Consider the following 72089-nt stretch of genomic DNA (forward strand, 5'->3'; position numbering starts at 1 on the left):
CTAGCTAAGTTTGTCATTTTTGTTTATCTTTCCAAAAATGGAGGCTCTTATTTTCAATGTTTTTTTTTTCTTTTTAGTCTCCATTGGATTTATTTATGCATTCCTTTTTCTTATTTCCTTATTCCTACTAATTTGGAGGTTTTGCTTGTTTTTTTTTTTTTTCTACTTCTTTTTTTTTTTCCTTGAAGTAGCCGTCTCAATTTTTTTTTTAATGATTTTTTTATTATATTATGTTAGTCACCATACAGTACGTCCCCGGTTTCCGATGTAAGGCTCAATGATTCATTAGTTGTGTATAACACCCAGTGCACCATGCAATATGTGCCCTCCTTACTACCCATCACCGGTCTATCCCATTCCCCCACCCCCCTCCCCTCTGAAGTCCTCAGTTTGTTTCTCATAGTCCATAGTCTCTCATGTTTCATTCCCCCTTCTGATTACCCCCCCTTTCTTTATCCCTTTCTTCCCCTACCGATCATCCTAGTTCTTATGTTCCATAGATGAGAGAAATCATATGATAGTTGTCTTTCTCTGCTTGACTTATTTCACATAGCATTATCTCCTCCAGTGCCGTCCATTTTGTAGCAAATGTTGAGAACTCGTTCTTTCTGATAGCTGAGTAATATTCCATTGCATATGGACCACAACTTCTTAATCCAGTCATCTGTTGAAGGGCATCTCGGCCCCTTCCACAATTTAGCTATTGTGGACATTGCTGCTATGAACATTGGGGTGCATATGGCCCTTCTCTTCACTACGTCTGTATCTTTGGGGTAAACACCCAGTAGTGAAATGGCTGGATCATAGGGTAGCTCAATTTTTACCTTTTTAAGGGACCTCCACACTGTTTTCCAGAGTGGCTGTACCAACTTGCATTCCCACCAACAATGCAGGAGGGATCCCCTTTCTCCACATCCTTTCCAACAATTGTTGTCTCTTGCCTTGTCTATTTTTGCCATTCTAACTGGTGTAAGATGGTATCTCAGTGTGGTTTTGAAATGAATTTCCCTGATGGCTAATGATTTTGAACATTTTTTCATGTGTCTATTAGCCATTTGTATGTCTTCATTGGAAAAGTGTCTGTTCATATCTTCTGCCCATTTTTTGATTTATTTGTTTCTCGTGTATTGAGTTTGAGAAGTTCTTTGTAGATCTTGGATACCAGTCCTTTATCTGTACTGTCAATTGCAAACATCTTGTCCCATTCCGTGCGCTGCCTCTTAGTTTTTTTGACTGTTTCCTTTGCTGTGCAGAGCTTTTTATCTTGATGAAGTCCCACATGTTCATTTTATCTTTTGTTTCTCTTGCCTTTGGAGATGTGTCATGAAAAAGGTTGCTTTGGCCGATGTCGTAGAGGTTGCTGCCTATGTTCTCCTCTAGAATTTTGATGGATTCCTGTCTCACATCGAGGTCTTTCATCCATTTGGAGTTTATTTTTGTGTATGGTGTGAGACAGTGGTCAAGTTTCATTCTTTTGCATGTAGCTGTCCAATTTTCCAAGCACCATTTATTGAAGACTGTCTTTTTCCCACTGGATGTTTTTTCCTGCTTTATCAAATATTAGTTGCCCAAAGAGCCGAGGGTCCATTTCTGGGCTCTCTATTCTGTTCCATTGGTCTATGTGTCTGTTTTTGTGCCAGTACCATGCTGTCTTTGTGATCACAGCTTTGTAGTACAGCTCGAAATCCGGCATTGTGATGCCCCCAGCTTTCTTTTTCCTTTTCAACAGTTCCTTGGAGATTCGGGGCCTTTTCTGGTTCCATACAAATTTAAGGACTGTTTGTTCCAGTTCTTTGAAAAATGTCCTCGGTATTTTGATCGGGATAGCATTGAAAGTATAGATTGCTCTGGGTAGCATGGACATTTTAACTATGTTAATTCTTCCGATCCATGAGCATGGAATATCTTTCCATCTTTTTATGTCTTCCTCAACGTCTTTCAAGAGTGATTTATAGTTTCTAGAATATAGGTCCTTTACGTCTCTGGTTAAGTTAATTCCAAGGTAACGTATGGTTTTTGGTGCTATTGTAAATGGGATGGATTCCCTAATTTCTCTTTCTTCGTTCTCGTTATTCGTGTATAGAAATGCAACTGATTTCTGAGCATTTATTTTGTATCCTGCCACGTTACTGAATTGCTCTATAACTTCTAATAGTTTGGGAGTGCTTCTTTTGGGTTTTCCATGTAGAGTATCCTGTCATCTGCAAAGAGAGACATTTTGACTTCTTCTTTGCTGATTTGAATACCTTTGATCCCTTTTTGTCGTCTGATTCTGTTGCAAGGACTTTTAGTACTATGTTGAGTAATAGTGGCGAGAGTGGGCATCCTTGTCAAGTTCCTGATCTTAAGGGAAAGGCTTCCAGCTTTTCCCCTTTGAGAATAATATTTGCAGTAGGCTTTTCAAAGATGGCTTTTATGAGATTGAGAAATGTACCTTCTATTCCTACACTCTGAAGGGTTTTAATCAGGAAAGGATGCTGTATTTTGTCAAATGCTTTTTCGGCATCGATTGAGAGGATCATATGGTTCCTGAGTCTTTTCTTGTTGATATGATGTATCACGCTGATTGATTTGCGAATATTGATCCACACTTGCATCCCAGGTATGAATCCCACTTGATCGTGATGGATAATCCTTTTAATGTACTGTTGGATTCTATTAGCAAGTATCTTGTTGAGGATTATGGCGTCCATATTCATTAGGGAAATCGGTCTGTAATTCTCCTTTTTGAGGGGGTCTTTGCCTGGTTTGGGGATCAAGGTAATATTGGCCTCATAGAATGAGTTTGGTAGCTTTCCTTCTGTTTCTATTTTTTGAAATAGCTTTAGGAGAATAGGTATTATTTCTTCTTTGAATGTTTGGTAGAATTCCCCAGGAAAACCGTTCGGGCCTGGAGTTTTGTTATTTGGAAGGTTGTTTATCACTGACTCAATTTCTTCATAATTAATTGGCCTGTTTAAGAAATCAATTTCTTCCGGTTTCAATCTTGGTAGTTTATAGGTTTCCAGGAAGGATTCCATCTCTTCCAGATTGCTTAGTTTATTGGCATATAGCTGTTGATAAAAATTTCTAATAATCCTTCCAATTTCAATGGTGTTGGTCGTGACCTCTCCTTTTTCATTCATAATTTTAATAATCTGGGTCCTTTCTCTTTTCTTTTGGATAAGTCTTGCCAGTGGTCTGTCAATTTTATTGATTCTCTCCAAGAACCAGCTTCTAGTCCTGTTGATCTGCTCTACTGTACTTCTGGTTTCTGCTTGATTGATTTCATCTCTAATTTTGGTCAGCTGCTTCCTCGTGCGTGGATTAGGCCTGTCCCTCTGTTGCTGTTCCAGCTTCTTGAGGTGAGAATATAAAAACTGCATTTTAGATTTTTCTATTCTTTTGAGTGAGGCTTGGATGGCTATGTATTTCCCCCTTAGGACTGCCTTTACAGTATCCCATAGGTTTTGGACTGTTGTATTTTCATTCTCATTGGTCTCCATAAATTGTTTAATTTGATTTTTGGTTTCCTGGTTTATCGAGTCATTCCTGAACAGGATGGTTCTTAGTCTCCAAGTGTTTGAGTGTCTTCCAAATTTTTCCTTGTGGTTGAGTTCCAATTTCAGAGCGTTGTGGTCTGAGAATATGCAGGGGATAATTTCAATCTTTTGGTATCAGTTGAGACCTGTTTTGTGTCCCAGAACATGGTCTATTCTTGAGAATGTTCCATGGGCATTAGAATAGAATGAGTATTCTTTGGTTCTGGGGTGTAGTGTTCTATATATATCTATGAGGTCCAACTCGTCGAGTATGGCATTCAAAGCCTTTGATTCTTTGCTTAGTTTTTGCCAGGGTCTTCTGTCTATTTCTGATAGTGGAGTGTTGAGGTCCCCCACTATTAATGTATTTTTATTTATATGTCTCTTTATTCTGGTTAAGAGTTGGCTTGTGTATCTTGCTGCTCCCCTGTTGGGGGCATATATATTTATAATTGTCATATCCACTTGTTGAATACTTCCCTTAAGAATAATATAGTGCCCTTCTGTGTCTCTAACTATAGTCTGTAGTTTAAAATCCAATTTATCTGATATGAGAATTGCTACCCCAGCTTTCTTTTGAGGTCCATTTGCGTGAAAGATGGTACTCCATCCCCTTACTCTCAGTCTGAATGCATCTTTGGGTTCGAAATGAGTCTCTTGTAGATAGCAAATGGATGGGTCATTTCTTTTTATCCAATCTGCAACCCTGTGGCGTTATATGGGATGATTCAAACCATTTACATTAAGACTGATTACTGAGAGATATGATTTTAATAATGCCATGTTGCCAGTAAAGTCTTTGTTTGTATTGGCTGTGACTTTCTGTTCTGTATCACTCTTGGGGCCTTTTTACTTTTATATAACCCCCCGTAATATCTCCTGTAGGGCTGGTTTCGTGGTTACAAAATTGGTTAGTGACTGGCGATTCTGAAATGTCCATTTCTCCATCAATTCTGAATGACAGCCTTGCTGGATAAAGGATCCTTGGCTGCATGTTTTTCTCTGAAAGAGCTTTAAATATGCTCCCCCAACCCTTTCTCTCATTCCAGGTCTGTGTAGACAGGTCTGACATAATTCTGATGCTTTTGCCTTGGTACGTGAGAAATTTCTTTGCCCTGGCCGCTTTCAATACTGTATCCTTGGATCTAATTGCGAATTGCACTATGACGTGACGTGGTGTAAGTTTGTCATGGTTGAGCTTGGGAGGGGTCCTCTCTGCCTCTTGGACACGAATGTTTGTTTCCCTCGCTAGATTAGGGAAGTTTTCAGCTACAATTTTTTCAAATATCTCTTCTAGACCTCTGTTTTTCTCCACCCCCTCGGGGATGCCGATGATTCTAACATTGGATCGTTTCATTGAGTCAGTAATCTCCCGTAACCTACATTCGTGGGCGTGGATTTTTTTAAGACCATCATCTATTTTCATTTTTTCCTCTATTAACCCATCCTCCAATTCACTAACCCGTTCCTCTGCTTCTGCGACCCTGGCCGTCAGAGCCTCTAGTTTTGCCTGCATTTGGCTCATAGAATTTTTAATTTCTGTCAGATTCGCTCTCATTTCTGTCCTTAGGTATTCTATATTCTCAGTAACCTTTTCGTTAATACTTTTTGCAATTCTACTCATCATTTTGACCATCGTTACTCTGAATTCCATTTCTGATAATTTGGTTACATCCATATCCATTATTTCTGTGGCAGAGGCCACAGACTCACTGTCTTTTCTTTGCTGGGGGGGGGGGGGGCTTCTCCTTCTTGTCATTCTGATGAGGAGAGGTTGCAGGGTTTCCAGAGCCCACATTATTGACTGGGTCCCAAGCCGTGCCCCTTGTTTTATAGGGGTCTTAGGGATGTGGGCTTCTTCTTTAAAGATTTTATTTATTTATTTATGTGGCAGCCAACCAGTGAGAGAGGGAACAGAAGCAGGGGAGTGGGAGAGGAAGAAGCAGGCTCCCAGCGGAGGAGCCCCATGACGGACTCCTTTCTGGAACGCCGGGATCACGCCCTAAGCCGAAGACAGGCGCTCCATGACTGCGCCACCCAGGCACCCGGGTTGTGGGCTTCTTGATTTTTCAACCTGCCTTCTGTGTTCTGGGGGAGGGGCCTGCCGCGCTGATACTCAGGCAACCCTGTTTGGGTAGAGTCTCCGTGCCCCCTGCGAGGGGGGATGGCAATGGGCACTCCCTGAGCGGGTATTTCCAGGCTTTTGTTCTTTGGCGGTTTTCCCTGGCGGTTTGCTGTGCCTCTTCTGAGAGTCAGAGCAGTAGCGGCCGAATTTCAGCCTGTGTCATAGAACAGAGGGATTGCGGCCCGTTCTCTACTAATGTTCTGGCCACTTTAACTCTGTTACTGTTGGTGCTGCTCAACCCTGCAGCGTCCTGGGATGTGCGCCCCACACCCGGCATCCCAGCCCTCACTTCCAGGGCCGGCGCATCTATGTCCTTTGTGTTTCTAACGCCGCCAGCTGCCAGCCGCCCCGCACGCGCTCCGGGAAGCTCCCGGTCTCAGTCTGGATCCAGTGAGCGCACCGGGATTCCGGTGTTCTGCGAGATGCCTGGTGGCGCGCGCACCCAGCTCACGGTCTCAGTCTGCTGTTTTGCGGGTGCCGTCCATGAGCCCCGCCCGCTCTCCCGTGCAAGTGGCTACCGCTTCCCGGTGCCTGAACGCGGCGGCTCCCTCCCCCTTCCGTTTATCTTCCGATATCTGTGCACAGTTTCATGGCTCCCCGCTTCGTACCTCAATACTCAGTGCTGGAGATGTTCATTTGTAGAGATCCAGATGTGTCTTCCTGCATCTCAGGCTGGTTCCGTGGTTGTTTAGGCTGGTCTGGTACCTATCCAGCTCGACTTGGAGGACCAGCTGAAAACGGTGTCTCCTACTCCTCCGCCATCTTAACTCCCTTTTTTTCTACTTCTTTGCCATGTAAAATTAGGTTGTTTATTGGAGAGCCTTCTTGTGGATTGATGAAGACCTGAATTTCTATGAACGTCCCCCATAGAGCCACTTTTGCTGCATCCCATAAGTTTTTGTAGGTTCTCTTTTTAATTTGTGTCATGGTACTTCTAAAATTTCTTTTGATTTCTTCTTTGACTGTTGGTTGTTCAGTAGCATGTTGTTAAATGTGCACATATTTTTGATTGTCCCATTTTCCTCTTGAGAGTGATTTCTAGTTTCATATCATTGTGGTTGGAGAAGATTTGAACTGGAAGGGGAAGGGAGCATTCAGATTAAAGGTTTGTTTCCGGGGGAGTTTTCTGAGGGCAGACCATGAGTTCGTGGGGACAGAGGAAGGTTTTGAGAAATGGGGGGGTCAACCCTTGTTAGAATTACTGACTACTACAATGTAGGGTGCGTACCACTGTTCACACAGTATTCCTGATGGACATGTACTTCATTAGAAATATTTTCTAGGAGGTGCTGGGGTAGCTTTCCTTAAAAGAAAGATCCATGTGGGTTCATGGCATGACCCTAGGTCAGGAACCAGGATGTATGGTGTTGTGGGCCATAAGAATGAGGCTTTCTGTTGGAAGCGACAGAAACAGGGCATGGTGAGCTTCATGACAATAGGCGAGGTCCTGAGTGACCCACTGGGTGTTGGTGATGGGGATCTGTCTCATCCGGTGCTGTGGAATTCAGGGACACCCTCCTGTCTATTGAATTGTGTGGAGACAGGTAGACATCAGTTTCTGGCCATGCTTGAGGGTCGCACTGGACCAACACCAGAGGGGCAGTGTGCAGGGGACCCACAGCTTGGTTTCCATGAAAACTGACTGGGGTCTGTGACCATGATTCCTAGCAGCTGCATGGGGAGAGGAGGGTGGAGGTGGTACACACTTCCTAGGGTTGTGGTCAGGAGTAGTCTGGAGCCCACTGAAGTCAGCCACAGCTGGCACAAAAGGCACCCAGTCACTGTAGCTGTGGGCGCTGTTCCCATGGCACTTTTGTGTTGGCTCCCATGCTGCCGCCTCCTCCTTTTCATCATCTTCATGGTCATGAGTCTCTGCTCTTGCCCCATGGCCTCTGAGGTATTGCCTTCCCTCCATCTAGCCTTCCTACTCTGTCCTGCACAACCTGGTGCTGGTAGCCTTCTCAAGAGGCAGCCCTATCAGTCACCTGATGGAACACTTCCATGGATCCCCTGCGAGGCAAGGATGATGCTCTGCCCTGGTGGGGGACTGCAGGTCCCTATCAGGAGAGCCATGATTCCCTTTCCAGGCTTCTCAGAATGGACCTCTCAAGATCAAAACTAGGGTTAGGGGTAGAGCCTAGGAGCATGGGAGTTCTGATCCACTGGTTGTGTGGTGAATTTCCTGTGTGGGGATGTTGATGGCATGGGTTGGGGTGAGTGTCAAGCACTGGGTTTGTGGCCTGGGGGCCAGCGAATGTGGGAGATTGTGGGGATTGACTCAGGTAGGCATTCAGATTTCTCCTCCTTAGTATCCTTTCTGGAGTCCCACATGGCATGGTTTCCTTCTCCGTGTCAGCCTGAGTCCTTTGGTATTGCTAACTGATGCCCAGTCTCTGGGTTTCAGGTCCAGGCCTCTGGGAATGGACTTCTCAGAACCAAACCTTGGGGTAAGGGTTGGACTGAGGACAATGGGAGATCTGATCTGCTGGCTGTGTAGACACAATCCTGGATGCCTGAATGAGGGCATCGTTTGAGGTGAGTCAGGCTCAGGGTTTTCGGCAAGTGGTGGAGTGAAAGTGGGGGGTCGATGGGATTGTCTCTAGTGGGCATTCAGATTTCTCTTTCTCTGAATTATTTCTGCAGGTCCCAAGTGGCATGGTTTCCTTCTGTGTGGCATGCTGATTCCCCAGGTATGGCTCAGGCTTCCCAAGTCCCTGGGGTTTTGGATTAGGACACTGGGAATGACCTCTGATAACACAACTGATATTTGGTTTAGTGCCTATGAGCACGGGAGGCCCAAACTACTGGCTTTGTGCTAATCATCCCCGGGGCCTAATTTGAGTTGGTGGGTTGTCGTGTATGTCAGGCTCAGGCTTTTAGTCCACGTGTCCCCTGAGTGCAGAGTTGGCTGGGTTTGATTCAGTGGGACATGAAGATTTCTCCCGCTCTGAATAGCTTCTGGGGTCCCAAAGGCATGTTTCTTCCTGTATGACATGCGGAGGCCCCAGATATGTCTATCTTTGGAGCCAGTCCTCTGGGAGTGGACCTCTCAGAACATACCTATGATTAGTGTAGAGCCTAGAGGGTGGAAAGTGTGATTGACTGGTGCTGTGACCCTTCTGCAGGCTGAGTGGAGAGTGTGGTTTAGGGTCGGGGTCCTCTGAAAGTGGGGGGTCCACTGGGATTGGCTCAGGTGGGCATTCAGATTTCTCTTGCTCTAAATTCTTTCTGCAGGTCCCAAATTGCATGGTTTCCTTCTATGTGGCAGGCTGATTCCCCAGGTATGGCTCAGGTTTCCTCAAACTTTGGGGCTTTGGAGATTGGCTATTGGGAACAACCCCTGAGAACCCAACTCGCATTAGGGTTAGGGCCTAGGAGCATGGGAGGTCTGATCTACTAGCTTTGTCCTTATGACCCCAGGGCCTATTTGAGTTGGTGCATTGTAGTGATTGTCAGGCTTAGGGTATTGTTCCAAGGATCCCCTGAATGCTTGAGTTTGCTGGGATTGACTCAGTTGGACATGTTGATATCTCCTTCTCTGAACAGCTTCCGGAGTCCAAAAGGCACAGTCCTAGGCCCTAACCTTTCCCCTAAAATGGGTTCTGAGATGTCTATTCCCAGAGGCCTGGCCCTAAAACCCAGAGACTGGGCATCAATTAGCAATACCATAGGACTCAGGCTGACACAGAGAAGGATACCATGCCATATGGGACTCCAGAACAGATGCAGAGGAGGAGAAATCTGAATGTCTACCTGAGTCAATCCCCACAATTCCCCACGTTCACTGGCCCCCAGGACACAAATCCAGGCCTTCACACTCACCCCAACCCTTGCCATCAACACCCCCCCCCCAGGAAATTCACCACACAGCCAGCAGATCAGAACTCCCATGCTCCTAGGCCTTACCCCAAACCTTCTTTCAGTTCTGAGAGGTCCTTTCAGAGATACGTGGCTTTAAGGCCCCAAAGATTTCTGGAAGCTTAAACAATACCAGAGGACTCATCCTGCCACACAGAAGGAATCTTTCCATGTGGGACTCCAGAAAGGAGTCAGAGCAGGAGAAATCTGAATGCCCACCTGAGCCAATTCCAGCAGACTCACACTTTCAGCAGACCCGTGACCCCAAACCCTCAGACCGAAATACCCCAAGCCAGCCCCCGGGAAGGCCACAGCACCGGTCATTCACACTTTCCATCCTCTAGGCCCTACCCTGATTGTAGGTTGTGTTCTGAGATTTCTACTCCCAGAAGCCTGGCTCCAAAGACATAGGAATTGGGGAAACGTGGGGCATAAATGAGGCCTCAGCATGCCACTCAGAAAGAAAGCATGCCTTTGGGACTCCAGAAGCTATTCAGGCAGGAGAAATCTCCATGTCCCACTGAGTCAATCTCAGCAAACTCCTGCATTAAGGGGACCCTAGGAACAACACCCTGGGCCTGACATTCACCACAACTCGCCATCTCAAATTAGGCCCCAGGGATGATAAGCACAAAGCCAGTAGATTGGACCTCCCACGCTCTTAGGCCCTAACCCTAACACTAGTTGTGTTCTCAGAGGTCTTTCCAGTGGCCTATCTCCAAAGGCCCAGGGAATGGGGAAACCTGAGCCGTACCTGAGTAATCAGCATGACACAAAGAAGGAAAGTTTGTCATTTGGGTCCTGCAGAATGATTTAAGAGCACAAGATATCTAAATGCCCACCTAAGCCTATCCTATCAACCCTCCACTTTCACCAAACCACTTGCCAGAAATCCTGAGCCCGACATTCCTCCCAAACCATGCTCTCAATTTAGGCATCCAGGATTGTGTCTACAGAGCTGGCAGATCAGATCTCCCTTGGTCATAGGCCCTAGCCCTAACCCTAGTTTTTTTTCTGAGACGTCCATTCTGAGAAGGCTGGAAAGGGAATCCTGGCTCTCCTGATGGGGACCTGCAGCCGCCTTCCAGGGCAGGGCATCATCCTTGCCTTCTCTCAAGTGAGGCTTGGATGGCTCTGTATTTTCCCCTCAGGCCCGCCTTGCAGTGTCCCATAGGTTTTGGTCTGATGTGAATTTGTTCTCTTCGGTTTCCATAAATTACTCAGGTTCTTCTGGAATTTCCTGGTTGACCCAAACATTCTTTTTTTTAATAATATTTTTTTATTATGTTAGTCACCATACAGTACGCCCCTAGTTTTTTATGTAAAGTTCCATGATTCATTACTTGCGTATAACACCCAGTGCCCCAAACATTCTTAAACAGGATGGTTCGTAAATTTCAAGTGTTTGAGTTTCTTCCAAGTTTTTCCTTGTGATTGATTTCCTTTCAAAGCATTATGGTTGGAATTATGCATGGAATAATCTCAGTATTTTGGTATCGTTTAGACCTGTTATGTGACCCAGTATATGGTCTATTCTGGAGAAAGTTCCATGTGCATTTGAAAAGCATGAGTATTCTGTTGTTCTGGGGTGTAGTGTTCTGTATATATCTATGAGATCCATCTGGTCCAGTGTGTCATTCAAAGCTCTTGTTTCTTTGTTGATTTTGTGCTTAGATGATCTGTCCATTGCTGAGAGTGGAGTACTGAAGTCCCCTACTATTAACGTATTATTATCTATATGTCTCTTTCTTCTGATTAACAGTTTCCTTATGTAGTTGGCTGGTCCCATGTGGGGGGCATAGGTATTTATAATTGTTAGATCCTCTTGTTGGATACACTTTTTAAATATGATATAGTGTCTTTCTGTATCTCTAACTACAGTCTTTAGCTTAAATTCTAATCTGTCTGATATGAGAATTACTATCCCAGCTTTCTTTTGAGGTCCATTGTCATGAAAAATGGTTCTCCATCCCTCCACTTTCAGTCTGGATGTATCTTTAGGTTCAAAGTGAGTCTCTTGTAGACAGGCTATGGATGGGTCCTGTCTTTCTATCCAATCTGCAAGCCTGTGGTGTTTTATGGGAGCATTTAGGCCATTCACATTGGGAATGATTATTGAGAGATATGATTTTAATGTGATGTTGCCTGTGAAGTCCTTGTTTCTATAGATTGTCTCTGTAAATTTCTGTTCTATATCACTCTTGGGGTCTTTTTACTTTTACAGATCCCCCTTAACATTTCTTGTAGGGCCGGCTTGGTGGTCACATATTCTTTCAGTTTCTGCCAGTCTTGGAAGCTCCTTGTCTCTCCATCCATTCTGGATGACGGCCTTGCTGGGTAAAGTATCCTTGGCTGCATGTTCTTCTCACTTAGTGTTCTGAATATGTCTTGCCAGCCCTCTCTGGCTTGCCAGGTCTCTGCAGACAGGTCTGATGTTATTCTGATGTTCCTCCCTCTGTATGTGAGGAATCTCTTCCCCCTCACTGCTTTCTCGATTGTTTCCTTGGATCTAAGATTTGTGAATTGTACTATTGTATGTCGGGGTGTTGGTCTGTTCTCATTGATCTTGGGATGGGTCCTCTCTGCCTGTTGGACACGAATGCTTTTTTCCTTCACCATATTAGGGAAGTTCTCAGCTACAATTTGTTCAAATATCTCTTCTAGACCTCTCTCTTTCTCCACCCCCTTGGGGATGCCAATCATTCTGACATTGGAATGATTCATTGAGTCAGTAATCTCCCGTAGCTTTTTTCTTGAAAAGGAGTGTCTTTTCCCATGTTTCCTCTCTTTCCTTCTTTTCTATCATCTCATCCTCTAACTCTCTAATTGATTCTTCTGCCTCGTTTACCCGGTCATAGCATCCAGTTTAGACTGCCTTTGATTCATAGAATTCTTAATTTTGGCCAGATTCTTGGTACCAGCCCTTCATCCAAAATGTTATTTGAAAATATCTTCTCCTATTCCATGGGTTGCCTCTTCGTTTTGTTGCCTGTTTCCTTTTCTGTGCAGAAGCTTTTTATGTTCATAAAGTCCCAAACGGTCTTTTTTGCTTTTGTGTCCCTTGCCATTAGAGACATGTCTTGAGACAAGTTGCTGTGCCCAATGTCAATGGCTTACTGCCTAAATTCTCCTGTAGAATTTTGATGGATACCTATCTCACATTTACATTTTCATCCACTTGGAGTTTATCTTTGTGTGTGATGTAAGAGAATGGTCTAGGTTCATTTTTCTTCATTTGGCTGTTAAGTTTTCTGAGCACCATTTTTTCTCTTATGTATACGGCACCTCCGTTTTATTATTATTTTTTTATAATAATTTTTTTATTATGTTAGTTACCATACAGTATATCCTTAGTTTCTGATGTAGTGATCCATGTTGATTATTTGCATATAGCACCCAGTGCACCATGCAATATGTGCCCTCCTTAATATCCATCACCGGCCTATAACAATCCCACACCCCCCTTCCCTCTGAAGCCCTCAGTTTGTTTCCCAGAGTCCACAGGCTCTCATGGTTCATTCCCCCTTCTGTTTACCCCCCTTCATTCTTCCCTTCCTTCTCCTACTGATCTCCCTGCTATTCTTATGTTCCACAAATGACTGAAACCATATGATAATTGTATTTCTCTGTTTGACTTATTTCACTTAGCATAATCTCCTCCAGTCCCGTCCATGTTGGTGCATATATTGTATAATCGTTCTATTGGATGGCTGAATAATATTCCATTGTATATATGAACCACATTTTTTAATAATAATTTTTTTATTATATTATGTTAGTCCACATACAGTACATCCCTGGTTTTTTTTTTAATGTTTTTTTATTATATTATTTTAGTCACCATACAGTACAACCCTGGTTTCTGATGTAAAGTTCGATAATTCATTAGTTGCGTATAACACCCACTGCACCGTGCAATACGTGCCCTCCTTACTACCCATCACCAGCCTATCCCATTCCCCCAAACCCTCCCCTCTGAAGCCCTCAGTTTGTTTCTCAGAGTCCATAGTCTCTCATGCTTCATTCCCCCTTCTGATTAGCCCCCCTTTCTTTATCCCTTTCTTCCCCTACTGATCTTCCTAGTTCTTATGTTCCATAGATGAGAGAAATCATATGATAATTGTCTTTCTCTGCTTGACTTATTTCACTTAGCATTATCTCCTCCAGTGCTGTCCATGTTGCAGCAAATGTTGAGAACTCGTTCTTTCTGATAGCTGAGTAATATTCCATTGTATATATGGACCACAGCTTCTTAATCCAGTCATCTGTTGAAGGGCATCTTGGTTCCTTCCATGATTTAGCTATTGCAGACAATGCTGCTATGAACATTGGGGTGCATATGGCCCTTCTCTTCACTACATCTGTATCTTTGGGGTAAATACCCAGTAGTGCAATTTCTGGATCATAGGGTAGTTCAATTTTTAACTCTTTAAGGGACCTCCACACCTTTTTCCAGAGTGGCGGTACCAACTTGCATTCCCACCAACAATGTAGGAGGGATCCCCTTTCTCCACATCCTCTCCAGCAATTGTTATTTCTTGCCTTGTCAATTTTTGCCATTCTAATTGGCGTAAGGTGGTATCTTAGTGTGGTTTTGATTTGAATTTCCCTGATGGCCAATGATTTTGAACATTTTTTCATGTGTCTGTTAGCCATTTGTATGTCATCATTGGAAAAGTGTCTGTTCATATCTTCTGCCCATTTTATGAGTTGTTTATTTGTTTCTTGCGTATTGAGTTTGAGAAGTTCTTTGTAGATCTTGGATACCAGTCTTTTATCTGTAGCATCATTTGCAAATATATTCTCCCATTCTGTGGGTTGCCTCTTAGTTTTTTTACTGTTTCCTTGGGTGTGCAGAAGCTTTTTATCTTGATGAAGTCCCACAAGTTCATTTTCTCTTTTGTTTCTCTTGCCTTTGGAGATGTGTCATGAAAGAGGTTGCTTTGGCTGATGTCGTAGAGGTTGCTGCCTATGTTCTCCTCTAGGATTTTGATGGATTCATGTCTCACATTGAGGTCTTTATCCATTTGGAGTTTATCTTTGTGTATGGTGTGAGAGAGTGGTTAAATTTCATTCTTTTGCATGGAGCTGTCCAATTTTCCCAGCACCATTTATTGAAGAGACTGTCTTTTTTCCACCAGATGTTTTTTTCCTGCTTTATCAAAGATTCATTGCCCAAAGAGCTGAGGGTCCATTTCTAGGTTATCTATTCTATTCCATTGGTCTATGTGTCTGTTTTGTGCCAGTACCATTGCTGTCTTTGTGATCACAGCTTTGTAATATAGCTCGAAATCTGGCATTGTGATTCCCCCAGCTTTGTTTTTCCTTTTCAACAATTCCTTGGCATTTTGGGGCCTTTTCTGGTTCCATACAAATTTAAGGACTATTTATTCCATTTCTTTGAAAAATGTCCTTGGTATTTTGATCGGGATAGCACTGAAAGTGTAGATTGCTCTGGGTAGCATGGACATTTTAACTATGTTAATTCTGATCCATGAGCATGGAATATTTTTCCATCTTTTTGTGTCTTCCTCAATGTCTTTCAAGAGTGATTCATAGTTTGTAGAATATAGTTCCTTTACATCTCTGGTTAATTCTGAGATATCATATGATTTTTCGTGCTATTTTAAATGGAATCAATTCCCTAATTTCTTCTCCTATGTTCACATTGTTTGTGTATAGAAATGCAACTGATTTCTGAGCATTGATTTTGTATCCTGCTGCATTACTGAATTGCTCTATAACTTCTAGTAGTTATGGTGGGAGTCTTTTGGGTTTTCCATAGAGAGTATCATGTCATCTGTGAAGAGAGATAGTTTGACTTCTTCTTTGCCGATTTGGATACATTTTATCCCTTTTTCTCTTTCTGATAGCTGTTGCTAGGACTTCTAGTACTATGTTGAACAATAATGGTGAGAATAGGCATCCTTGTCGTGTTCCTGATCTTAAGGGAAAGGCTTTCAGTTTTTCTCCATTGAGAATGCTATTCACTGCAGGCTTTTCATAGATGGTTTTTATGAAATTGAGGAATGTACCTTCTATCCCTACACTCCGAAGGGTTATAATCAGGAATGGATCCTGTATTTTGTTAAATGCTTTTTCTGCATCAATTGAAAGGATCATATCGTTCTTCACTCTTTCCTTTTTATGTGATCTATCACATTGATCGATTTGCAAATGTTGAACCACCCTTTCATCCCAGGGATGAATCCCACTTGGTCATGATGGATAATCCTTTTAATGTAGTGTTGGATCCTATTAGTTAGGATATTTAGAATTTTGGCGTCCATATTCATCAGGGATATTGGTCTGTAATTCTTCTTTTTGATGGGTTCTTTGCCTGGTTTGGGGATCAAGGTAATATTGGCCTCATAGAATGAGGTCGGTAGTTTTTCTTCTGTTTCTATTTTTTGAAAGAGCTTCAGGAGAATAGGTATTATTTCTTCATTTAATATTTGGTAGAATTCCCTGGGGAATCCATCAGGCCCTTGACTCTTGTTTTGGGGAGGTTTTTGATCACTGCTTCAATCTCTTCATAATTAATCGGTCTGTTTAAATAATCAGTTTCTTCCTGTTTCAGTCTTGGTAGTTTATAGGTTTCCAGGAAGGCATCCATTTCTTCCATGATATTTAATTTATTGGCATATAGTTGTTGATAATAGTTTCTAATGATTCTTTCTATTCCTTTGGTGTGGGTTGTGACCTCTCCCTTTTCATTCATAATTTTATTAATTTGGGTCCTTTCTCTATTCTTTTGAATAAAGTCTGGCCAGTGGCTTATCAATCTTATTTATTCCTTCAAAGAACCAGCTTCTAGTTTGTTGATCTGCTCTACTGTGCTCCTGGTTTTTAATTCATTGATCTCTGCTCTAATCTTGATGAAGTGCCTTCTCATATGTGGGTTAGGCTGTTCTTCTGTTCCAGCTCCAGCATCCTGAGGTGAAAATATAAGGACTGCATTTTAGATTTTTCTATTCTTTTGAGTGTGGGTTGGATGGCTGTGTATTTTCTCCTTAGGACTGCCTTTGCAGTGTCCCATAGGTTTTGGACCGATGTGTTTTCATCCTCATTGGTTTCCGTAAATTACTTAAGCTCATCCTTAATTCCCAGGTTTATACAATCATTCCTGATCAGGATGGTTCTAGTTTCCATGTGTTTGAGTTTCTTCCAAATGTTTCCTTGTGATTGAGTTCCAATATCAAAGCATCGTGGTCTGAGAATATGCAGAGAATAATCTCAGTCTTTTGGTATCGGTTGAGACCTGTTTTGTGACCCAGTATATGGTCTGATCTGGATAACGTTCCATGTGCATTTGAAAAGCATGAGTATTCTGTTGTTCTGGGGTTTATTTTTTATTTTTTTGAGGTTTATAATTTTTATTTTGTTATATTAGCCACCATACAGTACATCCCCAGTTTTTGATGCAATGTTCCATGATTCATTATTTGCGTATAACACCCAGTGCACCATGCAATACGTGCCCTCCTTACTACCCATCACTGGTCTATCCCATTCCCCCATCCCCCTCCCCTCTGAAGCCCTCAGGTTGTTTCTGAGAGTCCACAGTCTCTCATGGTTCATTCCCCCTTCTGTTTACCCCCCTTCATTCTTCCCTTCCTTCTCCTACTGATCTTCCTATTTCTTATGTTCCATAAATGAGTGAAACCATATGATAATTGTCTTTCTCTGCTTGACTTATTTCACTTAGCATAATCTCCTCCAGTCACGTCCATGTTGATGCAAATATTGGGTCATCGTTATTTCGGATGGCTGAGTAATATTCCATTGTATATATGGACCACATCTTCTTAATCTAGTCATCTGTTGAAACATCTCAGCTCCTTCCACGATTTAGCTATTGTGGACAATGCTGCTATGAACATTGGGGTGCATATGGACCTTCTCTTCACTACGTCAGTATCTTTGGGGTAAATACCCAGTAGTGCAATTACTGGATCATAAGTTAGCTCAATTTTTAACTTTTTTAAAATGTTTTTTTATTATATTATGTTAGTCACCATACAGTACATCCCTGGTTTCTGATGTAAAGTTCTATGATTCATTAGTTGCGTATAACACCCAGTGCACCATGCAATACGTGCCCTCCTTACTACTTCCCTTCTTTTCAAGCATCCCATCTTCCAATTCAGTAATTCGTTCTTCTGTCTCATTTACCCTGGCAGTCAGACCATCTAGTCTAGACTGTATTTGATTCATAGTATTTTTAATTTTTGCCAGATTCGCTCTCATTTCCGCCCTTAGAGTTTCTATATTCTCGTTAATACTTTTAATATTTTTTTCACGTCTACACATTATCTTGACCATTGTTACTCTGAACTCTGTTTCTTTCAATTTGGTTATATATATATCTATCAGTTCTGTGGCTGAGGCCACAGTCTCTGTGTCCTTTCTTTGCTGGTGGTTCCTCCTCATTGTCATTCTGATGAGGAGAGGTTCCGGGAATGCAAAGAACCCAAATTATTGACCAGGACCCAGGCAATGTGGATATTTTTTTATAGGGACTTTAGGGATGTGGGCTTCTTGATTTTTCAGCCTGCCTTCTGGGAGAGGGTCCTGCCATGCTGATACTCAGGCAACCCTGTTTGGATAGAGTCGTACTGTCCCCTGCGAGGGGAATGGAGATGGCCACAATGTGAGCTGGTATTTCCGGGATTTTGTTCTCTGGCGGCTTTCCCTGGCAGTTTTCTGTAACTCTTCTGAGAGCCAGATCGCAGTGGCTAAATCCTAGCCTCTGTTTCAGAACAGAGTGAACACAGTCCACTCTCCACTGAGCTCTCTTGGCCACTTTAACTCTGTTTCTGTTGATGCTGCTAAAACCCCCACAGCATCCCAGTATGTGTGCCCCACAGCCACTCTCCCAGCAATCGCTTCCAGGGCTGGCACATCTCTGTCCTTTGTGCTTCTAACACTGCCAGCCACCCCGGTTCCCACGCACACTCCCGAACTCCCTTTTCAGTGTGGTCTTACATGTGCTCCAGACCTCCCGCTCTCAGTCTCCTTTCTCTGCGGCTACTGGTCCACGACTCCGGCCCACTCCCCAGTGCAGGTGGCTACTGCTTCCCTGTGCCTGAATGAGGTGGCTGCCTGCCCCTTCCATTTATCTTCTGATATCTGTGCATGGATTCACGGCTCCCCGCTTCATAACTCAATACTGAGCGCTGGAGATGTTCATTTGTAGAGATTCAGATATATCTTCCTATGTCTTGGGCTGAGTTCATGGGTGTTCAGGATGGTCTGGTAGATATCCAGCTCGATTGAGGGGACCAGCTGAGAAAAGGTCTGCTACTCCTCTGCCATCTTTTCTTTTCAATCCCTGAGCACCATTTTTAAAGAGACTTTTTCTTTTCCCATTGGATGTTCTTTCCTCCTTTGTCAAAGTTTAGTTGACAATAGAGCTGAGGGTCCATTTCTGGGGACTCTGTTCTGTTCCATTGATCTATGCCTCTGTGTTTGTGCCAATACCATGCTGTCTTGGTGATCACAGCTTTGTAATATAGCTTGAGTCAGGCAACATAATGCCTCCACCTTTGGTTTTATTTTTCAACATTCCCTTTGGAATTTGAGGTCTTTTCTGGTTCTATAAAAGTTTTAGGATTGTATGTTCCAGCTCTGTGAAAAATGTCACTGTTATTTTGATAGGGATGGCATTGAAAGTGTAAATTGTTCTGGGCAGCATAGACAATTTGACAATGTTTTCTTCTAATCTATGAGCATGGAATGTTATTCCATCTTTATGAGTTCCTACATTTCTTCTCTATGTTTTGTAGTTTCTAGAGTATAGAAACTTTCCTTAAACGGTAGGTTCATTCTTACATATGTAATGGTCGATGCAATTGTAAATAGGATAGAGTCTTTAATTTCTCATTTTTCAGTCTCATTGTTAGTGTATAGAAGTGCAGCTGTTTGCTGTGCATTGATTTTGTACCCTGCCATCTTGCTGAATTGTTGTAAGAGTTTATATACATATATATATATATATATATATATATATATATATATATATATATATGTATATATAGTTTTTAATAATAGTTTTTATCACGTTATGTTAGTCACCATACAGTACATCCCCAGTTTTTGATGCAATGTTCCATGATTCATTATTTGTGTATAACACCCAGTGCACCATGCAATATGTGCCCTCCTTAATACCCATCACCAGCCTATCCCAATCACCCACCCTGCTCCCCTCTGAAGCCCTCAGTTTGTTTCCAAGAGTCCACAGTCTCTCATGGTTCATTCCCCCTTCTGTTTACTCCCCCTTCATTCTTACCTTCATTCTCCTACTGATCTCCCTGCTATTCCTCATGATCCATAATTGAGTGAAACCATATGATAATTGTCTTTCTCTGCTTGACTTATTTCACTTAGCATAATCTCCCCCAGTCCCATCCATTTTGCTGTAAATGTTGGGTCATCGTTCTTTCTGACAGCTTAGTAATTTTCCATTGTATATATGGACCACATCTTCTTAATCCAGTCATCTGTTGAAAGGCATCTCAGCTCCTTCCACAATTTAGCTATTGTGGACATTGCTGCTATGAAAATTGGGGTGCATGTGGCCCTTCTCTTCACTACGACTGTATCTTTGGGGTAATTAGCCAATAGTGCAATTGCTGGATCATAGGGTAGCTCTATTTTTAACTTTAAGTGACCTCCACACTGTTCTCCGAAGTGGCGGTTCCAACTTGCATTCCCACCAACAATGTAGGAGTGATCCCCTTTCTCCACATCCTCTCAAATTTGTTGTTTCTTGCCTTGTCCATTTTTGCCATTCTAACTGGCGTAAGGTGGTATCTCAATGTGGTTTTGATTTGAATTTCCCTGATGGCTAATGATTTTGAACATTTTTTCATGTGTCTGTTAGCCATTTGTATGTCTTCATTGGAAAAGTGTCTGTTCATATCTTCTGCCTTTTTTTATTTGATTATTTGTTTCTCATGTATTGAGTTTGAAAAGTTGGTGGTGTAGTCTTTTGGGGTTTTCATATAAAGTATTATGTCATCTGCAAAGAGAGAGAGAGTCAATCTGTAACCAGACCTACCCTGTATTTCGTGGGCCTGAGTGCCCCCTGGTGTCCTGAGTGCCCCCTGGTGACCTGAGAGTCCCTGCTGCTCAGGCCCTCTTGTGTCCCTGCAGGGAGGTTTGGGTCTGGGCTCACAGTGACATCCCTTCACTATGTCTCTACATTGTAATATATGGCCAGGACCTTTGTGGCACTGGGATCAGTCAGGTGCAAGAATTGGTTCTTGGACGTGACTGTGGAGATGGATATTGGTTAATGTCGGATGGGCTCTCGTATGTGTTATATGTATGATTTATGAACCAATTCAGTGCAGTAATCCACCTGGGTTAGTGGATTCAATTCCACCAGAAATGTCTGCTTGAGATGGAGAATCCAGAGATGGTGCTGGTGTGGTGCATTGTCTGCGAGCCCCTCACTAGTCCTGCATTTGACTCCAGCAGAAGCACCTGGGAAAGGACACTGGCAGACAGAGACTCAGGCCCTATCAGCCAGGATATTCACAACCATCCCCATGGTCCCATTTGTGACAGCTCAGACCATCACATCGTGATCTGTCACCAGACATACAGAAGTCCCTAGAAAATCAAATTCCTCGAGACCACAGCTCCTCCTTTCCCAGACACCTCACCCGATCTGAAGAGAGAGGTGTGAGCTCTTACTGCCTGAGAGTGCATTTTACCCTGGATGTTGAGGAGCAATTTGCATGTGTGGGATGGATCCTGTCCTTATAAGTGGACAGGAACAGAGACAGGCTCTGCTGGACCTTCCAGGGCTACCTGTGGACATTTCTTTGTTGAACTCACAAGACATGTTGGTCTGTGTTGGGAGAGCACTTGGTCTATGAGTTGTGTTTGGAAGTAGACCAATAGATGGCATTACCTCCCTGAGCATAAGAATAATTGTTGAACATATGAATGGATCACAATTTATTTTAATCTAAACTATTTTTCAAAAAGATATTTAATAGGATCCACATTTTGTGGGTACAGCTTTCCAAATCCAGTCATTAAATACGCTCAATATCAACAGTCTTCCCAGATATGATTGCCTACAAAAATTATATATTGATGCCAACTCTGGTGTAAACACAATGATGAGTATAGGGTACTGGGTCCCTGATCATATTTCTTTCAGTTTCTTTTTTTTTTTAAGAAAGATTTTATTTATTTATTTGCAGAGAGAGACAGCCAGTGTGACAGGGAACTCAAGCAGGGGGAGAGGGAGAGAAAAAAGCAGGCACCCAGCAGAGCAGGGAGCCAGATGTGGGGCCTGATCCCAGGACTCTGTGGTCACACCCTGAGCTGAAGGCAGATGCTTAACGACTGAGCCACCCAGGAACCTCTATTTCTTTTAGTTTCTACCCTAACCTTCCCCTATTGTCTTCTGCACTATTCCTTATATTCTACATATGAGTGAAACCATATGATAATTGTCCTTCTCTTCTTGACTTATTTCACTCAGCATAATCCACTTCAGTTCCATCCATGTCGATGTAAATGGTGGGTATTCATCCTTTCTGATGGCTGAGTAATATTCCATTGTATATACGAAACACACCTTCTTTATCTGTTCCTCTGTTGAAGGGCATCTCAGCTCCTTCCACAGTTTGGCTATTGTAGACGTTGCTGCTATGAACATTGGCATGCATGTGCCGCTTCGGTTCACTACATCTCTGTCTTTGGGGTAAGTACCTAGTAGTGCAATTGCTGGGTCTTAGGGCAGCTCTATTCTTAACATTTTGAGGAACTTTCAGACTGTTTTCCAAAGTGGCTGTACCAGCTTCCATTTCTACCAACAGTACAAGAGGTGTACCCTTTCTCTGCGTCTGTGCCCAGAAATGTTTCCTGATGCGTTAATTTAAGCATTCTGACTGGTGTGAGGTAGTATCTCATTGTGGTTTTGATCTGTATTTCCCTGATGCCAAGTCATATTGAGCAGGTTTTCATATGTCTGTTAGCCATTTTATGTATTCTTTGGAGAAAGAACTCGTGTCTTCCGCCCATTTCCTAACTGCATTATTTGGGTTTTGAGGGGTGTTGAGTTTGATAAGTTCCCTGTAGGTCTTGGATACTAAACCTTTGTCTGATAAGACATTTGCAAATAGCTTCTCTCACTCTGTAGGTTGCCTTTTAGCTTTGTTCACCATTTCCTTTGACGTACAAAACCATTTTATCTTGATGAAGGCCCAATAGTTCATTTTTGCTTTTCTTTCTCTTGGCTTCTGGGACGTGTCTAGCAAGAAGTTGCTGTGGCTGAGGTCAAACAGCTGCTGCCTGTGTTATTCTCTAGGATTTTGATGAATTCTTGCCTCACGTTTAGGTTTTTCATCCCTTTTGAGTTTAGTTTTTGTATGGTGTAAGAGAATGGTCCCTTTTCATTCTTCTGCATGTTGCTGTCGAGCTTTCCCAGCACCATTTATCGAAGAGACTGTTTTTCTTTTCCATTTGATTTTTTTTTCTACTTTGTCGAAGATGGAAAAAATGAAATGTGTTTTCCATTTCTTTGTGTCTTCTTCACTTTATTTTCTCCGAGTTCTGTCGTTTCTAGAGTACAGATCCTCTACTCTCTGTTTAGGTTTATTCCTATGTATCTTACTTTTTGGAGCAATTGCTCAGGGGATCAATTGCTTGATTTTCCCTTCTTCTGCCTCATTGTTAGTGTATAGAAATGCAGGTGACTTCTGTTCAATGATTTTATATCCTGCCACTTTGCTGAATTATTATATCAGTTTCAGTAATTTTTTTTGCCAAAAATTCTTGTGATTTCTATATAGAGTATCATGTAATTTGTGAAGCATGAAAGTTTGAGTTCTTTTCCAATTTGGATGCCTTTTATTTCTTTTGTTGTATCATTGCCGCGGCTAGACTTCCAGTACTATATTGAAGAACAGTGGTGAGCGTGGACATCCCTGTCATGTTCCAGGTGTTAGGGGACCAGGTCCATCTTTACCTGCTTACAAGAGACTAATTTCAGAACCAAAGATGCCTTCAGATTGAAAGTGAGGGGAAGCAGAATCTTTGATCCTGCCAGTAGACATCAAAAGAAACCTATGGCAGCCCTCCTTATGTCAGACAAACAGATTTTAATCCACAGACAGTAATAAGAGATAAAGGAGGACACTCAATCATAATAAAATGTCTATTCCACCAGAAGTTCTAACAATTGTAGATATTTATGCACCAGTCTAGTATATAAACCTATTAATAACAAAATATAGAAACTGGATAATAGCATAATAATAGGGGTGCTTAGCACCCCATTCACAGCAATAGATGGATCATCTAACCAGAAGATCAACAAGGAAACAAGGACTTTTTTATTAATAGGTTCAATTAGCCAACTTATGGTACATCATTAGTTTTTTTTTATTATAATAATATTTTTTATTATGTTAGTCACCATACAGTACATCCCTGGTTTTTGATGCAAAGTTTGATGATTCATTAGTTGCGTATAACACCCAGTACGCCATGCAATATGTGCCCTCCTTACTACCCATCACCAGCCTATCCATTCCCCCACCCCCCTCACCTCTGAAGCCCTCAGTTTGTTTCTCAGAGTCCATGGTCTCTCATGCTTCATTCCCCCTTCTGATGGAGGTAATGCTAAGTGAAATAAGTCAAGCAGAGAAAGACAATTATCATATGGTTTCTCTCATCTATGGAACTTAAGAATTAGGAAGATCGGTAGAAGAAAGGAATAAAGAAAGGGGGGGTATTCAGAAGGGGGAATGAAGCATCATTAGTTTTTGATGCAGTGTTCACCGAGTCAGTAGTTGTGTATAACACCCAGTGCTCATCACAACACATGCCCTCTTTAAATCCCACCACCTGATTTCTCCATCCTCCCACCCCTCCCTTCTCTAAACCTCTGTTGGTGTCCCAGAATTAAGAGTCTCTTATGGACTGTCTCCTTCCCTGATTTCTTCCCATTCACTTTTCTCTCCTATCTCTTATGATCCTCTCTCACCTGTTTCTTATATTCAACATATGAGTGAAACTATATGGTCATTGTCTTTCTTCAATTGACCTTTTTCTCTTCGCATAATACCCTCCATTTTATATACATCGATGTAAATGGTAAGTATTCATACTTTCTGATGGCTGAATAATATCCCACGCATAAAGGAACCACATCTTCATTATCTGTTCATCTGTTGAAGGGAATCTCAGCTCCTTCCACAGTTTAGCTGTTGTGGACATTGCTGCTAGGAACATTGGGGTGCATATGACCCTTCTTTTCCCTACATCTGTATCATTGGGGTAAATACTTGTAGTGGAATTGTTGGGTCATAGGGTAGCTCAATTTTTAACTTTTCGAGGGACCTTCACACTGTTTTCCAATGTGGTTGTACCAACTTGCGTAAGAACCTGGAGTTGGAACAGAAGAACAGGTTGAACCCACACACAAGAAGGAAATTGATCAAGATTAGAGCAGAGATCAATGAATTAGAAACCAGGGGCACAGTAAAGCAGATAAACAAAACTAGAAGCTGGCTCGTTGTAAGAATAAATAAGATCGATAATCCACTGGCCAGATTTATTCAAAAAACTAGAGAAAGACCCAAATTGGTAAAATTATGAATGAAAGGAGAGAGACCATGACCAACACCAAGGAAATAGAAACATTCATTATAATCTATTATCAACAACTATATGCCAATAAATTAAACAACCTGAAAGAAATGGCTGACCGAGTTTAAAATATCAACCACGACCCAAGGAAGATGCACTGTAGTAAAATCTGGAGTGGTCAGACTCCACCACTGAAAAAACAAAGCTAAAATGAAACACAAAAATAAAATTGAAGAATAGAAAAAAAATAAAAATTATATAATAGAAGAATAGAAAATAAAATACAGAGGGAGGTAAAGAGGGGCTATAATCTCTCACTGAGAAGAAAAAACACATTTCAGTTTTTCTTCGATGAATTTTATTCTGTGTGTTAGAGGACACTACATCCCAGAATCACTAGGAAAGTAAAACTCACCTATATGCAAAGGTAAAACTGAGTAGAGTGAAAAACTGGCTAAATGAAAGCATATATCCAAAAAAAAATAGGTGTGTAAAAATACACGTTAAAGAGCACTTATGAAAAAAATGAGTTGTTATAATATACTCGTTAAAAAACACAGTTGCTTTTTTGTTTGTCAAGATCCACATATATATTCTTACATCTCAGGTTGATTTCGTGGGTGTTCCAAACGTTTTGATAGATATCCATCTAAATTCAAGGGACTTGTTTAAATGGGGACTTACACCTCCGACATCTTGCCTCAATCTGCCTTTCCTGAGTGAATTTTGGATTGTATGTTAGAAGACACTATAACCCAAAATTGTAAATAAATCAGAACATATGTGTGTGTATATATATATATATATACAGTGAGAATCTATTTGAAATGGGAACAGGATAAAAAAAAAGAAAAAGAAAAGAAAATGAGAAATGTAAAATTTTACCTGAATCATAAGTGAGTCGTGAGGGAGCACCTGAAGCTCCATATATTAATTTCCCCTGGTGCTGGAGATTTCCAGTCCTGTGGGAAATAAGCTTGTCATTCACCTGTTCTTCCAGTTTGTTTTCTGGTAAAAGAACCTGCTGCCTGGCTTCTCAGGTTTCTTTGCCTGGGTGGAGTTTCCCCATCCCTTGCCATGGGTATCAGCTTAGTGTGAGCTGGCCTTCTGTGTGGGGTTTTTTCCCCTGGGAGCTTACTGCTTCTCTTTAAAGGTTCTGAGCAAGTGTGGCCTTGTGGGAATCTCTGGCCCAGAGCCTCAAGGTCGTGGTCCCCTTTGTTCAACAAACCCTTAGAAGTCAAATCATCTCCACTTCTGTGTGTACCAAACTCCACAGATTGTGCAATTCATGCCCACTGCAACCCTCTTGGGGGCGTTCTGGGGAACCACGTTCAACTTTGTGCTTTGTTACCTTACAATTGCTACTGGCTGTGGGCTTGAGAGTGCATGCTCTTCCACGGCTGCTAGATCATGGCTGGTGCCACCCCAGTGTCCTTTCAGGGATCACACCACCCTGAGAACTGTTGCCCAGTTGTGGACCTTGCCACTTTGTGTGCCAATCCTGCAGTTTTCCACCCCCACCTCCACCACCTCTCCTGGGGTAATTCCAGAGACCCACAAGCATCTCTGTCCTTTGTGACTTTGCAATTGAGAGGAACTGTGGGCTCTGTCATGCACCCTTTTCCATGGCTCCCAGGTCATGGCTGGGTGCTCCCCAGTGTCCTTTCATGGGTCACACTGCCCTGAGAGATGTTTTCCTGTGGTGGGCACAAACCCTTTTAGATCTGCTCTGGAATGTTAAATGGCCAGCACCTTCTAGTCCTTTACTGGGTTGTCAGGCAGACAGTGATCTCCCAACCAGCCTGGCTCACAGTTTATGGTGACCAGAGCTGAGAGTCCCTTCTGGGCTCTCTGAGCATAACCAGTCTCCCCTCTCCACTGTTTGAGCTCTGTATAGGTTCAGGCTCCCCCATTCTTTCTGAGTCTCATGGAACAGAGACCACAGTGATCCATCTAGAATTCTGCCCTGTTCTTTTCCTGTGCCCTCTTCAGCAAGGGATGTCTCTCACTGGAGCAGATTTGTAAGGTCTTAATACTTTGTGCTGGTGTTATATCACTTTCTGGTGACTGGCTTATGGTGGCTCCCTCTTCCCTTTGTTTATCTTCAGGTATTTCCCTTGAAGATTCAATGTTCCTCACCTCCCACCTTGCAAAAAGTAGTCGTTTTTCTGCTTGTAGAGATTGAGAAAAATCTTCTTACATCTCAGGTTGAATTCGTGTGCACTCAGAATGGTTGGATAGATACCCAGCCATATTCGAGGGATCAGCCGAAAAGAGAACCACTACTCTGTCGCCTTCTTGTCCCCCTTCTCTCAAAACAAGGACTTTGAATTACACCCTGGACCGGATCGATTCTTTTCCTTCTTTCTTAATGTTTTAAAAAGTTTTATTTAAATTAAATTTAGTTTACACATAGTGTATTATTAGTTTCAGAGGTAGAATTTAGTGGTTTATCAGTTGTATATAACACCCAGCGCTCATTCCATCAAGTGCCCTCCTTAATGCCCATCATCCAGTTACCCCATCCTCTCTTACTCCCCTCCAGCCACCCCCATTTGGAACACACAATTTTGAGTATAATTTCAGAATATGGATGGGGCAATGTTCCTCCTAGAATTCGTGTGTGTGTGTGTGTGTGTGTGTGTGTGTGTGTTGTTGCCCTTTAACATTTTATTTTGAAATCATGTAAATTTGCATAACATTGCTACAATAATATAAAGAATTCCCGTATACCCTTCACCCAGTTTCTGAAATGTTTTTTAATAATAGTTTTTTATTATATTATGTTAGTCACCATACAGTACATCCCTAGTTTATGATGTAAAATTCCATGATGCATTACTTGCATATAACACCCACTGTACCATGCCATATATGCCCTCCTTAATACCCATCACCACCCTATCCCATTCCCCCCCCACCCTGGAAGCCCTCAGTTTGTCTCCCAGAGTCCATAGTCTCTCATGGTTCATTCCCCCTTCTGCTTACACCTCCTTTCGTCTTCCCTTTCTTCTCCTACCGATCTTTCTATTTGTTATGTTCCATAAATGAGTGAAACCATATAATAAATGTCTTTCTCTGCTTGACTTATTTTGCTTAGCATTATCTTCTCCAGTCCCATCCATGTTGCTACAAATGTCGTAAAATCATTCTTTCTCATGGCTGAGTAATATTCTATTGTGTATATGGACTGCGTCTTCTTAATCCAGTCATCTGTTGAAGGGCATCTTGGCTCCTTCTACAATTTGGCTATTGTGGACAATTCTGTTATGAAAATTGGGGTGCTTTAATTTTTTCTCACAGCATTATCTCCTGCAAATCTTTTTAAAACTTGTGTTCAGTTAGCCAATTATACTACATCATTATTTTTTATAGTTTCTTTTATTGTTTTATTTATTTTGTTTGTTTGTTTGTTTATTTATTTATTTATTTATTTATTTATTTATTTATTTATTTTAATACATTCCTGGTGGGAATGGAAGTTGGTATAGCCATTTTGGAAAACAGTGTGGAGGTCCCTTAAAAGTTAAAAATTGAGCTACCCTATGATCCAGCAATTGCACTACTGGGTATTTACCCCAAAGATACAGACTTAGTGAAGAGGAGGGCCATATTCACCCCAATGTTCATAGCAGAATTGTCCATAATAGCAAATACCAATACATTGGTATTTAGGGACAGGAATAAACAATGTAAATGACTCTGTATTTTGTGGTTTTTACTATATCTGCTTTACCAGTAGAAAAATTTTCTAAGTCAGAGAGTGAAGAGGTAAGCACAGAATCACATCTGAGGAGAGGGTCCCTGGGGGAAACTGCTCTATGGAGAGGAAGCCCCAGAACCTGACAGGAAACCTGCCCATAACCTCCATGTGCAGCTGCTCCTGGGGCTTAAGGACAGAATTGGTGACTAGTGTGCACCCCCTGCTGGTTCAGATCCCCTCCTACAGTGAGGCTTGTGTCTGGGCTCACACTGATGTCCCCTCACTGTGTCCTTGGCACAGTAATACACGGCCGTGTCGTCGGCTCTCAGGCTGTTCATCTGCAGGTACAGCGTATTCTTGCTGTTGTCTCTGGAGATGGTGAATCGGCCCTTCACAGAGTCTGCGTAGTATGTGCTACTACCACTGCTAATACCTGCGACCCACTGCAGCCCCTTCCCTGGAGCCTGGAGGACCCAGCTCATGTAGTAGCTACTGAAGCTGAATCCAGAGGGTGCACAGGAGAGTCTCAGGGACCCCCCAGGCTTCACCAGGTCTCCCCCAGACTCCACCAGTTGCACCTCACACTGGACACCTGCAGACAAAAGACATCCTGGTCAGGAAACTGTCACACACCCACTGTTTGTCTCCCTCAGGTCCACTCACATACTCCATGTCTCTTGTTCAGCATGGATTACCTTTTAAAAGAGCAACAAGGAAAACCCACCCAAGCACAGACTCCATGGTGAGCTCTCTGTGTTCTGTCCTGATACTTATCAGAACACCTGGAAACCCTGGGGCTGGGGCTCCTCTCCCATCTGCAGAGTCAGGGTTGGGCTGTTTTAATCAGCGGAGGGAGGGCCCTATTTGCATGACCTCTGACTATATATTCAGCTTGGGATCTATGCTGACATAGCAGTCAATAACCAGAGCAAATGTGATTGCCTTTGTTTTGGTGGTATTGACCACTTTTTTTTAAAAAAATATGACTTTTCATTTTATAACTTTTCCATGTATGTACGTAGCCTCCTTGTGTGACTTCATTTTTATATACTCACGTAAATCTTGCAAGATAGCTGTTATGTTATCCCATAATGAATCATAAACTTACACCCAGAATTTTAGAGGGTTTGCGAGGTGTTCAAGAACACATATAGGGTTAGAGTGAACCCCAGTATTCAAGGAGGACCTACTGCCCCTGAAACTCCGAGGACAGAGATGGCAGGCTTGTTGGTAATATTGAACCCCTAGTGTAATGGGGACAGGATGATTTTACCTGCTCTAGAGTTACTTAAAATGAGAGCATTAGGGTTCGTGCACGTGTATTTTCTAACATGTCAATATCTATACATTCCTCCCAGGTCATCTCTGTGTTTATTAGTTTTGATGAGTGTACTAGACACAGGATGCACTGCACACATGCAGAATGTGTCATATGATAAACACTGGAGTCACAATCAACATTATCCAGAGTCAGCAAACCAATTCTCCCTCAAATTTCCTGTATTTTCCCTGGAATTCCTCCTCCTTCTTCTCTTTTTCTCCCTGTCCCCACATAACTTGGGTATTTCTCATGTTACTTAAACTAGTTGTAATTTAGAAGAGTGTATAGATGTGCAATTATAGTGTGTGTAATTTCATTTGTAGGACTTTCTTTTTCTCTGCATATATCCTTGAGAATTCAACTATGTTGCTGTCTGTAGCAAGAATCATGTATTTCAATGTTTGGCAGCTTTCCTAAGAGTGAACATAGCAGAATTTTATTTATTTATTTATTTTTAAAGATTTTATTTATTTATTTATTTGATAGAGAGAGACAGCCAGCAAGAGAGGGAACACAAGCAGGGGAAGTGGGAGAGGAAGAAGCAGGCTCATAGCGGAGGAGCCTGATGTGGGGCTCGATCCCATAATGCCGGGATCACGCCCTGAGCCGAAGGCAGACGCTTAACGATTGTGCCACCCAAGCACCCCCAGAATTTTATTTTTTAAGTGGTTCGTTGGGATAAGAATTTTTCCCAGTTTCTGATATTACACTGAATTTGCTTCTCACTGTGCAGATGTAGATATGGAGCTCAGAGAATGTAGCAGTTTCAGTGATCTGCTTTACTGTTCTTCTGGTTTCTATTTCATTGATTTCTGCTCGAATCTTTATTATTTCTCTACTTCTGCTTTATTTAGGCTTTATTTGCTGTTCCTTTCCAGCTCCTTTAGGTGTAAAGTTTGCTTGTGGATTTGAGTTTTTCTAAATTTTTGAGAGAGGGATGTATTGCAGTGTACTTCTTCCTGAGGACCACCTTTCTTGTTTCCTACAGGTCTTGAACAGGTGCGCTTCCTTTTCCTTAGTTTCCACGATTTTTTAAATTCTTCTTTAATGTCCTTGTTCACCCATTCATTATTTAGTAGGGTGCTCTTTCACTTCCAAATTTCCTCTTGTGAATGATTTCACAGTGATTTCCAGTTTCAAAGCCTCGTGGTCTGAAAATATGCAGGGAATGGTCCGCATCTCTTGGTATCTGTTGAGACCTGATTTGTGACCCAGGATGTGATCTATTCTGGAATAATGTCCATGAGCACTCATGAGCAATGAGTATTCTGTTGTGTTAGGATGGAATGCTGTGTATATATGTGTGAGGTCCATCTGGTCCAATGTGTCATTCAAAGCTCTTGTTTCATTGTTGGTCTTCTGCTTAGATGATCTGTCCATTGCTGGGAGTGGAGTGTTGAAGTCCCTTGCTAGTAATATATGATTATCAATGTTTTTCTTTACTTTGGTAAAGGGATTTTGTGTTCTTGGTTACATGCAGGATATGTGTATCATAGAAGGTGAAGTTATGACCATGTTCTTTTCTTTATATTCAGAATGAGTGTGACTTAACAGAGATGCTTATGGATGCCCAGGTTTACCGAAGGTTGATTTATGGTGGTTAACCCTGTGTCAGCGTGACTGGGCCATGGCTGTCCATATTAAACATTGTTTCTGTGGGTGCCTGTAATGCTGTTTCCAGAGGAGATTGGTATTCGCACCCATGGTCTCTGTGTAAGTGGGCGTCATCCAATTCATTAAGGTTCTGAAGAGAATGAAATGCAGAGGGAGGAAGAATTCCCTCACTCTTCCTTCCTGCATGCTTGATCTGGAACATTCCTGTCCTCCTGCCTCTGGAGACAGGTACACATTTATGTCCCCAGGTTCCCCAGCTTGTGCTACTTCCATCACAGCTAATACATGAGACCCACTGCAGCCCCCTCCCTGGAGCCTTGCAGACCCAATTTATCCTAATCCTAACCCTAACCCTAACCCTGCATAGGATGGTCTTACGGACCCCCCCAGCTTTCACCAGATCTCCTCAGACTCCACCAGCTGCACCTCACACTGGACACCTGCAAACACAAGACATCTGGGTCAGGAAACTTTCATGCATCCAATGTTTCTCTCACTCATATCCACTCACATACTCAATGTCTCTTGTTCACCATAAATTGTTCACCATAAATTACCTTTTATTTTTATTTTTTATATTAATTTCTTATTATGTTATGTTAGTCACCATACAGTGCATCCCTAGTTTTCGATGTAATGTTCCATGATTCATTATTTGAATATAACACCCAGTGCACCATGCTATATGTGCCCTTCTTAATACCCATCACTGGCCTATCCCAGTCCCCCACCCCCATCCCCTCTGAAGCCCTCAGTTTGTTTCCCAATGTCCATAGTCTCTCATGGTTCATTCCCCCTTCTGTTTACCCCCCTTCATTCTTCCCTTTCTTCTCCTACCAATCTTGCTATTTCTTATGTACCATAAATGAGTGAAACCATATGATACTTGTCTTCCTCTGCTTGACTTATTTCAGTTAGCATTGTCTCCTCCAGTCCTGTCCATGTTGCTGCAAATGTTGGGTAATCATCCTTTCTGATGGCTGAGTAATATTCCATTGTATATATGGACCACATCTTCTTTATCCATTCATCTCTTGGAGGACATTTCGGCTCCTTCCACAATTTAGGTATTGTGGACAATACTGCTATGAACATTGGGGTGCATATGGCCTTTCTCTTCACTATGTCTGTATCTTTGGGGTAATGACCCAATTGTGCAATTGCTGGGTCACAGGGTAGCTCTATTTTTAACATTTTGAGGGACCTCCACACTGTTTTCCAAAGTGGCTGTACCAACATGCATTCCCACCAACAGTGTAAGAGGGATCCCCATTCTCCACATCCTCTCCAACGTTTGTTGTTTCTTGCCTTGTCCATTTATGCCATTCTAACTGGTGTAAGGTTGTATCTCAGTGTGGTTTTGATTTGAATTTCCCTGATGGCTAATGATCTTGAACATTTGTTCATGTGTCTGTTAGCCATTTGCATGTCTCCATTGGAAAAATGTCTGTTCATATCTTCTGCCCATTTTTTTATTTGATTATTTGATTCCCGTGTATTGAGTTTGAGAAGTTCTTTGTAGATCTTGGATACCAGTCTTTTATCTGTAGTGTCATTTGCAAATATATTATCCCATTCCATGGGCTGCCTCTTAGTTTTTTTGACTGTTTCCTTGGCTGTGCAGAAGCTTTATATCTTGATGAAGTCCCACAAGTTCATTTTTCCTTTTTTTTCTCTTCCCTTTGGAGATGTGTCATGAAAAAAGTTGTTGTGGCTGATATAAAAAAGGTTGCAGCCTATGTTTTCCTCTATGATTTTGAAGGATTCTTGTCTCACATTGACATCTTTCATGCATTTGGAGCTTATCTTTGTGTATGGTGTGAGAGAGTGGTCAAGTTTCACTCTTTTGCATATAGCTGTCCAATTTTCCCAGCACCATTTATGAAGAGACTGTCTTTTCTCCACTGGATATTTTTTCCTGATTTGTCAGATTGGTTGCCCAAAGAGCCGAGGGTCCATTTCTGGGTTCTCTATTCTGTTCCATTGGTGTATGTGTCTGTTTTTGTGCCAGTACCATGCTGTCTTTGTGATCACAGCTTTGTAGTAGAGCTTGAAATCTGGCAATGTGATGCCCCCAGCTTTGTTTTTCCTTTTCAACAATTCCTTGATGATTCGGGGCTGTTTCTGGTTCCACACAAATTTAAGGGCTGTTTGTTCCAGTTCTTTGAAAAATGTCATTGGTATTTTGATCGGGATGGCATTGAAAGTGTAGATTGCTCTGGGTAGCATAGACATTTTAACTATGTTTATTCTTCTAATCCCTGAGTATGTAATGTTTTTCCACCTTTTTGTGTCTTCTTCAGTGTCTTTCAAGAGTGATAAATGAATTAGAAACTAGGAGTTAAAAGAAGGGAGAATGAACCGTGAGAGCCTATGGACACTGGGAAACAAACTGAGGGCTTCCAAGGGGAGGGGGGTGGAGGATAGGGATAGGTCAGTGATGGGTATTAAGGAGGGCACGTATCACATGGTGCACTGGGTGTTATACGCAAGTAATGAATCATGGAACTTTACATCAAAACCTTGGGATGTACTGTTTGGTGACTAACATAATATAATAAAAATATTTTAAAAAAAGAAATGAAGTGCACAATAGAGCAGATCAGCAAAACTAGAAGCTGGTTCTTTGAAAGACTAAATAAGATCAATAAGCCACTGGCCAAACTTATTCAAAAGAATAGAGAAAGGACTCAAATTAACCTTGTTTTTCTGATCTGTTGTGTTGTTTTTTAGTTTTTATAACTTTATTTCTATTTATTTCTGCTTTGATCTTTACTGTTTCCTTCCTTCAACTGTATTTACACTTCAGTTGTACTTTCTCTAGTTCCTTTGGTTGTAAGGTCAAGTGGTTTATCTCAGATTTTTCTTGCATCTTGAGTTCTTCCTGTATGCTGTATATTTCTGTCTGAGGACCACATTTCCTAGAGAAATTAGGTGAAGGTGATAAAGGTTTTATATTCTTGTGTAGTGAGTGAGTGAGTGAGTGAGTGAGTGTGTGTGTGTGTGTGAGAGAGAGAGAGAGAGAGAGAGAGAGAGAATGAAAGAGATCTTCAGACTCCACATCACAGAACACCAGGAAGGTGTCCACTGCTTTCCCATGTTATCACTAACATTGATGCTGTGAGCATGGTTTAAGACAGTGACCCCCATCAAGACTCTTCTGCACTTGCTTTGGGTTGTCGATGTCTCTGTAGCCTCATGTTCAGCACACAGTTAATGCTGCTTTTAGCAAGTTTGCATGTTCAGCTGGGTGTTCCTGTGATGCACATTTTTAAGGCTTGTTTTACTCAGCTTCAATCTCTTGAGAACACATCCGTGTTGCCATGTGTAGCACAAATCACCACTTTTAATTCCTGGCAGCATTCCAGACAATGACCACAGGAGAATTTTATTTTTTTTTAAGCAGTTGTTTTGGATTGGGATCATATCCAGCTTCTGGTATTTCAATCTTGTTGCTTCCTAGCCTGGACTTGAAGGTGTAGACTTCAGAGAATGTACTATTTATATGCTCTCCACAACAACAACTAACCTGAAGTAGGTGTGGGGGAGTACCTTTGCATGGATGTGGACGTTTATCCACCTTGGGGGGTTTTCTTATTATGTAGATATTCTTGGAAATCAATTTCACACATGAAAATTCGTATTTATTCATTTATTTACTCAATTCCCTCATAATGTTATGTTTAAGATTAGTGTTAGTGGTTGCTAAGGGTTAGAATTAAGGGTTAGGGTTAGGGTCTAAGGACTAGGCCTGAGGGCATGTGCCTTGTATCCTGCAGTTCAGAGACCTCCCCAGAGAGTAAGTCTCAATATTGACTGGGATTAGAATAGCCTTGGGAGCTGTCTCCTGAGCTGAGGCAAGAATGGGACTTGGGTTCTAAGTCCTTGTTTTTAGAAATGTTGATTTTAATGCCAGTTAGTTACCATGCAGTGTGATATTATGTGTTCTTTATAGTGATTCAGTACTTCCATGCAAGTCCTGGTGCTCATCTCAGCAAGTGCTCTCTTTCTTTTTTTAATAATAATTATTATTATGTTATGATAGTCACCATGCAGTATATCCTTAGTTTTTGATGTGGTGTTCCATGATTCATTAGTTGCGTATAACACCCAGTGCACCATGCAGTACGTGCCCTCCTCACTACCCATCACCAGCCTATCCCAATCCCCCACCCCCGTCCCCTCTTTCAACCCCACCCGATGTGTTATTCATTCCCTACCTTCAATCCCTCTGATAACCAGAGTGTGTTTTCTGTAGTTATGTGCCTGTTTTTTTTATTTTTCCTCTCTCTCCTTTTTCCCCCTTTCCTCACTACAAGTGTGTTCATGTGTAAACTATGTAATACTATGGCAGAGCTGTTAGATTTTATCATCAGTTATTGTTATGTAGTTGGTGCAAAACCCATTAGAAAAGGATTGCTTACATATCAGAAGATGAAGGATAAGTAATGTAGGTGCCTTGAGGGTTTCCAGTAATGAACACGCCAGGAAGAATCTATCCTCATGACCAGAGGGAGAGTCAGAAATGCAGGTGGGTTTCAGGTTGGGGACACATGGTACCAATGACATATCCAATGAGTGAGCTGCACATCTCACAGCAGTCAGTATAACAAGTCTGTAAGGAGATGGTAAGCCTCAAATCCCCTTGGTCATCACGGCCATATCTTCTAGAAATGCCAGAGGAAATGCCTGGGTTCATGTGTCCCTAACTCTTAGTCTGTTCCAGCTCCTGTAACACTGTACACAGACTGGGTGGTTTTAAACAACAGACACTCATTTCTCACAGTGCTGGAGTCTGGAACATTCAGGACAAGGTGCAGGCAGATGTGATGTCTGAAGAGCACCCTCATCCGGGGCTGTCCATTGCCTGTCACCTCACATGGGGTCAGGGGGCAGGGAGTTTACTCAGTTGTGGTGTGTAAGGGCACTACTCCCATCATGAGGCTGCACCCTCCTGACCTAAATGCCTCCCTAAGGCCCAACTCCTCGTCCCATCACATTATCGTTAGGTTTGTTTATGAGGATGCTTGAGGTCACACACATTGAGCTGAAGTCAACAACCGAAGGATCAAAGAGTGTTTCCTTGCAGATGAAAAGCCCCTCCCCTCTAGCACCTCAAAGTGAGGATCTCATGGATCCAGTAGAAGCTTCTGGTGTCTGCGTGCACACGGTGAACACAGAACCTTCAGAACCAGCTGGTGACCTTGGGGAGTGGACAGCTTCCACTGCAGACACCCAGCAAGACCTCAGTCGACTTCTAATAGCTTCCTTATTAGTATTGTCGGCTTATATGTTATCATTCTCATTTTCTAGGGACTCAGGTGGTCTTCACCTATTTGATCAGTTATCTTCCTTTTCACTTATTTTTATAGTTGCATGGAATTAGGCATGAGACTTTATCTTCTGATGATTCATTACTGCACCAGAAGCCCCCTTGCTCTGTCTTCTCCTGCACCACACATGGGACATCGGATAGGAAAGCCGAGATTCTGTGCCTTTGATGTTCTAGATCCCTTGGGATTTTCCAGCACTGAGCCATGAGAAAATCCCTGATGTCATGTCCTTTCCTGGTTTTATTAAAGCATTTCTGACACGCTGTGTGACATTCCCTGAGATCGATAAGCATTGTGTATTCTCCCATGTGTGTCGTATCATCTGATTCACCAACTGTATCAAGCTTGGTGGGGGTCCCTCTGCTTCTGGATGATGTCAGCTAACTAGATGTTGTAAGCATGGTGTCCACACAACACCCCCAGCACTAGGGCCCTTCTCCTCTGGCTTTGGCTTCATGATGCTTCTGTGCCTGATGTCCAGCATGAACTGTATTTTACTGGCTCGTCGTTCGTACACTGGTTTGTGTGGTGCTGTGTTGTTGAGTCCTGCTGAAACTTTTACAGACTTAGCAGACTGACATCAGAATGTCTGTATATAATTGTCATTTAGGGAAAAGGTGAAGCCGTGTAAGTGACGTTCTGCTTTTTGTGCATGGAAGTATAGTTTTCTCCTGTTACAACCAACCTTTGTATTCACAGATGTAAGAGTAAGATGAAATCATTATTCGAGAGAGGCCCCTGGGGAAACTGTTTTATGGAGAGGATGCCCCACACGGTGACAGGAGACGAGCGTTTACTCTCCACCTGCACCTGCTGCTGGTGTGGAAAGTGTATTTGTGGGTCTTGAGTGCCGCACGCTGATCTGAGTGTGCCCTGTCTCCTGAGTGCGCCTGACTCTTGAGCACCCCCTGGTGACCTGAGCTCCCAGAGATGACCTGAGATCCCAGAGATGACCTGAGAGCCCCCTGGTGTCCTGAGCACTCCCTGGTGGATTCTGAGGGCCCCTGCTGTCCTGCCCCTACTGTGTCCCTGCAGGAAGGTTTGTGTCTGGGCTCACATTGATGTCTCCTCTTTGTGCCTCTGGCACAGCAATACACGGCCGTGTCCTCGGTGGTCACAGAACTCAGCTGCAGGGAGACCTGGTTTTTGGACGTGTCAGCAGTGATGGAGATGTGGCCCTGGAAAGTCGGGTTGTAGCTTGTGCTACCTGTCCAGTACCCCATCCACTCCAATGCTCTCCCAGGGCGCTGGCAGATCCAGTTCCAATAGTAACTGCTGGTGACAGAGCCCCCAGAGACAACACAGTTGAGAGAGAGGGTCTGTGAGGGCTTCACCAGCCCTGGGCCTGACGCCTGAAGTGTAAGTTGAGACAGGACACCTAGGGACAAAGAGAGTCATGGTGAGTCGGTCCCATCCCACAGAAAGGCCCCCGTCTATCCCAGAGCGTCCAGACCCTTACCCAGGGGAGCTGCCAGAAGGCAGAGGAGGGACCACAGCATCTGCATGGCTGTCTGCAGGATGGAGACCCAGCACACTGGCCTCTGCCTGTGATGCTGATTTCTTCTGGGAGCACCCAGGTGATTTGCATGTGGGTCCCCGCAGAGACGGGGAAGCATTAAAAGATCCTGAGCCCTGGTGACAGTCACTAGTTCTTGGTGTCCCCATGGTGGGTGGTGTGAGGACCCACTGAGCCTGTTCCTAGTGATCTAGGCTGAGCTCTCATTCCCCCCCCTAGAGATTCTATATTCTTGTTAATATTTTTGTGAATATTTTTTCAAGTCTACACATCATCTTGACCATTGTTACTCTGAACTCCATTTCTGATAATTTGGTTATATCCATATTCATCAGTTCTGTGGCAGAGGCCACAGACTCATTATCTTTTTATTGCTGGGGGGGATTTCTCTTTCTATAATTCTGGTGAGGAGAGGTTGCGGGGTTGCCCAGAGCCCAAATTATTGACCAGGACCCAGGCAGTGTGCACTTGTTTTATAGGGACCTTAGGGATGTGGGCTTCTTGATTTTTCAGCCTGCCTTCTGGCTGAGGGGTCTGCTACACAGATACTCAGGCAACCCTGTTTAGGTAGAGTCTCCCTGTCCCCTGCAAGGGGGGATGGGGATGGGCACACTGTGAGCCGGTATTTCTAGGGTTTTGTTCTCTGGCGGCTTTCCCTGGCAGTTTGCTGTGCCTCTTCTGAGAGTCAGAGCAGCAGTGGCCGAATCCCAGCCTCTTTCTCAGAACAGAGAGATTGCAGTCTGCTCTCCAGTGAGCTCTTCTGGCCTCTTTAACTCTGTTTCTGTCGGTGCTGCTGAAAACCCTGCAGTGTCCTGGGTTGTGAGCCCCACAGCCATTGTCCCAGTCCTCACTTCCAGGGCCGGCATGTCTCTGTTCTTTGTGCGTCTAACACCACCAGCCGCCCCCATTTCCCACGCGCACTCCCGAGCTTCCTGTTTCAGTGTGGTTGGTGTGCACTCTGGAGTGCCCGTTTTCAGTCTGGTCACAAGTGCATTCCCAGGCTCACGGTTTCAGTCTGCTTCCTCATGGGTGCAGGTCCACAAGTCCAGCCTGCTCCCTAGTGCAGGTGGCTACCGCTTTCCGGTGCCCGACTGCATCGGCTCCCTCTCCCTTTAGTTTATCTTCCGATATCTGTGCGCGGAGTCAAGGCTCCGTTTTCATACCTCAATACTCAGTGCTGGAGATGTTCATTTTTGGAGATCCAGATGTATCTTCCTACATCTCAGGCTGATTCCGTGGGTTTTCATTATGGTCTGGTGCATATCCAGCTCGACTCAGGGGACCAGCTGAAAAGGGGGACCCCTATTCCTCTGCTATCCTAACTCCTCCCAATATGTGCCCTCCTTAATAAACGTCACCAGGCCTGCCCATCCCCCCACCCGCCTCCCTTGTAAAACCCTCAGTTTGTTTCTTGGAGTCCATCGTCTCATGGTTCTGATTCCCCCCTTCATTTTCCCCTTCTTTCTCCTAATGTCCTCCATTGTATTCCTTATATTCCACTTGTAAGTGAAACCAAGTGATAATTGTCTTTCTCTGCTGACTTAGCTCACTTAGCATAACCCCTCCAGTTTCATTCATGTTGATGCAAATGTTTGATCCTTTCTGATGGCTGAGTAATACTCCATTGTGTGTGCGGACCACATCTTCTTTATCCATTCTTCTGTTGAACGGCATCTCAGCTCCTTCCACAGTTTGGCTATTGTGGACGTTGCTGCTAGGAACATTGGGGTGTGTATGACCCTTCTTTTCCCTACTGTGTATCTGTTTGTTGAAAATACCTACTAGTGCAATTGCTGAGTCACAGGGTAGCTCGAGTTTTAACTTTTTAAGGAATCTCCATATTGTTTTCCAGTGTGGCTGGAACAACTTGCATTCCCACCCACAGTGTAGGAGGGTTTCCCTTTCTCCACATCCTCTGCACCATTTTTTTTTCTTGCCTTGTCAATTTTTGCCATTCTAACTGGTGTAATGTGGTATCTCAAGGTGGTTTTGATTTTAATTTCTCTGATGGCTAATGCTGTTGAATATTGTTTCATGTGTCTGTTAGTTATTTGTTTCTCTTCTTTGGAGAAGTGTCTGCTCATTTCTCCTACCATTTATTGACTGGGTTTTTTGTTTTTTTGGGTGTTGAGTTTGATAAGTCCTAGAGATCTTGGATATCAGCCATTTATCTGAAATGTCATTTGCAAATATCTTCTCCCATTCTCTGGGCTGCCCTTTAGTTTTGTTGGCTGTTTCCTTTGCTGTGCAGAAGCTTTTTTAAAAGATTTTATTTGTTTATTTGATACACAGAGAGAAACAGCCAGCAAGAGAGGGAGCACAAGCAGGGGGAGTGGGAGAGGAAGAAGCAGACTCCCAGCGGAGCAGGGCTCAATCCCAGGATGCCGGGATCACTCCCTGAGCCAAAGGCAGACGCTTAAAAACTAAGCCACCCACGCACCTCTGTGCAGAAGCTTTTCATTTTGATGAAGTCCCAAAACTTCACTTTTGCTTGTGTCCCTTGCCTTTGGAGATGTGTCTTGAAAGAAGTTACTGTGGCTGATGTCGAAGAGGTTACTGTCTATATTCTCCTCAAAGATTTTGATGGATTCCTGGCTCACATTGATGTCTTTCATCCATTTTGAGTTTGTCTTTGTGTAGGGTGTAACGGAATGGTCCACTTTCATTCTTCTCTCTGTAGCTGTCCAGTTTTTCCAGCAACACTTAATGTAGAGACTGTCTTTTTTCGATTAGATTTTTTTTCTTGATTTGTCCAAGAGTAGTTGATCATAGATTTGAGGGTCCATTTCTGGAGTCTCTTTTCTGATGCACTGATGTATGTGTGTGTTTGTGCCAGTACCGTGCTGTCTTGGTGATCACAGCTTTGGAATATAGCTCGCAGTCAGGCAACGTGATGCTGCCAGCTTTGGTTTTCTTCTCCACATTCCCTAGTCAGTTTGGGGTCTTTTCTGATTCCACACATATTTCAGGATTGTGTTATTTTAATAGGGATGGCATTGAAAGTGTAAATTCCTCTGTTCAGGATAGATATTTTAATAATGTTTAACCTTGGTTTCATTCTTTTTATAACAATTTTTTATTATGTTATGTTAGTCACCATACACTATATTCTAAGTTTTTGATGTAGTGTTCCATGATTCATTACTTGTGCATAACACTTTTTCTCATCTTTTGTGTTTTTTTTTCTTTTTTTTTAGTTTTTGTAACATTTATTTCTATTTATTTCTTCTCCAGTCTTCAGTATTTCTTTCCTTCAGCTGTATTAGGCTTCAGTTGTACTTTCTCTAGGTCCTTTAGGTGTAAGGTCAAGTTGTTTATCTCAGATTATTCTTCTTGAGGTCTTCCTGTATGCTGTGTATTTCTGTCTTAGGACCACATTTCCTAGAGAAATTAGGTGAAGGTGTTAAAGGTTTTATACCCTTGTGTAGTCAGTGTGTGTGTGTGTGTGTGTGTGTGTGTGTGTGTGTGAGAGAGAGAGAGAGAGAGAGAGAGAGAGAGAGACAGAGAGAGAGAGAGACAGAGAGAGAGATCTTCAGATTCCACATCCACACAACACCAGGAAGGTGTCCACTGCTTTCCCACATTGTCATTAACATTGATGCTGTGATTTGGTTTACGACACTGACCCCCACCAAGACACATTCTGCACTTGCTTTGCATTGTTGATGCCTCTGTAGCCTCATGTCCAGCACACACTTAATGCTGCTTCTAGCAAGTTTGCACGTTTAGCTGGGTCATCCTGTGATGCACAGTAAGTATAGCTGGGATTCCTGTGAAGGTTCAGATGCAAGCACCAGGATATTTGTAATTCATTGGTGTTTAGGGACAGGAATAAACATTGTGAGTGATTCAGTTTTTTGTGGTTTTTACCATATCTGTTTTGCCATTAGAAAAATTTTCTAAGTCAGAGAGTGAAGAGGTTTGCACAGAATCAAGTGTGCAGAGAGGGTCCCTGTGGGAAACTGCTCTATGGAGAGGAAGCCCCAGATCCTGACAGGAAACCTGCCCATTAACCTCCATCTGCAGCTGCTCCTGGGGCTTAAGCACAGAACTGGTGACTAGTGTGCACCCCCTGCTGGTCCAGAACCCCTTCTACAGTGAGGTTTGTGTCTGGGCTCACACTGATGTCCCCTCACTGTGTCCTTTGCACAGTAATACACGGCCGTGTCCTCGGCTCTCAGGCTGTTCATCTGCAGGTACAGCGTGTTCTTGCCATTGTCGCTGGAGATGGTGAATCGGCCCTTCACGGAGTCTGCGTAGTATGTGCTACTACCAGTATTGCTAATACTTGTGACCCACTGCAGCCCCTTCCCTGGAGCCTGGCGGACCCAGCTCATGCCATAGCTACTGAAGGTGAATCCAGAGGCTGCACAGGAGAGTCTCAGGGACCCCCCAGGCTTCACCAGGTTTCCCCCAGACTCCACCAGCTGCACCTCACACTGGACACCTGCAAACACAAGACATCTTGGTCAGGAAACTGTCACACACCCATTATTGTCTCCCTCAGATCCACTCACATAGTCCATGTCTCTTTTTCACCATGAGTTACCTTTTAAAAGAGCAACAGCGAAAACCCAGACGAGCACAAAGTCCATGTTGAGCTCTCTGTGTTCTGTCCTGATTACTGATTGGAACACCTGAGATCCTGGTGCTGGGGCTCCTCTCCCAGCTGCAGAGTCAGGGTTGGGCTGTTTTAATCAGCAGAGGGAGGGCCCTATTTGCATGTCCTCTGACTATATATTCTGCTTGGGATCTATGCTGACATAGAGGTCAGTAACCAGAACAGATATGATTGCCTTTGTTTTGGTTGTATTGACCACTTTTGAAAAAATTATATTTCATGATATAACTTTCCAGAGTATATACTTGGCCTTCATGTGTGTCTTCATTTTTACATATTCACACAAATCTTGTGGGACCGGTGTCATCTTATCCCATAAAGAACTCTAAACCTACACCCAGAATCTTAGAGGGTTTGTGAGGTGTCCAAGAGATGTACAGGGCGAGAGTTAATCCCAGTCTGGTGCTGTGCTCTTTCCCACAGGACCTGCTGCCCCATGAACCACCTGGAGGACAGAGTGGCCAGTCTCCTGAGGAATGTGGAGCTCTCTGTAATGGGGACAGGATGGTTTTACCTGCTCTAGAGTTTACCTGAAATATAGAGAGGATAAGGGTTCATGTAGATGTATTTTCTAACATTTCAATATCTGTGTGTTCCTTCTGAGTCATCTCTCTTTGTAAGAATTGTGATGTGTGTGCTTCACACTGGATGAACTGCACACATGCAGACTGTGTGATATGATATACACAGGTGTCACAATCAATATTATCCAGAGTGAGCAAATCAATTCTCCCTAAAATTTCCTGTATTTTCCTGGGAATTCCTTCTGCTCTTCCCTTCCTCTCCTTATCCTGACATAACTTGGGTATTTCTCATGTTACTTAGACTAGTTTTAATTTTGAAGAAATTATAGATAGATGTGCAATTATAGTGTTTGTAATTTCATTTGTAGGAATTTTTTTTTTTTGCTCTGCATAAATCCTTGAAAATTCAACCAGGTTTCTCTCTGTTGCACATATGTTAATGTTTGGCAGCTTTCCTAAGAGTGAACATGGCAAAATTTTATTTTTTAAGTGGTTGGTGTGGATAGGGATTGTTTCCAGTTTTATTTTTTATTTTATTTTTTTATAACAATATTTTTTATTATATTATGTTAGTCACCATAGAGTACATCCCTGGTTTTTGATGTAAAGTTCCATGATTCATTAGTTGCGTATAGCACCCAGTGCACCATGCAATACATGAACTCCTTACTACCCATCACCAGCCTATCCAGTTTTAGTTATTATAATAAAAGTATTTATCACCCTGCAGATGTAGATATGGAGCTCTGAGAATGTGTTATTAATGTGCTTTCTACAACAACTAAGCTGGAGAGGATGACGATGAACAGTCAATGGAGGAGTTTCTATGCAATCTTGTGTTCATAAATTATGTAGATGTCTTTGAAAACTCCACTTCAAACTTGAGAATATAATTAAAATACAATTAGAACCAGGAATTCCCCTGGGAAGCCATCTGGCCCTGGAGTCTTTTTTTGAGAGGTCTTTATTTCTGCTTCAATATCCTTGCTGGATATGGGTCTGTTCAGATTTTCTATTTCCTTCTTTTTCAGTTTTGGTAGTTTATACATTTCCAGGAATGTATCCATTTCTTCCACATTGACCTAATTTATTGGTAAATAGTGGCTCACATTATGGCCTTAAAATTGCATTTCCTTGCTGTTGGTTGTTATCTGTACCCTTCCATTCATGATTTTATTAATTTGGGTCCTTTCTCTTTTCCTTTGGATAAGTCTGCTTAAGAGATTATAGAAATTAACAGTTGTTTCAATGAACCAGATTCTAGTTTCTTTGTTTTGCTGCTCTTCTGGTTTCTATTTCACTGCTTTCTGCTCTTATCGTTATTATTTCTCTCCTCCTGCTTGGTTAATGCTTTATTTTCTGTTATCTCCCTAGCTCCATTAGGTGTAATGTTAGCTTGCATATTTGGCATTTTTCTACATTTTTGCAAGATTCTTGTATTGCCATGTATTTCCTACTTAGGATCACCTTTGCTGTATCCCAAAGGTTTTGAACAGCGATGTTTTCCTTTCCTTAGTTTTTGTGAATTTTTAAATTCTTCTTTAATTTCCTCAATGACCCACTCATTATTTAGTAGTATGGTCTTTAAGCTCCAAGTGTTTGAGTTCCTTCCAAATTTCCTCTTGTGATTGAGTTCCAGTTTCAAAGCTATGTTGTCTGAGAATATTCGGGGAATGATCCCAACCTCTTGGTATCAGTTGAGACCTGATTTATGACTCAGTATTTGATCTATTCTGGAAAAAGTTCCATGTGCACCTGGGAAGAATGAATATTCTGTTGTGTTAGGATGGAATACTCTGTGTATGCCTTCAATTCCACTGGGTTCCATGAGGCATTCAAAGCCCTTGAATTTTTGTTGATCTTCTGACTAGGTGATCTGTCCATTGCTGTGAGTGGGGTGTTGAAGTCCCCTACTATTAATCTAATACGATCAATGTTTTTCTTTGCGTTGGTTTTTAATTGGTTGATATAATTGGATGCTCCCAAATTAGGAACATAAATATTTGTAATTGTTAGATCTTCCTGTTGTGCAGACCCTTTAAGTATGATATTGTGTGTGTTTACATCTCTTACTACAGTCTTTGGTTTAAAATGTAATTTTTTACCTTACGCCAGTTAGAATGGCAAAAATTGACAAGGCAAGAAACAATAATTTTTGGAGAGGATGTGGAAAAAGGGATCCCTCCTACATTGTTGGTGGGAATGCAAGTTGGTACAGCCACTCCGGAAAACAGTGTGGAGGTCCCTTAAAAAGTTAAAAATAGAGCTACCCTATGACCCAGCCATTGCACTACTGCATATTTACCCCAAAGATACAGACATAGTGAAGAGAAGGGCCATATGCACCCCAATGTTCATAGCAGCATTGTCCGCTATAGCTAAATCATGGAAGCAGCCAAGATGCCCTTCAACAGATGACTGGATTAAGGAGATGCAGTCCATATATACAATGGAATATTACTCAGCCATCAGAAAGAATGATTACCCAACATTCGCAGCAACATGGGCGGGACTGGAGGAGATAATGCTAAGTGAAATAAGTGAAGCAGAGAAACACAATTATATGGTTTCACTCATTTATGGAACATAAGAAATAGCAGGAAGATTGGTAGGAGAAGAAAGGGAAGAATGAAGGGGGGTAAACAGAAGGGGGAATGAACCATGAGAGACAATGGACTCTGGGAAACAATCTGAGGGCTTTAGAGGATAGGGAGGTGGGGGATTGGGATAGGCCAGTGATGGATATTAAGGAGGGCACGTATTGCATTGTGCACTGGGTGTTATATGCAAATAATGAATCATGGAACATTGCATCAAAAACTAGGGATGTACTGTATGGTGGCTAATATAACAAAATAAAAATTATAAAAAATAAGTTATGTTCCCTCTATCCCTACACTTTGATGATTTTTAATCAAGAAAGGTTGCTGTACTTTTTTAAAAATGCTTCCTCTCCATCAGTTGAGAGCATCATATGGTTCTTTTTCTTTTCTTTTATTAATGTCCTCTATCATGTTGATTAATTTGTGAATGTTGAACCACTCTAGCATCCAGCTGGTCATGTTGAATAATCCTTTTTTATGTACTGTTGGATACTATTGGCTAGGATCTTGGTGAGTATTTTGGCATCCATGTTCATCAGGGATATTGTTCTCTAGTGCCCATGAAGGGGTCTTTGTCTGGTTATGGGATCAAGGTAATACCGGCCTCATATAATTTGGAAGGTTTTTTTTTTTCCCATTTCTATTGTTTGAAACAGCTTCAGTAGAATAGGATTATTTCTTCTTTACAGATTTGGAAGAATTGCCCTTGGCAACCATCTGTCCCTGGACTCATTTTGGGGGAGATTTTTTATTAGTCTTTCAATTTCTTTGCCAGTTATTGGTCTGTTCAGATGTTGTACCTCTTCCTATTTCAATCTTGGTAGTTTCTTTTTTTTAAATAATAATATTTTTAATTATGTTAGTCACCATGCAGTACATCCCTAGTTTTTGATGTAAAGTTCCATGATTCCTTACTTGCACATAACACCCAGTGCACCATGCAATACGTGCCCTCCTTACTACCCATCACCAGTCTATCCCATTCCCCCACCCCCTCCCCTCTGAAGTCCTCAGTTTGTTTCCCAGAGTCCATAGTCTGTCATGGTTCATTCTTGGTAGTTTCAATCATTTTCCAGGAATGCATCCATTTCTTCAAGGTTGCCTAATTTTTTGGCATATACTTGCTCATTATATGTTCTTAAATTCCTCCCTATTTCCTTGGTGTTAGTCATGATCTCTCCCCTTTCCTTATTAATTTGGCCCTTTCTCTATTCTTTTGGATAAGTCTGGCCAGAGTTTTATCGATCTCATTAATTATTCTAAAGAACCAGCTTCTAGTTTCCTTGATCTGTTCTATTGTTCTCCTGGTTCCTATTTAATTTTTTTCTGCTCTAAACTTTATTATTTCTTTTCTTTTTTTTACTGCTTGGTTTAGGCTTTATTTGCTGTTAGTTCTCCAGGTCTTTTAGCTGGTCGATGGGTAGTAAGGAGGGCAGGTGTTGTGATGAGCACTTGGTGTTATATACAACTAAGAATCATTGAACATTACATCAAAACTAATGATGTACTATATGATGGCTAACTGCAAATAGTAAGAAAAAAAGTGTAACGTTAGCTTGTATATTTGGGAATTTTTCTAATTTGTTGAAAAAGTCTTGTATTGCTATGTACTTCCCTTTTAGAATTGTCTTTGATGTATCCAAGAGGTTTTGAACAAATGTGTTTCCATTCCCTTTAATTTCCATTATTTAAGTTCTTCTTTACTTTCCTGGTTGATCTGTTCTTCCTTTACCAGGATGCTCTTTAACCTGCAACTGTTATAGATCCTTCCTAATTTCCTCTTGTGATTGACTTCCAGTTTCAGACCATTGTGGTCTGAAATATTCAGGGAATTATCTCAATCTTTTGGTATCTGTTGAGACCTGATTTCTGACCCAGTATGCAATCTATTCTGGAGAATATTCCATGTGTATCGAGAAGTATGAATATTCTGTTCTTTTAGGATGGGATGTTTTGTATATATCTGTGAAGTCCATCTGGTCAAATGCGTCATTTGACGCTCTTGTTTCTTTGTTGATCACCTGCTTAGATGATCTGTCCATTGCTGTGAGTGGGATGTTGATGTCCCTTATTCATGTATTATTATCAATGTCTTTCTTTACTTTGGTTATTAATTAGTTTATACAATTGACTGATCCCAAGTTAAGGTTAAATATTTACATTTGTTGGATTTTCTTGTTGGAGATGCACTTTAAGTATGATATAGTGTCCCTCTACAACTCTTCCTGCAGTCTTTGGTTTAAAATTTAATCATTCTGATAGGACGATTGCTACCCCAGCTTTCTTTTAAGTCTATTAGTGTGGTAAATGGTTTCAAATATTCTCACTTTCAGTCTGGAGGTGACCTTAGGTCTAAAATGAGTCTCTTGTAAAATCATATGGATGGATCATGGTTTGTTATCCAATCTGATACATTGTGTCTTTTGACTGGAGCATTTAGTCTATTTACATTCAGAGTAACCATTGAAACATATGAATTTAGTGCCATTGTATCACCTGTATCATCCCTATTTCTGTAGATTGTCTCTGTTTCTGGTCTATGTTACTCTTGAGGTCTCTCTTTGCTTACAGTATCCCCCTTAATATTTCTTACAGGGCTGACTTGGTGGTCACATATTCTTTCAATTTCTGCCTGTCCTGGAAGTTTTTTTTTATCACTCTTTCCATTCTGAATGACAGGCATGTAGGATAAATTATTCTTGGCTGCATGTTCTTCTCACTTAGTAACCTGAGTGTATCCAGCCGGACCTTTCTGGACCGTCAGGTTTCTATGGACAGACCTGATGTTATTGTGATGTTCCTCCCTCTGTACTTAAGGAAGCTTTTCTCCCTGGCTACTCTCAGGATAGCTTCTTTGGCTCTAAGATTGGCAGACATCACTATTTTATGTCAGGGTGTTCATCTATTTTATTGATTTTGGGAGGGGTCATCTCTGCCTCTTGGATGTGAAGGCTTGTTTTCTTCCCCATATTAGGGTGTTCTCAGCCATGATTTGTCAAATATACCTTCTGGCCCTCTCTCACTCTCTCTCCAACCCCTTGGACATCCCAATAATTCTGATATTGTTTTGTTTCAAGGCATCTTTAAATTTTCAAAGCCTTTCTTCATAGGCTCTGAGTTGTCTTTCTCTCGTCTCCTTAACTTCCTTCCTTTCCATCAGTTTGTCTTCAAGATCAGTTATTCTCTCTTCTCTCTCATTGAACCTAGCTGTTGAGCATCAAATTTAGATTGGATCTACTTCATAGCATTCTTAAGACTGGCCTGATTAGATTTCATTTACACCCTTAGAGATTCTGTACTGTTGTGTATGCTTTTTCCAAGCCTAGCTATTAACTTTATAATTGCTATCCTGAATTATCTCTTTGACATCATTCTTATATCCATATCAATTACCCCTGTGGCTGAGAACATTGCCTCTGGTTCTTTTCTTTGTTGTGATTTCCTCCTTCTAGTCATTTTGCCCATAGAAGAAAGGGTAAGTGAATGAATCAAGTTCAAAATTTCCATCATGACCCAAACAAAATTCACCAGGAAAAAATCTGAAGTGTTCGGAAACCACCACAGAAATTACACAAATCCATTATTTTGACTTGATTATTTGGTTTTTTTTTTTGTTTTTTTTGTTTTTTTTTTTTTTTTTGGTGTTGAGTTTGAGAAGTTCTTTATAGATCTTGGATAACAGCCCTTTACCTATAGTGTTATTTGCAAATATCTTCACCCATTCTGTGGGTTGCCTCTTTGTTTTGTTGACAGTTTCATTTGTTGTGAAGAAGCTTTTATCTTGGAGAAGTACCAAAAGTTCATTTTTGCTTTTGTTTCCTTTGAATTTGGAGATGTGTCATGAAAGAAGTTGCTGTGGCTGAGGTCAAAGAGCTTACTGTTTATGTTCTCCTCTACGATTCTGATGGATTCCTGTCTCACTTGAGGTCTTTCATCCATTTTTAGTTTATCTTCGTGTATGCTGTACAAGAATGGTTGAGTTTCATTCTTCTGTAGATAGCTGTAAAATTTGACCAGCATCATTTATTGAAGAGACTGTCTCTTTTCTATGGGATGTTTTCTTTCCTGCTTTGTCAAAGATTAGTTGACCATAGAGTTGAGGGTCCATATCTGGGCTCTCTATTCTGTTCCATTGGTCTATGTGTCTGTTTTTGTGCCAGTACCATGCTGTCTTTGTGATCACAGCTTTGTAGTACAACTTGAAATCAGGCATTGTGATACCCCCATGTTTGTTTTTCCTTTTCAACACTTCCATGGTGATTCATGGCCTTTTCTGGTTCCACACAAATTTAAGGGCTGTTTGTTCCAGTTCTTTGAAAAATGTCATTGATATTTTGATCGGGATAGCATTGAAACTGTAGATTGCTTTGTGTAGCATGGACATTTTACCTATGTTAATTCTTCTGATCCATGAGCATGGAATATTTTTCCATCTTTTTGTGTCTTCCTCAATGTCTTTCAAGAGTGATTTGTAGTTTCTAGAATATAGATCCTTTATGTCTCTGGTTAAGTTAATTCCAAGATAACATATGATTTTTGGTGCTAGTGTAAATGGCACAAACCCTCTCCAGACCACAAAATGTGTCGTCTGGCACTCAGGCCACCAGTGCATGAGCTGGTGTAGCTCAGCACTTCTCTGTTAAGTCTGCCTAACATCTCGAGTTATATATAAATGGGCCAAAATCTGCACTAAGTCTGTCAGGTGACAAAACCTGCCTTACAACTGCCAAGGACTGCAGGCCTCCAAAGTCTTACAAACTGACAGGAACACATGGGAATTGGGGTGTGCAGACAGCAAAATAACCACTGAAAGAGGCCTCAGTCGTCCAGACCAGGAGAACTACAAGCCCTTCCCCTTAACCGGGGGGCAAAAATATCATGGCAATGGTGGGGCTGTCAGGATTACCCACAGACAGATGCTATGGGTGTACAGGGTGAAAACAGACCTTCGCTGTGACTCATCTCCCATTGATGCTGAAAGGAACATATGGTTAGATCAATCAAAGCAATGTGTTCCCTGGCAGCCCCTTGGATGTCCTCAACTGCCTGCACAGTGTTAGAAATGCAAGCCATAGGAGGGGACCTGGGCATTTAAATTTCAGTTGTCCACTGTAAAGGGCCACCTCCTAGTAAGGGCTTAACTCCTGACAAATAAGGGAATTGAAAGGAGTCATGGTGTGTTAATGATCCCTCCCTTCAAGCAACCTTGAATTATGGGATGATATTGCTCAGTCCCCTAATACAAACAATATTGGTGGGTTAATACAGTCTTGATCTGACAGGGGTGGGGGTGGCAGTCCTACAGCCTCCTGATGTGCAGCTCCCACCAGAGAGCCCAGGTACTGAGTTTGTTCCCACTGGCCATGGGGACATCAGGTCATATGTACCTTTACCAGGAAAAGGCAGGACCAAAGGGGCCAATGGTGCTCAAAGAGTTTCAGTAAAGTTTGCTCCAAAAGTGACATCCCAGGGAAGTTGAACACCTTCTACTATCCGGCCTGTTCTACTGGAAAGCTATGAGGCACATCTCACTTATGATTGGAGGGATTCCTGGGAAACACTGTAACATGGCTACAGGGTCAGTGAGAATAGTAAAGCTGGAATATGAGTGTGTCTGGAAGTAACCAGAGATGTATACAGGAGCGGCAACAGGTTCCTGAACTGCCAGGTCCTGAGGCAGGAGCCTTGGCAGCAACCCCTCCAGTGGTCAGGGCTGGAGTACCATTAGGTCCTGCCAGCCAGCTGAGGCTGTTGTGTTCAGAGCAGTGATGGCACCTACCTGAAGGGTAGGGCCAGCAGTCTCTGGACAAACCCCAGGAGACTGAGAGAAGTTTTGACTTGTGTCCCAGCAGTCCTGAGATGAACTCATTAGGGAACCCTGATCTCAGGGATGCCCATACAGAGAGGTGTGGGAGTCCTCCATCCCCAGAGGAAGGGAGCTGGAATGAAGTGGCACCCCTTGACTGAGGCTGATAAGAGGCCCTGAAGCCCTTTATGTCCTTGGGACCCTCCACTGGGTCCCTGTCCGTAGAGGTGGTGGGCCCATCAGGTTTGTGGAAAACAAGTCTTGGGCTTCAGGAAAATTCTCCTTGTCACACGAGACTATTGTATCCATGCTAATGCCTGCTGTCTTGAACCTTGTATTACTATGAATTATGAAGTTACAAGCTTATGATTAGGGCTGTGCTTTATGAAGGACTCCTCAGATTCTGGCAACAAAGGGGTCTCCTCAGGGTTGGAAATGATCCAAGGTTCTCAGGAGCATGACACTAGGCAAAAGAAGACACCCATTGAACTGTCTCAATTTTACCTAAGAAGAAACGTGTCTCACCTGGGCTTGTCTCCTCCCAGGGGGCCTGAGGTGTCATGCCACAAAAACCCAAGTCTCCCACTATCAGATCCTATTCCTTCTTATCTCAGTGGGCTCTGATGACTTGGGGCAGCTCTACCTCATAACACTTCCTCCTATTATATGGTCTACATCTGCTGTCCCGATGGCTTGGTGTGCTTGGCAAGGACTTGGGGAGCAGCAATGAGTGTGGAAGCTCCTCTGGGGTCTCCCTAAGAAAACAGACCTCTAATCCTTCAGGGTTTTCAATGAAGGTTGAGTTTTGGGATTTTGTCTACCCCAGCCAATGGGAAGACTCATAAGAGACAATCAAAGCCTTTGTCTCCATCCTTGAGGACAAATAATTCCAGGAAATCTTGCATTTCTGTTTCTCACTCATGCTGGTCCTTGGGCATGTTGATACAGTGGATGGTGACAGGGAACACCTGGAATGGAAGTTGCTCTTCCTGTGGTGGCCTTCTGCACTGGGGTGTCCCATCCCACACCTAGAGGTTAGGGATTATTTGGGATAGCACCAAAGATTGCAACCACAGGGGATGAGTGCCTTTGCTATGTTTTCTGCCCAGGCTACCATGATCCTCCTGGTAAATTTACCACTGTCATGGGCTAGGACTGCTGCTCTAAGCTATATACCCAATTCCCAGTTGTCACACAGTGTGTCCAGCAGTTGGTCTCCCCTTTGTCACTAACTTAGGTACACTGTCCTTTGTTCCCAAGACCAAATAGGCTGCACCCCAGGTCCCTACTTGTGGAAAGAGGCAGAGCCCTACTGTCCACATTAGGTCCCCTGTTGTTAATGAAGGACATTCCCGTATGATTATAGCACATCTCAAACAGACCCAACACCCAGTTCAGTCTTTTTAGAGATGAATAGGAAATACACACTCCTGGGCTCCCCCAGAATGGTTCCTACTGGTTGGTCTCTGCAGGAGTCTGACCTTTTACAGCACTGACAAGTTAGGGCGGGTCTTCCTGGTGACACCAGGCATCAGCCCAAGCAGTGCTACAGACCAGCAAGCAACAGTTCCAGCCCAGAGAGGCTAGAGGTCTGGGGGAGGAGGTGAGTGAGGCATTCTCAGCTCCAAGACACTGGCTCCATCCCCAAACCTATCCTTGTGAAAAATTGTGCTGGGGAACCTCAGCTACTGTATTGAATTAAGAACATGCAGACTGTGTCCTACTGAAAGAATAGGCATAAGTTGCCCACACTGGGTTAAGAGGTGCCTTCCTCAGCATCTGAACTCCCACACTGGGGACTTGAGAACCACATGGCTGTTTGACTGAAGGTGGGGTTTCAGTACACCCCACAGTGGAAGTGGAGTCCCAGATTTTATGATGAACAGGTCTTAGAAGCCAGGGGAGCACAATGACACAGGGATGGCCAACATCCATCCTAGGTCCCCAGGTAGCATGAGATAGAGAATAGGGTAGCAAGCACCCAGTTACATAGGAGGTGGATGGGGCTGAGGTCCCTAATGTTTCACAGGCTCACCACTGCATGGTTATTTTAAAAGGAGACTAGGACCAATGGAACAGAATAGAGACCACAGAAATGGACACTCGGCTCTATGGGCAACTGATCTTTGACAAAGCAGGAAAAAACATCCAGTGGAAAAAAAGACACTCTCTTCAATATGTGGTGCTGGGAAAATTGGACAGCTATATGAAAAAGAATGAAACTTGACTACTTTCTCACAGCATACACAAAGATAAACTCAAAATGGATAAATGACCTCGATGTGAGACAGGAATTCATCAAAATCCTAGAGGGGAACATAGGCTGCAACCCCTTTGACGTTGGCCACAGCAACTTTTTTCAGGACACATCTCTAAAGGGAAGAGAGACAAAAGAAAAAATGAACTGTGGGACTTCATAAAACAAACAAACAAACAAACAAACAAACAAACAAACAAACACGCTTCTTCGCAGCCAAGGAAATGGTCAAAAACAAAAACAAACCTAAGAGGCAGCCCACAGAATGGGAGAAGATATTTGCAAATGACACTACAGATAAAAGGCTGGTATCCAAGATCTACAAAGAACTTCTCAAACACAATACACAAGAAACAAATAAATCCAAAAATGGGCAGATATATGAACACTTTTCCAATGAAGACATACAAATGGCTAACAGACACATGAAAAAATGTTCAAAATCATTAGCCATCAGGGAAATTCAAATCAAAACCACCTTGAGATACCACCTTACGCCACTTAGAATGGCAAAAATTGACAAGTCAGAAGACAACAAATGTTGGAGAGGATGTGGAGAAAGGGGATCCCTCTTACACTCTTGGTGGGAATGCAAGTTGGTACAGCTACTTTGGAAAACAATGTGGAGGTCACTCAAAAAGTTAAAAATAGAGCTACCCTATGATCCAGCCATTGCACTACTGGGTATTGACCCCAAAGATACAGACATAGTGAAGAGAAGGGCCATATGCACCCCAATGTTCATAGCAGCATTGTCCACTATAGCTAAATCATGGAAGCAGCCGAGATGCCCTTCAACAGATGACTGGATTAAGAAGATGTGGTCCATATATAGAATGGTATATTACTCAGCCATCAGAAAGAACAATTACCCAACATTTGCAGCAACATGGACGGGACTGGAGGAGATAATGCTAAGTGAATAAGTCAAGCAGAAAAAGACAATTATCATATGGTTTCACTCATTAATGGAACATAAGAAATAGCAGGAAGATCAGTAGGACAAGGAAGGGAAGAATGAAGGGGGGTAAACAGGAGGGGGAATGAACCACAAGAGACTGTGGACTCTGAGAAACAAACTGAGGGCTTCAGAGGGGATGGGGTGGGGTATTGGGATAGGCCGGTGGTGGGTATTAAGGAGGACACGTGTTGCATGGAGCACTGGGTGTTATACGCAAACAATGAATCATGGAACACTACATTAAAAACTAAGGATGTACTGTATGGTGACAGACATAACATAATAACAAATTTTAAAAAAAAGGCATCTAGGAGAACCAGAGTGGGAATCCCTGTTAGACACTTATCTAAGGGTGATGGGGGTGAGTTTACATAGGACTCTATGTCCCATGCCCAGCCAGCAGCTCAGTACATCAAGTTGATTTTTCTCACCACATCTGCTCAGCTACTGTCACTGCTCAGCTCCCTGAAATGCAAACTAGGAGGGAAGGGTGGGATGAACTTTCCTAGGGCTCCAGATGGGTACCAGAGTCATCAATGGACACATCTGCCTATCTTTCTGATTAATATCATGGGATTCAATATTCAGGATCATGGTCTCAGGCTCCCTCATTCAGAAACTTGCTCTGCAGGATGGCATGGCTTGCACTAGGTGAGATCATACCCCAGTCACTCTCCCCTACTGCCCACAACCACCACAGTGTCAACAGGCAGCTTGGGTGGGTAGTAGCCCTCCATCACCCTGAATCCACTTTGGGATGGAGAAGGAGAAATTATCTGGACAATGAGAGAAACCTCAATGCTCATGAGCAATGTTTTGGGAAAATGTCATTAATTTGCCCGTACAGGAGCCTGTGGCAACTTCCCTTAGTTCTGCACCCATGAGCCTCAGCTCAAGTCCCAGCTGCTGACTCAGTACTCAGGACAGTGTCTCTTGATCAGTGTAGGCTAATACAGGCTTACAAAAATAAATAGAAACCAGCACAATGCGCTTTTCACAATTTATTTCAGAATGCTCTTCAATGACCTATCACAGACTGTCAGAGTCAAGAGATGTGTGTGGGGACCCCAGTGTCTCCGGAAGACCCCTGGAAATGTAGATGTCAGCTTTGCCACCTCCTTACTTTAGTTTCATTCGTGCTCCTGTGGATTGTCTATTGTTTTTTAGGAGTCTGGTGGCTGATTTCAGGATTGTCTGTATCAACTATCTCTTCCTTAACTCTAACTGTCTTGATAGTTCTTACATTTGTGGCGACGCCAAAGAGGAGTGCAGCTATTAAGGCATAAATGCGAGCAAAGACCACTCTCAGATATACCACTGATTCATCACTTTGCCTGACTGATCGCATTCTACTAGGAGGGGGTCCACTGTCTATGCTCCCACCAGCACCTCTGTCAATGCACAGTGGAGGATCCCAACCTACGTGGCAATGACAGTTCCTGTTATTGTTGCAAATCCCCCTGTAACTGCATTTCTCAGGTAAACAGTCATAATACAGCTGAGCCACAGTGCCATTGCAGTAGGTGTTGTTACAGAACTTTCCGGGAGCACAGGGAGTACCAGGTCTCACGTGACCAACATCATTTGCTCCTGTGGAGCGATGTGAGTCCAGCCCAAAGCACCAGAACCCTGAGATCAGAGACTGATGGAATCCCACATGTTCTTGCAACTGGGGAAGATGCGTGACATTACCACATTGCAGCCTTCCACACTGAATGTCCTGGAGGGCACAGGCAACACTCTTCATTTTATCGGCTTGTCTTCTGCAATGTCCATATCTTTCTGCTCTAATATTTATGGTATAGCAGGCATCTGGACCTTTCACAGCATTTTTACCAAAGATTTCTTGGCAGTGCACAGTGCGATCAGTGCAATTTCCATGATAGCAGTAGCCCTCTTCAGTGCATGGGGTTCCATCTTGCATATAGAAATCATCAGGGCAGGCCACGGACTCCCCACGGCAGTACTCTGGAAGGTCACACATAGTTTGGATTGGTCTGCAGAGCGTCCCAGCAGGGGAATAGATGCAGTTTGTACAGCATCTGCCTGTATTACATTTGCTGCCAGTGGTGAAGGTACAATCACTCGTACAGCACGGGTTGCTGTAACACTGTTTGAAGGAGCCACAGTCACACTCTTCGCCTTGATCCACTATGTAGTTTCCACAACGATCGTGCGTAAGGCTTTTATTGAAATACACAGTGTCAGTCCTGTACATGCACTCGAGTACCTCGCCACCCACTATGTGCTGCATATGCATATAGGAACAGTTACTGAAGGAATCTGTCAGACCAGGTGATGTGTTCATAATGCATGTGGACCTTCTCTGGCATGAACAGTGTAACGAATCATAGTATATACCAAAACTTCTTCCCAACTTTTGTGTTGCTATGACAGACAACAAAAAATACTGTCTGCCTAAATAACCAAGCATGACAAGGTTTCGAAAACGGCATACACCATACAACACAGGCTCAAAATTTTGATCCTGTGGCCCTTCTTTTATCACAATTAAGGATGAATGTGGTTGAAATATTTGAAACACTTGCCTCTCATAGTGTCGAAAATATGGATTCTGTGTCGGGTGATAATTGCCCATGGCAGCTGGATCTCTCTGATTATAAATGATCATGGATGAAATATAATAATTTATATCAATAGCATGAAAGAACGTGTCAATTAAACTAAATAGCCTGATGAGGAACTGGGTACATTTTGACACGTTGTTAAACACAGTATACATCGAGTTGGAACTTAAGGCCATTCCTTTCACCCTTCCATGATGGGATGAATACATCTTACTAGAGATCCTGGGGACAGCACTGGCATTTGCTTGAGAGAACATGGGGTCGCTAATCTCCTTACGTACCAGTTTATAGGCAAGTCCAGTTGCATTGGTGTCTGCCACTATCTGAGAAACAATGTGTTCAAACCTTTGGGAATTGCTGAGGGGTTTGATTTCATAGGCAAGGTCATCCAACTTCATGATACCTTCAAGACCCCCATAGCACGTGTCCACGGTGACCATGGAAAGGGGAATCTCCTCCAGGTAGCCGAGGTAGTAACAGTCTGGAGGGATGAAGGGGTAGTCCATCTGCAAGGCTTCTTGGTCATCCTGAGTCATCATCAGCAGATGTCTGGACCAAAACAGCTTCTTGCGCCGCATGTGGATAACGTGTCTCTTGCCCCCAAAATGCAGACTGTAGGACAGCCAGCCTGGCATCTGAATGCCTTTGCCGTGGTGCAGCTCCTTCCTGGGAATGACCACCTCAGAGGAGATGTAGCGCCATGAGGGACGGCCTTGAGAACCCTGGACAGGAGCCAGTCCTGCCCAGAGTGCAAGCAGCAAGAGGAGCACCCTCATGGTGACCTGGCCCTCTGCCAGCCCCATGCCCCTTCTCAGGGACATCTGTCAGTGAGACTGGGTAAAGGGAGGATCCTCAGGAAGCCAGGTCTAGAGCATCTGACAGGAGACAGGGCTGCCTCAGGCTGCCAGCACCCTACACCTGGGAGCCACCTGTGGGGATTAGGTCACAGTCACAGGGTGTGGCAGTTGGTGGGTCTGCACATCAGTTCAGCTGGGGTGGGTGTGGGAGAGGTGGGTGGGCATGGATATGGGAAGGGAGTTGGGCCCAGAGGCATCCCTAGATTCAACACATTTAATCTTTCCTCCAGATACTTGAATAGGTGATGTACAGTTATAACAGAATTAACTCCTTTACCACTTCCATGTCCCATGGTACTGCTGGGTCACTTTCAGTGGATTGCCCCCATTCCTCACTATGGGGGCCACTCTTTCCTACTTCCTTGGCATGTGGAGATAGACATTGCAAATTTTACCTTATAGGTGTTGAAATAATGGCTTTCTAATAGTACATGTCTTATTCTGGTTTGCCATTAATTTGTAAGTCATTTGATCCTTTTTTTATATCTTTATTTGAGAGAGAGACAGACAGAGATAGCTAGAAGACAGCATGAGCAGGGATGAGAGGGAGAAGCAGGCTCCTGCTGAGCAGGGAGCCTGACGTGGGGCTTGATCCCAGCACCCTGAAATGATGACCTGAGCTGAAGGGAGACGTCCAAATGACTGAGCCACCCAGGTGCCCGTGATCGTTTTGGTTTTGCTTTGAAGCTTTCTTTGAGCTTACTGAGTAAAACATTCCCCAGTACTCCGTGTGATATTCGGTGAGTTACAAGTTTGTATGTCATTTTTTTCTCACACTAGCTGGTGAGAACAGAATGTACTGCTGAGCACATGTGAGAGCCAGGTTTTGTTGCCTCTAATCCTATACTGTGGTTCATTTCTGGACTTTGGCAACATGTGTGGTTCCCTTCTCAGCTGAAGATACAGGGAGGCTGAGGTAACTTTTGTAGTTGGCACCATGGAGGCTGCATGTGAATTTAAACGTTGCCAACCACTGCTCTCCCTTCTTGATCAATTACCCTAAACCCCTTTCATATCCCCTAGGTCAGGCAGAAATCTCACTGCTGTCTTTTGAACAGGAGTGAGACTTCTGCCCAGGTGGCTGGCCTCCTGAATAAAGCTCACATTCCTTTCCAATCAAAACTCATCTCTTGAATATTGGCCTTTCCAACAATGGGCAGCTGAATTTGGGTTTGGTAACAGTAAAACAGAGTGGAATTGTTGTTCTCAGGGGTTGGTCTGGAGGGAAATTGGGAAGCTGCATCTCAAGGGGTATGATTTTCTGTTATTCAAGATGATTAAGTTCTAGAGGTCTGCTCCAAAATCCTGGAACTGTATTAACAATACTGAGCTGCACAGTTAAATTTTTAAGAGAGTAGATCTCATGTTTAGTGAGATCTTATCACAATACAAAAGTGAAAGACAGGAATTCTGCTTCTTTTGTGACAGTATGCTGAGCTCCACGGACATGCTCTCTACTGAAAATGTGAAAATAATTTTTAGAATCCTTACATATTTTGGATGTTAGCCCTTTATCAGATGTGGAATTTGCAAATATTTTCTCCTATTCCAGAGTTTGCTTTTAGTTTTGTTTTTCATTTCCTTCACTGTGCAGAAGTAGTTGTTTTTGTTTGTTTGTTTCCTCTCTCTTTTTTTAAATTGAAGTCCCAAAAGTTTATTTTGCATTTGTTTCCCTTGCCTCTGGAGATATATCTAGAAAAAATTTGTAAGGATGTTATAAAGGAAGTTACTGCCTGTGTTCTCAACTAGGATTTTGATGGTTTCTTGTGTCAGGTTTAGGTCTTTCGACCATTTAATTTATTTTTGTGTAGGTGTAAAAAAAAAAGTGGTCCACTTTTGTTCTTCTGCATGTGGCTGTCCAGTTTTACCAACCCCATGTGTTGAAGAGACTGTCTTTTTTTCCATTGGATATTCTTTCCAGTTTTGTTGAAGATTAGTTGACCATAGAGTTGTGGGTCCAATTCTGAGTATTCTATTCTGTTCCACTGATCTATGCATCTCTTTCTGTGCCAGTACAATACTGTCTTGATGATCACATATTTGCAATACACTATTAAATCCAGAATAGTGAGGACTTCAGCTTTGCTTTGATTTTTCAGGATTGCTTTGTCTGGGGTCTTTTGTGATTCCATACAAATTGTAGGAGTATTTGTTCCAACTCTCTGACAATTCCTGGTGGTATTTTGATAGGGGTTTCACTGAATGTGTAGATTGCTTTGGGTGTTATAGACATTTTTATATTTATTTTTTTATTTATTGTGTATAACACCCAATGCATCATGCAATACATGCCCTCCTTACTAAAAACTGCACTTTAGATTTTTCAATTCTCTTGAGTGAGGCTTGGATGGCTATGTATTTTCCCCTTAGGACTGCCTTTGCAGTGTCCCAAACGTTTTGGACCAAAGTGTTTTCATTGTCATTGGTCTCCAAAAATCATTTAAATTGATTTTTAATTTCCTGGTTTACCCAATCATTCTTGAACATGATGGTTCTAAGTTTCCAAGTGTTTGAGTTTCTTCCAAATTTGTCCTTGTGATTGAGTTCCAGTATCAAAGCACTGTGGTCTGAGAATATGCAGGGAATAATCTCAGTCTTTTGGTATTGGTTGAGACCTGTTTTGAGACCCAGCATATGGTCAATTCTGGAGAAAGTTCCATGTGCATTAGAAAAGAATGAGTATTCTGTTGTTCTGGGGTGTAGTGTTCTATATATATCTATGAGGTCCATCTGGTCCAGTATGTCATTCAAAGCTCTTGTTTCTTTGTTCATTTTCTGCTTAGGCGATCTGTCAATTGCTGACAGTGGAGTGTTGAGGTCCCCTGCAATTAACTTATTATTATCTATATGTCTCTTTATTCTGGTTAAGAGTTGGCTTGTGTATCTAGCTGTTCCCCTGTTGGCGGCATAGATATTTATAATTGTCATATCCACTTGTTTGATACATCCTTTAAGAATAATATAGTGTCCTTCTGTATCTTTAACAACAGTCTTTAGTTAAAATGTAATCTGTCTAATATGAGAATTGCTACTCCAGCTTTCTTTTGAGGTCCATTGGCATGAAAAATGGCTTTCCATCCCTTCACTTTGTCTGTATGTACCTTTAGGTTCAAAATGAGTCTCTTGTAGACAGCAAATGGATGGGTCATGTCTTTTTATCCAATCTGCAACCCTGTGGAGTTTCATGGGAGCATTTGGGGCATTCACATTGAAAGTGATTATTGAAAGATATGATTTTAATGATGTCATGTTGCCTGTGAAGTCTTTGTTTCTATAGCTTGTAAATTTCTGTTCTATATCACTTTTGGTGCCTTTTTACTTTTAAAGAACCCCCCTTAATATCTCATGTAGAGCTGCTTTGGTGGTTACGAATTCCTTTAGTTTCTGCTGATCTTGGAAGGTGCTTATCTCTCCATCAATTCTGAATGACAGCCTTGCTGGATAAAGGATCCTTGGTTGCATGTTCTTCTCAGATAGAGCTTTGAAAATACCCTGCCAAACCTTCCTAGCCTGCCAGGTCTCTGTAGAAAGGTCTGACGTTATTCTGATATTTTCCCCTTTGTACGTAAGGATTTTCTTCCCTTTGGTTGCTTTCAATACTGTATCCTTGGATCTAATATTTGCAAATGCACTATGACGTGACTTGGTGTAGGTCTGTTGTCATTGACCTTGGGAGGGGTCCTCTCTGCCTCTTGGACATGAATGCTTGTTTTCTTTGCCAGATCAGGGAAGTTCCCAGCTACAGTTTGTTCAAATATCTTTTCTAGACCTCTCTCTTTCTCAAACCCCTCAGGGATGCCGATGATTCTGACATTGGAACGTTTCATTGAGTCAGTAATCTCCCATAATCTACATTCTTTTTTTTTTTTTAAGATTTTGTTTATTTATTTGACAGAGAGAGACCACCAGCAAGAGAGGGAACACAAGCAGGGGGATTGGGAGATGAAGAAGCAGACTCCCAGCCGGGGAGCCTGATGTGGGGCTCGATCCCAGAATGCCTGGATCAGGCCCTGAGCCGAAGGCAGACGCTTAATGACTGTGCCACCCAGGCGCCCCCATAATCTACATTCTTGAGATTGGGTTTTTTTGAGGTAAGTTTCTGTTTTAACTTTCTCTTCTACCATCCCATCCTCCAATTCATTAATTCGGTCTTCTGCCTCATGTACCCTGGCCCTCAGAGCATCTAGTTTAGACTGCATTTGATTCATAGCGTTTTTACTTTCTGCCAGGTTCGGTCTCATTTCTGCCCTAGATATTCTATACTCTCGTTAATATTTTCATTAATATTTTTTTTCATGCATGCACATCATCTTGACCATTGTTACTCTGAACTCCATTTCCGATAATTTGGTTATGTCCATATCCATCAGTTCTGTGGCAGAGGCCACAGACTCATTATTTTTTCCCAGCTGTGGGGGATTTCTCCTCCTCATCATTCTGATGAGGAGAGGTTGCAGGGATGCCCAGAGCCCAAATTACTGACCAGGACCCAGGTAGTGTGCACTTGTTTTATAGGGACCTTACGGATGTAGGCTTCTTGATATTTCAGCCTGCCTTCTGGGGGAGGGTCCTGCTGCGCTGATACTCAGGCAACCCTGTTTGGGTAGAGTCTCCCTGTCCCCTGCAAGTGGGGATGGGGATGGGCACAATGTGAGCTGGTATTTCCAGGCTTTTATTCTCCGGCTGCTTTCCCTGGAGGTTGTCTGTGACTCTTCTGAGAGTCAGAGCAGCAGTGGCTGTGTCCTAGCCTCTGTCTCAGAACAGAGAGATCGCAGTCCACTCTCCACTGAGCTCTCTTGGCCACTTTAACTCTGTTTCTGTCGGTGCTGCTAAAACCCTTGCAGCGTCCCAGGTTGTGCGCCCTACAGCTGCTCTCTCAGCCCTCACTTCCAGGGCTGGCACTTCTCTGTCCTTTGTGTTTCTAACACCACCAGCCACCCCTGGTTCCCATGCGTGATCCCGAGCTCGCTGTTTCAGTGTGGTTCACACGTGCTCTGGAGACTGGTTTTCAGTCTGGTTGTGCACGCACTCCCGAGCTTCCGGTATCAGTCTGGTTCCAGCAAGTGCTCCGGAGCTCTGGTTTTCAGTCTGGTAGCATGCGCATTCCCAGGCTCACGGTCTCAGTCTGCTCTTTCGCAGGCCCGTGACTCTGGCCTGCCTCCCAGTGCACGTCGCTACTGCTTCCCAGCACCCAAGCGCATCAGCTCCCTCCCCTTCCATTTATCTTCCGATATCTGTGCGCGGATTCACGAGTCCCCACTTTGTACCTTAATATTCAGTGCTGGAGATGTTCATTTGTAGAGATCCAGATGTATCTTCCTACGTCTCGGCCTGATTTCATGGGTGTTCAGGATGATCTGTTTGATATCCTGCTTGATTCAGGGGACCAGCTGAAAAAAGTTTCCCTAGTCCTCCGCCATCTTTTTTTTTTCTCCAAGAGATGAGTTTTGATTGGAAAGGAATGTAAGCCTTACTCAGGAGACCAGACACCTGGACAGAGTCACACTCTTTTTGAAAAGCCAACAGTGAGGTTTCTGACTGACACAGGGGACTTAAAAGGGGGGGGGCTGTTTGGTTAGTTAACCAAAGAAGGGAGTAGAGTTGTTGGTAACATTTCCTGAGTACACCCAGGTTCCATGATGCCAACTATGAAAGTAACCCCAGCTCCCCTGTGTCTTCAGCTGAGAAAGGAACCACTCATGCTGCCTAAGTCCAGGAAAGAACCAAAATAGAGGAGTACAGGAAACGAAAGCTGGGTCTCATATGTGGTCAGTGGTACATTCTGGTCTCACCATCTGGTGTGAGAAAAAAGTGACATACAAACTTGTAACTCACCGAACATCACACGATGTTCTACTCTACTCTACGCAGTAAGCTCAAAGTTACTTTGAGTAGTTACTCTACTCAGTAAGCTCAAAAGAAGTTTCAATGCAAAAACCAAAAGGATAAAATGACTTGCAAATAAGTGGCAAACCAGAATAAGGCATGTGCTAAGACATGTAACATTACAAACCATTATTTTCAACACATATAAGGTAAAATTTGCAATGTCTACCTCCACATGCCAAGGAAGTAGGAAAGAGTGGCCTCCAGAGTGATGAATGGGGGCAAACCACTGAAAGTGACTCAGAAGTACCATGGGAGATGGAAGTGGTAAAGGAGTTAATTCTGTTATAACTGTATGTCACCTATTCAAGTATCTGGAGGAAAGATTAAACGTGTTGAATCTAGGGATGCCTCTGGGTCCAACTCCCTTCCCATGTCCATGTGAACACTCATGCACATGGCCCACCCACCTCTCCCACCACCAGCCCAGCTGAACTTACGTCAGACCCATCCACTGCCACACCCTGTGACTGTGACCTAATCCCCACAGGTGGCTCCCAGGTGTAGGGTGCTGGCAGCCTGAGGCAGCCCTGTCTCCTGTCAGATGCTCTAGACCTGGCTTCCTGAGGATCCTCCCTTTACCCAGTCTCACTGACAGATGTCCCTGAGAAGGGGCATGGGGCTGGCAGAGGGCCAGGTCACCATGAGGGTGCTCCTCTTGCTACTTGTACTCTGGGCAGGACTGGCTCCTGTCCGAGGTTCTCAAGGCCGTCCCTCATGGCGCTACATCTCCTCTGAGGTGGTCATTCCCAGGAAGGAGCTGCACCACGGCAAAGGCATTCAGATGCCAGGCTGGCTGTCCTACAGTCTGCATTTTGGGGGCAAGAGACACGTTATCCACATGCGGCGCAAGAAGCTGTTTTGGTCCAGACATCTGCTGATGATGACTCAGGATGACCAAGAAGCCTTGCAGATGGACTACCCCTTCATCCCTCCAGACTGTTACTACCTCGGCTACCTGGAGGAGATTCCCCTTTCCATGGTCACCGTGGACACGTGCTATGGGGGTCTTGAAGGTATCATGAAGTTGGATGACCTTGCCTATGAAATCAAACCCCTCAGCAATTCCCAAAGGTTTGAACACATTGTTTCTCAGATAGTGGCAGACACCAATGCAACAGGACCTACCTATGAACTGGGACATAAGGAGGTTAGGGACCCCATGTTCTCTCAAGCAAATGCCAGTGCTGTCCCCAGGATCTCTAGTAAGATGTATGCATCCCATCATGGAAATGTGAAAGCACTTGCCCTAAGTTCCAACTCAATGTATGCTGTATTCAATAACGTGTCAAAATGTGCCCAATTCTTGATAAGGGTATTTAGTTTAATTGACACATTGTTTCAAGCTGTTGATGTAAGTTATTATATTTCCTCCATTATCATTTATGATAGGAGAGATCCAGTTAACGTGGTTGGGAATCAATATTTTCAACACTTTAGATATAGTATGTATTCACGTTTGAAACCACATTCATCCATAATTGTGATTAAAGAATGGCCAGAGGATAATGATATTGAACCTGCCATATATAGTTTTTGCTCAGATAAAAACCTCATCATGCTTGGTTACCTAGGCAGACAGTATTTAGTGTTGTCTATCATAGCAGCGCAAAAAGTGGGAAGAAGTTTTGGTTTCTACTATGACACTGTAACTTGTACTTGCCAGAGAAGATCCACGTGCATTATGTACAGACCACCTGGTCTGACAGATTCCTTCAGTAACTGTACCTTTGTACATTTAAACCATGTACTGCGTGGTCCAACAGCTGACTGCATATTCAGAACTGATATGATATATTTCAATAAAAGCCTAACCCACGATCGTTGTGGAAACTACATAGTGGATCAAGGCGAAGAGTGTGACTGTGGCTCCTTCAAACAGTGTTACAGGAACCCGTGCTGTACGAGTGATTGTACCTTCACCACTGGCAGCAAATGTAATACAGGCAGATGCTGTACAAACTGCATCTATTCCCCTGCTGGGACACTCTGCAGACCAATCCAAACTATGTGTGACCTTCCAGAGTACTGCCGTGGGGAGTCCCTGGCCTGCCCTGATGATTTCTATATGCAAGATGGAACCCCATGCACTGAAGAGGGCTACTGCTATCATGGAAATTGCACTGACCGCACTGTGCACTGCCAAGAAATCTTTGGTAAAAATGCTGTGAAAGGTGCAGATGCCTGCTATGACATAAATAAAAGAGGAGATAGATATGGATACTGCACAAGAGATGCTCGGAGAAAGAAAGGTAACGCCTGTGCCCAAGATGACATTCAGTGTGGAAGGCTGCAATGTGGTAATGTCACACATCTCCCTCCATTGCAAGAACATGTGGGATTCCATCAGTCTCTGATCTTGGGGTTTTTGTGTTTTGGGCTGGACTCACATCGCTCCACAGGAGCAAATGATGCTGGTCACGTGAGACCTGGTACTCCCTGTGCTCCCGGAAAGTTCTGTAACAACACCTACTGCAATGGCATTGTGGCTCAGCTGAATTATGACTGTTTACCTGAGAAATGCAGTTACAGGGGGATTTGCAACAATAACAGGAACTGTCATTGCCACGTAGGTTGGGATCCTCCACTGTGCATTGACAGAGGTGCTGGTGGGAGCATAGACAGTGGATCCCCTCCTAGTAGAATGCGATCAGTCAGGCAAAATGATGAATCAGTGATATATCTGAGAGTGGTCTTTGCTCGCATTTATGCCTTAATAGCTGCATTTCTCTTTGGCTTTGCCACCAACGTAAGAACAATCAAGACTGTTACAGTTAAAGAAAAGATAGTTGATGAAGCCAATCCTGAAATCATCCCCAGTCCCTTGAACAACAAATAGACAATCCACAGGAGAATAACACAGGAGAAACTACACTACAACAGGAGAAACTACAGTAAGGACATGGCAAAACTGACATCCACATTTCCAGGGGTCTGTAGGAGACACAGGGGTCCCTATGCACATCACGGGGCTCTCACACCAGTTGTGTCATAGGTCACTGACCAACATTCTGAAATAAAACTTATAAAGTGCACAATGATGGTGTCTTCATTTTTTTTTGTCAGCCTGTAAGAACCCACACTGAGCCTGAGACACTATCCAGAGCACTTGAGTGAGCCACTGGGACTTGAGCTGAGGTCCCTGGGTGCAGAATTAAAGAAAGTTGCCACAGTCTCCTGTAGGAGCAAACTCATGACATTTCTCCAAAACAGTGCTCATGAGATCACTGAGGTTTCTCTCATTGTGCAGATAATCTCTCTTTCTCCAGTCCCAAAGTGGGTTCAGGGCAACGGAGGGTTACTCCCCACCCATGCTGCCTGTCCCACCCTGGGGTAGCTGTGGGTCATAGGGGAGGGTGACTGGGGAGCAGTCTCCCTTAGTGCAAGCCATGGCTCCCTGGAGAGCAAATTTCTGAATGTGGGAGACTGAGACCATGATCCTGAACTTTGAATCCCATGAAATCAATCAGAAAGGTATGCAGAAGTGCCCACTGACGACCTCAGCATCCAGAGGGAGCCCTTGGAATGTTCATGCCTCCCTTGCCTCTTAGTCTGCATTTCAGGGAGCTCAGCAGTGACAGTAGCTGAGCAGATGTGGTGAGAAAATCAACTTGATGTTCTGAGCTGTTGCCTGGGCATGGGGCACAGAATCACATGCACACTCACCGCCCCCCTCCATCACCCTTAGATAAGAGCTTGCCTGGGATTCCCACTCAGGTTCTCCCAGACAGCTTTCATAATAACCATACATAAGCAAACAATGAATCATAGAACACTGCACCAAAAACTATTGATGTACTGTATGATGACTAAAATAACATAATAGAATTAATAATAATAATAATTATAATAATAATAATAAATAAAAAATTAAAAAATAATAAAAGAAAAGAAAAAAATCATACAGAGATGATCTTGTGAAACATTATGGACCCGTTGCTTCTGGGATGTGTACATCATCAAATCTGGGACTCCACATCCATGGTGGGGTGTAGTGAATCCCCACCTTCAGTCAAACGGCCATGTGGGTCTCATGTCCCCAGAGTGGGAGCTCAGATGCCGAGGAAGTCACCTGTTAACCCAGTGTGGGCAGCTTATGCCTATTCTTTCAATAGGACACAGTCTGCATGTTCTTAATTCAGTACAGCAGCTGTGGTTCCCCAACACTCTTGTCTACAAGGATGGTTTCCGGGATGCAACCAGTGCCCCCCTCTAATGCCTTGGAGACAAGAATGCCTCACTCACCTCCTCACCCAGACCTCTAGCCTCTCTGGGAAGGAGCTGCTGCTTGTTGGTGTTCTGTAGCTTTGCTTGGGCTGATGCCAGGTGTTGCCAGGAAGACACACCCTAAATGTTCAGTGCTGTAAAAGGTCAGACTCTTGGCAAAGATGAAACAGTAGGAACCAGCCTGGGGAGCCCCAGGTGTGTGTATTTCCTATTCTTCTCTAAACAAGACTGAGCAAGGTGTCAGGCCTAGTTGGGATGAGCTATAATCATATGGGAAAGTATTGGGTTGACAGCAGGGGAGCTAAAGTGGACAGTAGGGTTCTGCCTCTTTCCCCTGGTTGGGACTGGGGGTGGAGCCTATTTGGTCCTGGGAACCAAGGACAGTGCCCCTAGGTTATTGCCAAAGGGGAGACCAGCTGCTGGGTCTCCCCTGGGGGAGACCGGTGTGTGGCAGCCGGGAATCAGGTGTAGAGCTTAGAGTGGCAGCCCTACCCCAGATCATTGCAACTCTACCAGGAGCATCATGGCAGCCTGGATGGAGAACATGGCCAAGACAGGCATCCTCTGTGGGTGCAATCCTCGGCTGTCCCCAATAATCCCCAAATTCTCAAGGGCTGAGTTGGACACCCCAGCACAGAAGGTCACCACACACTGTTGGGAAAGAAGCAACTTCTATCCCAGGTGTTCCTCATTGCCATCCACTGTATCAACACATCGAAGGACAAGCATGAGTGAGACATGGAGATAGGTAACCACACCATCATGGAAATGTGAGATTTCCTGGAATTATTTGTCCATAAGGTGGGAGACAAGGGCATTGATCGGCTCTTGTGAGTCTTTGGAAATGCCTGTGAGCTGTTTCTTACAGCACCTGTCATGTGCCTACTGACTGGGGTGATCAAACCCCCAAAATTCAACCTTCTTCAAAAACCCTGAACAGGTCTGTTTTCTTAGGGACACCCTAGAGGAGCCTCTACACTTGTCACTGCTCCTAAAGTCCATGCCAACCACACCAAGCCATCGGAGTAGGAGAGGCAGACCAGATAAAAAAGGGAAGCCCCCTGAGGAAGAACTGACCCAAGTCTGCAGAGCCCACTGAGATAAGAAGGAAGAAGCTCTGATTGCTGAACTTAAATAATTCATAGTAAAACCAGGACAGCAGGTGTTAGACAGCATGGATACCATACCCACATGTGACAAGAAGAATTTTCCTGCAGCAGAAGACTTGTTTTCCACAAACTGGATCAGCTCACCACGTCTGCAGACAGGGACCCAGTGGAGGATCCTGAGGGCATAAGGGACTTTGGGTCTGTTTGGCTATTGTGGACATTGCTGCTATGAAAATTAGGGTGCAGGAGCCCCTTCTTTTCAGTACATATCTATCTTTGGGGTAAATACCTAGTAGTGCAATTGCTGGGTCTTAGGGTAGCTCTATTTTTCAGTTTTTGAGGAACCTTCATACTGTTTTTCAGTGTGGTTGTGCCATCTTGCATTCCCACCAACACTGTAAGAGGGTTCCCCTTTCTCCACATCCTCACCAACACTCGTATCCTGTGTTGTTAATTTTTGCCATTCTAACTGGTGTAAGGTGGTATCTCATTGTGGTTTTGATTTGTATTTCTCTGATTGCTAGTGATGTTGAACACTTTTTCATGTGTCTGTTAGCCATTTGTATGTCTTCTTTGGATAAATGACTTTTCATGTTTTCTGCCCATTTCTTGACTGAATCATTTGTTTTTAGGGTGTGGAGTTTGTTAAGTTCTTTATAGAACTTGGATAGCTGCCCTTTATCTAAAATGCCACATATCTTCTCCCATTCCATGGGCTGCCTCTTAGTTTTGTTCACTGTTTCCTTTGCTGTGCAGAAGCTCTTGATCTTGATGAAGTCCTTAAAGTTCATTTTTGCTTTTGTTTCCTTTGCCTTTGAAGACATGTCTTGAAAGAATCTGCTGTGGCTGATGTTGAAGAGGTTATGGCCTATGTTCTCCTCTAGGATTTTGATGGATTCCTGTCGCACATTAAGTTTTTTTTTTTAAATCATTTTGAGTTTATCTTTGTATGGTGTACAAGAATGGTCCAGTTTAATTCTTCTGCATATACCTGTCCAATTTTTCCTGAATCATTTATTGAAGAGACTGTCTTTTTCCATTGGATGTTCTTTCCTGCTTTGTCAAAGATTAGTTGACCAGAGAGTTGAGGGTCTATTTCTGGGCTCTCTATTCTGTTCCATTGATCTATGCATCTGTTTTTTTGCCAATACCATGCTGTCTTGATGATCACAGCTTTTTAATATAGCTTGAAGTCAGGCAACATGATGGCCTTACCTTTGGTTTTCTTTTTCAACATTCTCCTGGTGATTCAGGATCTTTTCTGGTTCCATACAAATATTAAGATTATTTGTTGCAGCTCTGTGAAAAAATGTTGATGGTATTTTGATAGGGATTGCATTGAATGTGCAGGGGCGCCTGGGTAATGCAGTCGTTAAGCATCTGCCTTCGGCTCAGGGCGTGATCCCGGCATTCCGGGATCGAGTCCCACATTGGGCTTCTCCGCTGGGAGCCTGCCTCTTCCTCTCCCACTCCCCTGCTGTGTTCCCTCTCTCGCTGGCTGTCTCTCTGTCACATAAATAAGTAAAATCTTAAAAAAAAAGAATGTGCAGATTACTCAGGGCAGCATACACATTTTCACAATGTATTTCTTCAAATCCATGAACATGGAAAGCTTTTCCATCTCTTTGTCTTCCCCAATTCTTTGCATAAGTGTTCTGTAGTTTCTACAGTACAGATCTTTACCTCTTTGGTTAGGTTTATTTCTAGGTATCTTATGGTTTTTAGTATTATTTAAGGGGAATAGATTCCTTAATTTTTCTTTCTTCATTCACATTGTTAGTGTATAAGAATGCAACTGATTTCTGTTCATTGATTTTGTGACCTGCCACGTTGCTGAATTGCTTTATGAATACTTTTTAATTTTTTAATTCAATTTTTGTTAGTTATTACACAGTGAAATATTCTGGAGTAGAATTCTTGATTTATCATTTACATATAACACCCAGCGCTCATCTTAACAAGTGCCCTCTTTAATACCTATAAACCTTTAGCTCAGTCCTCACTCACCTCCCTCCATCAGCCCTCAGTTTGTTCCCTA

The 72089-nt window shown here is 43.0% G+C and overlaps 2 protein-coding genes and 3 gene segments (V, D, J or C); 1 reads left to right on the forward strand and 4 right to left on the reverse strand.

Moving 5' to 3' along the window:
* Positions 1-29034: 29034 nt before the first annotated feature.
* LOC113249143 (immunoglobulin heavy variable 3-23-like) lies at positions 29035-29569 on the reverse strand. The segment is given in 2 exon segments: positions 29035-29420; positions 29524-29569. Coding segments are annotated over 2 exon segments (432 nt in total).
* Positions 29570-32156: 2587 nt separating this feature from the next.
* Positions 32157-38601, reverse strand: LOC113249145 (immunoglobulin heavy variable 4-59-like). The segment is given in 3 exon segments: positions 32157-32203; positions 38154-38474; positions 38556-38601. Coding segments are annotated over 3 exon segments (414 nt in total).
* A 1034-nt stretch (positions 38602-39635) lies between these two features.
* Positions 39636-43265, reverse strand: LOC125281427 (immunoglobulin heavy variable 3-23-like). The segment is given in 3 exon segments: positions 39636-39743; positions 42749-43059; positions 43162-43265. Coding segments are annotated over 3 exon segments (465 nt in total).
* A 13272-nt stretch (positions 43266-56537) lies between these two features.
* On the reverse strand, positions 56538-58775 carry LOC125281426 (disintegrin and metalloproteinase domain-containing protein 21-like). The gene has a single exon (XM_048214716.1). The coding sequence runs from the start codon at positions 58773-58775 to the stop codon at positions 56538-56540; it is 2238 nt and encodes a 745-aa protein (XP_048070673.1).
* Positions 58776-65331: 6556 nt separating this feature from the next.
* On the forward strand, positions 65332-67554 carry LOC113249988 (disintegrin and metalloproteinase domain-containing protein 29-like). The gene has a single exon (XM_026491415.2). The coding sequence runs from the start codon at positions 65332-65334 to the stop codon at positions 67552-67554; it is 2223 nt and encodes a 740-aa protein (XP_026347200.2).
* The last annotated feature ends 4535 nt before the right edge of the window (positions 67555-72089 follow it).

Source organism: Ursus arctos, unplaced genomic scaffold, assembly GCF_023065955.2.
Source record: "Ursus arctos isolate Adak ecotype North America unplaced genomic scaffold, UrsArc2.0 scaffold_42, whole genome shotgun sequence".
Taxonomy (NCBI): domain Eukaryota; kingdom Metazoa; phylum Chordata; class Mammalia; order Carnivora; family Ursidae; genus Ursus; species Ursus arctos.

Excerpts from the sequence above, each read along its gene's own strand:
- LOC125281426 (XM_048214716.1), bottom strand. The coding sequence starts at position 58,775 with ATGGGGCTGGCAGAGGGCCAGGTCACCATGAGGGTGCTCCTCTTGCTG.
- LOC113249988 (XM_026491415.2), top strand. The coding sequence starts at position 65,332 with ATGGGGCTGGCAGAGGGCCAGGTCACCATGAGGGTGCTCCTCTTGCTA.